Raw genomic sequence first — 72,089 nt, forward strand, 5'->3', positions numbered from 1 at the left:
TGATTTATTAGTCATTTTTTACTTATTTATATAATTCATCCATGTGTCCCATGCCCCACACATGGCTTGGATCAATTAAAATTAGCCAAGCCATGGGTGGGAACCCACCTATGCCACACGGCCACACATGGCCCTTCTCTTGAACCTTCTTGAATTGTTTGTGAAATTCCCGTTTTGCCCCTAGCCTTCCACAATATTACCATGAACCACCTTGTGAATTTTCCTTTTTACCCTTAGCCTTTCTCAATATTTCCATACTAATAAACAATTTGTGTATTAAAATAATTCCGAAAAATAGTCTTGCCCTTAACTTACCACGACTATCTTGAAACATCCGAATGTACAAAATACGGGATATAACAAACGCATTTGCTGATTTTTTAACTAACAGTGTGTTTAATGTTGCAAGTACTATAGAGATCCATAGTTATCAAGAATTGGTGCCAAAAGCAAGGAAAATATTAAACATGGACAAGTCAATGATGCTTGCTTCAGGTTCAGGACATACAAGGAAAGAGAACCAGATTGAAACATTTGCTTGAATAAAATCCATGTCAAGTTCTGATACTTGACACACAATGCAGTACATGTAATCAACAGGGTACTCAAGCAGCAGTAACATACATAGGAGTACTTCTGAACTGTTGACACAGTGTGTAAATGGTCAAGGAAATGCATCCAGGTTGTAGAAACACAGTGTGCAGCATGATCAAGTTAGAGAAAGTAACTGATATCAGGATTACTAGTTGATTATCTAAAGTTGTTCTAGTTATTGTGTGGTATCAGCAACAATGCTCATCCTGCTAACAGGATTGCTTTAGGTAATTAAACTAGGTAATCCATGTTATTCATAACACACAAGATTGACTTGATGACTCAAGGTGTAGGATCAGGAACTAGGCCAGCAACAATAACACAGCAATGCACAGATTCTCTTGTTTCATACACATAGGGAATGGATACCATAACACCCGATGAGAGCTTGAGGTGACTGATAATGGCATCATCCCAATGCAAGAGACTTAAGAAGCATTACTAATTGTTGCAGTTGGAGAGTTCTAGCTCAAGGATCATCCCTTTCCTTCTTAGTTTTCCTTTCCTTTTGTTTGTTTTGCTATTGTTTTACTTCTTTCTTGTTCTGCATTTCTTTCTTTTAGCTTAAACTCCTTTTGTAAATATTTCTTTATTATGAAATAAAACACCACTAGCAGCCTGCTAGATGGTCCTTTAATTAAAATAAAAATAAAAGGGGTATCAAATGGATAGGTTGGGTTGAAATTGGGCATGTCAAAATGAGTTGAGTTAATAAATAAGCAGGTTATTGACTTGCCCAAAAGCTACTCAGGTTGAAACGATTTGGCCTGAAATGAACTAAAAGCCGAGTCATAACCCAATCCTCTCAATTCTAACTGTGTTAAATTCTTTGTTTGTTTTCTTATAATTTATTTGAGTACCTAATAATACATTCTTCCTTATATTATGACTACTAGTTACGGAAGACCCGTGCTCCCGTGCTAAGTCCGGGCCCAAACTCAAAATATAAAAATAAAATTTTTTATTATATAAGTATAATGTGTCAAGTTTTTCTATCACATAACTAATTTAATGTATTTGTAGGTTAATGATATCTTATTGATAAGTTTTATAATTATTAAAGTTTCTTCGTCACACAATTAGATTATTTTTAACGAAGAATTTATTTATGAGGAAGAAAGTTAAGTAGAAATATCAGCAAATCTCAAAGGGACACAAGTGATTCGATATAAGATTTTCTATACTAAGTTTGAGATTAATTTTATATTATGTTTGGTTTAGGGTATAAATTTACAAATAGAGCATAAATTTTTTCAAACTTAATCCCGGATATTCCACTTTATCCCGTTAAACTTGAGATTAATTCATCCACCTACCAAATGGGATAAATTAGTCTCACGACTATAATATAATAATTTAGTCCCGTACCAAACGACCGTAATTTATTAACTAAAAATAATGATCCTTTTGACTTAAGATGAAATTGACCCGAATGTGGCTGGCTAGGTGGGTCCATAATGACATTATTATGCTAATGTAAGTTAACCTGTCTTGAGCTGACAAAGCTTTCCCTCATGAAAATGGGAAATTTCTTTGAAAGAGAACACAAAAAATGGAAAGCACAGGTGTCACCCTCTCTTTTTCTCTCTCAGCCGAACTCCTCGCAACCCCCTTTTTCTCTCCTCATTTCAATTCTTTACATAAAAATAGAAAAACACATTCAATCAATCAGAAATTCTCCCTTTTTCACTGCACAAATCCTTACTTTTTCCCTCAATGCTTGATGAGTTTTTGTTATGGCCATCCCATGGATTCACCTTTTCATTCCTTTTTACCTTAATTTTCACATCATTTCAGCATCACTTTCTGATAAATTTTCAATTCTTGATTACAATTCTGATCCATTCTTGAATGGTGACTATGCACCCCCATCACCCCCACCCCACCCACCCACCCTCACATGTGATCAAATGCTCGGTATTGGTTCACTGAACACAACATGTGAGCTTAATTACAACCTTAATTTCACACATGATGTTTACCTTGAAGGTACAGGTAATCTCTTCATTCTTCAAGGTGTTGTCCTCACTTGTCCATTTCCAGGTTGTTCCATTACCATTAACATAACAGGACACCTTAAACTTAATGCAAATTCAAGAATATTAGGTGGATCAGTGTATATAGTTGCAGGGAATGTTAGTTTGATTAGCGGGTCGGTTATAAACGTTACCGGGTTAGCGGGGGACCCACCGGACGGATCATCGGGTACACCTAAGGATTATGAAGGGGGTGGTGGGGGGTATGGGGGTAGAGGGGCGAGTTGCGTTATGGATAATAAGAAGCTTCCTGAAGACGTGTGGGGAGGCGATACGTATTCGTGGAAGTCATTGGAACAACCTTTTAGTTATGGAAGTAAAGGACAGAGTACTAATAAGGAGGATGATTATGGAGGTAATGGAGGTGGCAAGATATGGTTGGAAGTTAAGGATGTTTTGAATGCGTCGGGAAGTCTTTTGGCTGATGGAGGAGATGGTGGAATCAAAGGTGGTGGTGGCTCTGCTGGCAGTATTTACATCAAGTCCAAGAAAATGTAATGTAATACTAACTTCTCTCGTTCTTTGTTGAGTATAATGTTTTTCATTTAAGGATTTAACTTATGTATATGTTTTCGGTTATCACAATATTTCGATGTTGTAGCTCTGTACTGCTTTCCTTATTAGTTGCCATGTTTTCTTCACTGTCGTAATACTAACTTCTCTTGGTCCTTCTTCAGTATACTGTCCTTCATTTACGGGTCATTTGGTAAAGTGTACAAAGAATAGTACTAAATAGAGTGTATTAGTAATGCTGGAATTAGTTATGCCGAGATTAGTTCTTATCCACTGTTTGGTTTGGTGTATTAAGGGCAGTTCCGTCTTTAACCATGCTTATCCATGTATTAATAACCCTTGTATTGCTAATACCATGGTTTGCTATGTATAAGAATACTACTGAGTACGATGTATGTATTAGTCATACATAGGTTGAAGAACACTACCAAACAAGGGATTAATAATACCAAAGCTAAGACATGTACTCTAATACATCGTACCAAATGACCCCTTAAGAATTTTGCTTACACAGGCAGACGTTACAAAATATTTCTACACTACTAGTGCAGTTTGACTGTAACATGTTACTTGTGATGTTTTGCAGGTTACCAGTCAGTACATGTTTCTTTTATATAGGAAACTGGTCGTGTTTAGCTTTTAAGTAACCATATTGCAAAAAGTTTCTTCACTTATAATGCGCCTTATAGACCAACTAAGTTTGTCGGAAATTGGTACGCATGTTCTCCCCAACATAAATGTTGTCCCTCTGTCCTTCCTTTGACAATTGATTCTTGTTCTAGTGATAGAGACTTTTATAGCCAACCGTCGAGTTGGAGGTTGAATTATGTAGAGAGGAAGTTGAGACATTGTTGATATAAATACAACAACAACAACAACAACAACAACCCAGTGAAATCCCATTTGTTGATATAAATATACTAATAAAAACGCTGATAAACATATCTCAACAGTTAAGCTTTAGATGAGATGTTTTAAAAAACTTATCATGGACTTTTGGACATACTTGACCTCGGGATATCATGACATACAAAGGGGTCTATGAAGATTTTCTTAATGTGTTGGAAAAATGCTCAAACTATTTCACATAATATTTTTTTTTCGATGACCAAGAAATTCGTCTGGAGCCAACACTTTGGGCCAACCGCAGCTTTCAGAACTCGGGGAGGCCCGCCTCTACCCTTTTCCACTTTAGTATTTCACATATATTAAAGTTGGTAGAGTTGTAAGTTTGATTTCGCCACCCAACAACAGAATATGTTCGCATGTTTTGCCAAAGAAAATATTTAGGCTGACAGATGAGAGGCATATTTAAGACTTGATTACATAACTAGTCCCTAACAATTTAAGCTTTATATGAGGTTCGCAAGAAGTCAACAAAAGGAAAATCATTATCAACTGATTGTATGAGTACCTTTTTATTATACTTTTAGAAAATCACAATATAGTGTCCACTGTAAACTTTTCTACTTTCAGTCTATTTATACACTGATTGCCTGACTATAATTCTAGTGTGGATTGTCATTCTTTTATGATGATTCTCCCTATGTGCTACATATTGGTATTGGTTAAGTCATGCTATCTCATGAGTGAGGACATGTCTTTTTGAGGTAGTATTATGTGTTCAAAGTTGACTTTTCTTTCTAAGCAGGACAGGAGGTGGCAAAATAAGTGCTTCTGGGGGAAATGGATTTGCTGGAGGAGGTGGTGGAAGAGTTTCCGTTGAAGTCTTTAGCAGGCATGACGACTCAGAGTTCTTTGTTCATGGTATGATGACTAATAACAAATGAAGCTTATACTTCTCTGTCATTGCTTCATAAGTCATGTTTTCTGAGAATTTTTCTTTGTGTTTGCATACCATCTTTAGTTGAGGATAGGGTTTTAGAGCATTATAATATTGTGGAATCTTCAACAGAGTATAGGGTTATAGAGCACTAATAATATTTTGCAAGCTTCAACTTGTTTGTCAAATCAACTATGCAGTGAGATGCAGAACTCATGCATATCTCCTAGAGGAGCAAATATGAATGTGAAGGAAAGACTGCATAAATCGAGGTTTTAAGTCTTTCCTAAATGGAATGTAGAAGCAAATTGCCCACTCATTTTGAATGGTAAGGATTTCCAACTCATTTTACATCTTTGCTAAATGGAACGTAGAAGCAAATTGCCTACCTGTGTTGGATGGTAAGGATTTCTGGTAGTAGAAGGAAAATCTCAGTGCCACACTCTATCTACTCATCTGCCTACCTGAGCTATAGAGATTTCCTGTCACTTTTTAGACCAGTCCAGTGTTTAACACTTGATGCAATTAGAAAGTTAGGTGCATCTTTTTTAAGAGTCCAGTGTTCCTGAGTCCTTTCCTTCTCCTCATGCTGAACCACAGAATAGTTCTTCCCACTGTGGTATCTAATTATCAATACTTGAGTTGCCTCTTTTTTAAAATAAGGTATATGAAATTGCTTTGAATTACTAGGATAAGTGTGCATCATAATTCATAAGCTAAAATTTATCATTAATCATTTGTTATTGTTTTTCAAATCTTGGCACAACCAAATCAGGAAACTCTCATTAATAAGCATTTTCACTGTGATAGGACCTCCTTAGGGAATATAAGGTTTTCATTAGGTTCTCCAAGCACAAATACCTTCGTTTAAGAAAACATTTTTGGTGTATAAAGTCTAATTTTCAGGGTCTTCCACATATGTTAACCTCCTTTCCCTGCCAATTTTGGGGATTATGTGAGGGCCGGTTTTCTGTTCTTCTCTTATCCTAGTCTCTCATTAATAAGCATTTTTGCTGTGATAGGACCTCCTTAGGGAATATAAGGTTTTCATTAGGTTCTCCAAGCACAAATACCTTCATTTAAGAAAACATTTTTGGTATATGAAGTCTAATTTTCAGGATCTTCCACAAAAGTCAACCTCCTTTCCCTGCCAATTTTGGGGACTATGTGAGGGCCGGTTTTCTGTTCTTCTCTTATCCTAGTTTCTCTTTTTCCCTCAGGTGTAGATTAGAGCTTTTGTTTTAGGGAAAAAGGCCAGATTTACCCCTTTACTTTAAGAAATTATCTACATTTAGCTTCCGTTATACTATCTGAACAAAAACAGCAGAGATCAACTCAGAAAAAGAAGAGAGACCGAACAAGAGGGGTCATATTTCGGTGGGTCAGAAGATTTATCTGAAAAGTGTAGAGTACACTACAGAGATAACTCTATCTGATAATGAGTTGTCAATGCCCATTTGGAGGTACCTCTTTTACCATGGTACGGCGAGTATTAATGGATGATGGAAGAATGTCTGTCATCTTCAACATTTGAAATCTCTAGACGAGTCCAGAGAAATATAATCAAAGTGAGCAAACAATTGGGGGTAAATACAGAAGGTTTTGAGAATGAGATTCTAGATATGCTAATAAATATAGAGGAATGGAGAATTCAGAGATTACAGATCCTTAGCGCAAAGCCAAAACCGGCAAGAAGAAGAAGAATCAACTCAAATCGGAAAAGTTATACTGTAGTCTGAATTCTGATAGTAATAAGGGGGAGGTAGTGCAAAGCACTAATTCCATGAAGATGAAAATTCTAAGTTGGAATATTAGGGGGTTGAACTAACCAAGCAAGAGGAGGGACATTAAAATGTTAGTACAATAATGGAAGGCTGATATTCTGTGCTTTCAAGAGACAAAGATTAGGAATTTTTCAAACTCTTTAGTGAGGCAAAGATGGGAAATAGATGGGCTTCTCGGTAGAAATCAAAGCAGAAGGAAGCAAGGGAGGAAAAGTGATGTTATGGGACAAAACGCAGAGGAGAAGAGTTGATAAACAGTAGGGAATCTTTTCTATGTCGTGTATATTCGCAAGTTTGATAGAAAATTTCGGGTGATATATCACAAGTTTGTATGGTCCACACACAAGAGGAGAGGAAGGAGATGTGGGATGAGCTAGCTACTGTTAGGGGTTTCTGGGATGGTCCATGGGTAATTGGGGAGATTTCAATGTAATCGGGCTTATGGATGAAAGGAGAAATTGCACAAGAAGCTCAAGAGCTATAAGAGGATTTAATAGCTTCATCCATGATATGACCATGATTGATTTGCCACTACATGGTGGCATATACATTTGGAAAAGGGGGGAAAACAATCAACGAGCTTCAAGAATTGATAAGTTTTTGATATCCGCTTAGTAAGCTGAAGTGTTCATAGCTATCAAGTAGTCAACAATGTGCAAATATACTATCCGATCACAAATCTGTGATGTTAGAGTGTGGGGGAATGATAGAAGATTTGCTCGTGCGGAGAAAATCGAAGAATGGGGGGAGAGCTGCAATATCACATGCAGACCAGATTATGTGTTAATGCAGAAATTAAAGAAGCTTAAAGGTGATATCAAAAGATGGAATAGGGAGGAATTTGGAAGACTGGAAAGAGGGAAAAATTCTTTTTGGTTGAACTAGCAGAGATGACTCTGGAAGCTGACCATAGACAACTCTGTCAAACAAAAAAAGATAGAAGGAAAGAGATTGCAGAGAACTGGAAAAGATGGCAAAGGCAGAGGAAACATCAACAACAACAACAACAACATACCCAGTGAAATCCCACTGTGTGGGGTCTGGGGAGGGTAAAGTGTACGCAGACCTTGCCCCCATCTCAGAAGATAGAGAGGTTGTTTCCGAAAGACTCTCGGCTCAAGAGAAAACATGACGAGAAAAGGTTAGATAAGCACAAACAGTACAAAGCAAAACGGAAATGAAACTAACGAAAGCGACAAAAGCCATGATAAAGCAGTCTGAGAAAAGAAGCAGTAGCTAGCACAGATAAATACGATAATTGTGGTAGAAGAAATCGAAATTGCGACTACTAGTGCGACGGGATACGTGGGACTACCTACTAGCCTTCTACCCTAATCTGAGTCCTCCATAGCCTCCTATCTAAGGTCATGTCCTCGGTAAGCTGGAACTGCGCCATGTCCTGTCTAAGCACCTCTCCCCAATACTTCCTTGGCCTACCTCTACCTCTTCTGAAATCGTCCATAGCCAACCTCTCACACCTCCGCACTGGGGCATCTGTGTCTCTCCTCTTCACATGCCCAAACCATCTCAGCCGCGCTTTCCGCATCTTGTCCTCCACCGATGCCACTCCCACCTTGTCTCGGATATCTTCATGGCATCATGGCATCAAAAACCAGGAAGTATATGGTTAAGGGAAGGTGATAGGAATATAAAACTTTCAGAAGATGGCTAATTCACAAAAAAGAAGCAAAATAATCGCAAGTTGGTGGTGAGAGGGGAAGTGATAAAAGAAATGGAAGGAATCACAATAATACTCCCTCAGTCCCAATTTATCTAATATAGTTTGACTGGGCCTGGAGTTTAAGGAATAAAAGAAGACTTTTGAATTTGTGGTTTAAGATAAATCAAAGATATTGTGTGGTTATAAATCATCTTGTTAAGCGTAAAAGGTAAAGTTTAAAGTTAAATTGTTGTCAAATAAGGAAATGTACCATGCTTTTTGAGACAGACTAAAAAGGAAAGTGTATCACATAAATTGGGACAGAGGGAGTAATTCTGAATTACTGTCCTAAGGCAATCATTTCCCCAGAAGAACAAGAGTGGATGGAAAGACAGTTTGAGGAGGCAGAAATTCTTGAAGCTATTAAGCTACGTGCGGTTGATAAAGCTCCTGGACCGGATGACTTTTCAATGGCTTTCTATCAAAGTTTCTGGGATATGCTGAAGGAGGACATAATTCTCAGCCTTCAAAATTTCCATGTTCAACAGTTCTTTGAAAAAGCTTCCATGCTACTTTTGTGGCTTTGATCCCCAAGAAAGCAGGAACCATTGAACTTAGGGACTTCAGACCCATTAGTTTGATCTCTGGTATGTATAAGATCATTTCAAAAGTGTTGGCTGAAAGGTCAAAACAGGTTGTGGGCAATCTGGTTAACAAAAACCAAATGGCATTCATTAAGGGGAGACAAATCATAGACGCTGCTTTGATAGCCAGTGAATGTATTGATACCAGGATGAGAGGGGAGGTACCAGGGGTCATGTGCAAACTGGATATTGAGAAAGCCTATGATCATCTCAATTGGAACTTCCTTATCAATGTGCTTCGACAGATGGGTTTTGGCAATAGATGGCTGAAATGGATTGGATTCTGCATAAAAACTACCAGGTTCTCTGTGCTGGTTAATGGAGAACCAGTTGGTTTTGTTCCAGCAGAAACGGGACTCAGACAAGGTGATCCTATGTCCCCTTTTCTTTTTATCATTGCTATGGAAGGCCTCAATAGCATGTTGAGGATTGCAACTAACAACAGATGGTTGACAGGATTCAGAGTAGGGAACAGAGCAGGTGAGGTGCTGAAGATCTACCATCTATTATATGCAGATGACACAGTTATTTTCTGCGATGCTACACCAGAGCAGATCAGCTTCCTTAGAATGATATTGGTGATATTTGAAGCTACATCAGGATTGAAGGTAAACTGGAGAAAAAGCAAAATCTTTCCAGTTAAGGAGGTACTGCAAATACAGGTTTTGGCAAATATTCTGGGCTGTAGAGTGGAAAACTACCTACTATTTATCTTGGTATGCCATTGGGATCAAAACACAAAGCTTTGGAGATATGGGATGGAATCATTGAAAAAACAGAGAAGAAGTTTGCTCTGTGGAAGTCTCAGTATCTTTCTCTGAGAGGGACACTTATTTTGATAAATTCCGTGTTGGATGCTCTAGCAACATATGTAATGTCTTTATTTCCTATGCCAATTAAGGTGATTGACATCCTAGATAAATTGAGGAGGAATTTCTTGTGGAACGGCAATAAGGAGGACAGGAATTTTCACTTAGTGAAGTGGGAGAATGTACAGAAGAATAGAGATCAAGGAGGTATGGAGGTCAAGGAGCTGAAGCTGCAAAATAATAGTCTTATGGTTATGGAGGTACAATGAGGAACAACAAGCTCTCTGGAAGGAAGTACAACAACAACAACAACAACATACCCAGTGAAATCCCACAATGTGGGGTCTGGGGAGGGTAAAGTGTACGCAGACCATACCCCTATCTCGGAAGACAGGGAGGCTGTTTCTGAAAGACCCTCGGCTCAAGAGAAATCACAACGAGAAAGGTTAGATAAGCACAAAGCAGAATGCAAATGAAACTAAAGAAAGCGAATAAGTCAAAATAAAGCAGTCTGAAAAAAGGGAGCAGTAGCTACCACAGATAAATAAGATAATCGAAGTACAAGAAACCACATATAGTAGCAAGAAACAAAGGACAATAGACTATAGATCGAAACAACGACTACCTACTAGCCTTCTACCCTAATCTGAGTCTTCCAAAACCTCCTATCTAAGGTCATGTCCTCGGTAAGCTGAACCTGCGCCATGTCCTGTCTCAGCACCTCTCCCCAATGCTTTTTCGGCCTACCCCGACCTCTTCTGAAACCATCCATAGCTAACCTCTCACACCTCCGCACTGGGGCATCTGTGCCTCTCCTCCTCACATGCCCAAACCATCTCAGCCTCGCTTCCCTCATCTTGTCCTCCACTGATGCTACTCCAACCTTATCCCGGATATCTTCATTCCTAATCCTATCTCGCCTGGTGTGCCCACACATCCATCGCAACATTCTCATTTTCGCAACTTTCATCTTTTGGACGTGAGAGCTTTTGATTGCCCAACACTCTGCCCCGTACAACAAGGTCGGTCTCACAACCACCTTGTAGAACCTGCCTTTTAAGTTTTGGTGGCACCTTCTTATCACACAGCACTCCTGAAGCAAGCCTCCATTTCATCCACCCTGCGCCAATACCATGTGAGACATCATCGTCAATATCCCCATTTTTTTGTATAATAGACCCGAGATATTTGAAACTTCTTTTCTTTGGGATGACCTGGGTACCAAGCCTCACTTCCACGCCAGACTCATGTGTCATGTCACTGAACTTGCACTCTATGTACTCTGTCTTGGTCTTACTCAACTTGAACCCTTTAGACTCCAGAGTTTGTCTCCAAACCTCCAGCTTAGCGTTCACTCCGCTGCGTGTCTCGTTGATCAAGACTATGTCATCCGCAAATAACATACACCATGACACCTCACCTTGAATTCACTGCGTCAGACAATCCATCACTAGAGCAAATAAAAATGGGCTAAGAGCTGATCCTTGGTGCAACCCCATCTCCACTAGGAAGTGCTCTGAGTCTCCTCCCACTGTCCTTACCCTGGTCTTGGCTCCCTCATACGTGTCCTTGATCACCCTAGTGTACGCTACAGGTACACCTCTGGCCTCCAAGCATCTCCATAAAACCTCTCTTGGCACTTTGTCGTAAGCCTTTTCTAGGTCGATGAAAACCATGTGCAGGTCCTTCTTCCTCTCCCTATACTGCTCCACCAGTCTCCTCACAAGATGGATGGCTTCTGTAGTCGAGGGCCCCGACATGAATCCGAACTGGTTTTCTGAAATGGACACGCCTCTTCTCACCCTCATCTCCACCACCCTTTCCCACACCTTCATAGTGTGGCTTAGCAGCTTGATCCCTCTATAGTTGTTGCAACTTTGAATATCACCTTTGTTCTTATACAAAGGGACCATCATACTCCACCTCCATTCCTCAGGCATCTTCGCCGTCTTAAAAATAACATTAAACAATCCAGTCAACCACTCCAAACCTGCGCTGCCTGCACTCTTCCAAAACTCCCCAGGGATCTCGTCGGGATCGGTAGCTCTTCCCCTGCACATCCTGCGAACAACACCCTTAACCTCCTCCACCTTTATACTCCTACAATACCCAAAGTCGTGACGCCTCTCAGAGTACTCCAAATCTCCCAACACAATGTCTCTCTCACCTTCCTCGTTCAAGAGTTTATGGAAGTATGACAGCCATCTCCGTCTAATGAGAGCTTCCTCTACCAATACTTTGCCATCCTCGTCCTTGACGCACTTTACTCGATCCAGGTCCCGTGCCTTTCTCTCCCTCACCTTGGCTAGCCTGAACAACTTCTTATCCCCGCCTTTGTCCTCTAGTTCTGCATATAGACGTTCGAAAGCTGCCGTTTTTGCAGCCGAAACTGCCAACTTTGCTTCCTTTCTCGTAATCTTATACCTTTCCCTATTCGTCCGCTTCTTCTCCTCATCTTTGCTGTCTACCAACCTCGTGTACGCCACTTTCTTTGCTTCCACTTTTCCCTGTACTTCTCCATTCCACCACCAGTCCCCTCGTCGCCTACCACGGCGACCTCTCGAGACTCCCAGGACATCTCTAGCTGTTTCCCTAATACAGCTCGCCTTCCTATCCCACATACTGCTCGCGTCCCCCCTACTCTCCCAAGCCCCCATAGCCATCAACTTCTCCCCCATCTCCTGGGCACTCGACAAAGTCAGACTCCCCCATCTGATCCTTGGCAGGTCATCCGCGACCCTCTTCCTCTTCTACCTCGTAATCCCCAAATCCATCACTAAAAGCTTATGTTGGGTCGTAAGGTTCTCACTCGGAATGACCTTGCAGTCTTTACAAAGGCCTTTATCCTCTTTTCTAAGGAGCAAAAAGTCTATCTGCGTCGCAGCCGTCGAACTACGAAAGGTTACCAAGTGCTGCTCCCTCTTCGGGAAACGCGAGTTGGCTACTACCAATCCAAAGGCTTTAGCGAAATCCAGAAGTGAGACTCCTTCTCCATTCCTGACTCCGAAGCCGAAACCTCCATGCTCATCATCATAACCCCCCGAGGTTGAGCCGATGTGTCCATTGAAATCTCCTCCTATGAATAACTTCTCGGTGGGCGGTATACCTCCCACCACTTCATCCAAATCCTCCCAGAAGCGCCTCTTCTCCTCCTCGTCCAAGCCCGCTTGTGGCGCGTAAGCACTAATAATGTTCAAGGTAAACCCTTCCACAACTAACTTAACCGCCATCATCCGGTCATTGACCCTCCTAACCTCTACGGCCTAGTCCCTTAGCTCACTATCTACTAAAATGCCTACCCCATTCCTATACATTGACTTACCCGAGAACCATAACTTATACCCGTCCACATCCTTAGCTTTAGATCCTACCCATTTGGTCTCTTGGATGCAAGCTATATTAATCTTCCTCTCCTTAAGAATCTTAACTAGCTCTATGGACTTCCCCGTCAAAGTCCCAATGTTCCAGGACCCTACTCTCAACCTAGACGCTCCCTGACCCTACTTACCCCCTCTAACCCTAGCCCCCGTCCCCGACCGAGAACATGACCCTAGTCTACCATCACTCACTATAGCCACTAAGGGAAATAAAAGCAAATCAAAGATTTATCTAAAACAAACAAGAATCAATACTAAAACACAGTTATCAAGAGACTATATGCAAGTCAGGTTACTATGACAAGAAAGATAGCACTATAAGCTAAAGGAATAAAGGCAAGAATTTAAAGTCAAGAGTCAAGAATGTGTAGCAGGCAAGATTTAACAAGGTTAAAAGACACATGAATTAATATGAGCCACCAGAGGTACCAACTCCAGGTGAAAACAATTTCAAAACCAAAAAAAAAAACCTGTTCGCCGCCGGAGTACTGTTCACCGCCGGAAACCCACTGGCGGAGGTTTCCAAGTGCAGAAACGAGAAGACAAGAGGCAAAAAACAAAGAAAAGAAAGGAAAAGAGAAGCGAAGAGAAGAGAGAAGGAGAGAAAAAGAAGGGGGCCTGGCCGGAAAAGTATACCTGCCGGGGGGTGGTTCGCTGCCAGGAAGGAGGGGGGGTGGGGTGGGATGGGGTGGGGAGTTGTTGTTACCGTTGAGAGAGGGCAGAGAGAGAGAGAGAGAGAGAGAGAGAGAGAGAGAGAGAGAGAGAAAGTAGTAAGACATCTCTCTGGAAGGAAGTAGTCCAGCAAAAATTTGGACAAGGACATTGGTGTACAAATCCTGCAACAGACACATATGGTGTAGGGTGTAGAGAACTATTAGATCTTTATGGCCTGATTTTAAGAGAAACTCATGTTACAAGGTGGGAAATGGCAGCAGGATTTTTTTCTGGAAAGACAATTGGATTGGAAATGGAACACTAAAGGAACTGTTCCCTGCGTTGTTCTCTATTTGTAGCAATCCTGATTGCACAATTGAAGAAGCTTGGACACCTCAGGGATGGGATCTAACATTCAGAAGATATCTAAATGATTGGGAAGTGGCCAGTGTAGCTGAACTACTGACTCAGGTGGGGAACTTTTTGGGCACAAATGTTGAAGCTGATGCAATCAGATGGAAGCATCAAAATGATGGGAGTATTCTCATTGAGCAGGGTGTACAAAAGGGGAATGTTTGAACTGGTTGGAGTTTCAACTGGTCCTTGGAAGCTTGTGTGGAAGAACATGGCACCAACTAAGGTGAAATGTTTCTCTTGGCTGGTGGCAAGGAGAGCTTGTCTCACACATGAAGTTCTACATAAAAGAAAAATAGAAATAGCATCTAGATGCTCTATGTGTCAAGAGGCAGCAGAAACAAATAATCATTTGTTCCTTCACTATAAAGTTACAACTCAGGTTTGGGCTCTCTCTATCAGTTTGGCCAAGGAAGCTGGATCATGCCAGAACACACAGCAGATCTCTTAAGTTGCTGGATCGGAAGGGAAAGGGGGGAGCGAAAGCCAGAAGATATGGTGGAGAACAATTCCAGCTTGTATATGGTGGAACATATGGAAGGAGAGACATGACAATCTTTGAAGGCAGATCCAATTCAATTCAGAAGATCAAATGGAATTGTATTAGTTATTATGTTTTTGGTGTAAAGAAAATAGTATAGTTGACAAATTACAGTTAGTAGATTTCATTGGACTTTGTAATTAATACCACTCTGTAGCTCTCTTTTTGGAGGTGGCCAGCGTATCCCTTAATGCTGAGGAATACAACGTTACCAGTTTCAAAAAAAAAAAAAAATCATTAATGAAGCGGAACAAAGATGGTTAGAAGGAAATTTTGAAGAGGAGGAAATTAAGAAAACAATAAGCCAGTGTGACCCAGTTAAAGCTCAAGCTTTGGGGCCTAATGTCTTCAGTATGACTTCTTACCAAAAAGCTTGGAGCATAATCAAAGAGGACTTAATCAGAGATATGAACTACTTTCAGCGATCATACAAGTTTTTCAAAGCTTGCAATGCCTCTTTATAGCCTTAATTCCAAAAACAAGGTGTTGAAGAACTAATAAACCTTAGACCAATAAGTCTTGTTGGAAGTGTGTATAAAATTATGGCCAAACTGCTAGTTGAAAAGTTGAAAAGAGATGGGAAAATAGTTTCTGTGCAGGAACATGCATTTTTAAAAGGGTGACAAATTACAGATGCATCACTCATAGCCAATGAGGTGCTGAATTGGAGGCTGAAAAAGGGGACCAGGTGTTAATGTAACATAGATGTGGAGCAGGCAGACAGCCATGCCAATTTGGCAATTCTTATTTAGCACATTGCAACAAATGGGTTTTAGATAACTTCATAAAAAACAGATGGGTTTTGAAGAGAGGTGGCTGAGCTGGATTAAATTCTATGTCACAAAAATTAGATATCCCATTTTAGTTAATGGAGAACCAGTGGGATTTTTTCCTGCACAATGGAGCTTGAGGGCTGAGGCAAGCTGATCCTTTATCACATTCTCTCCATCCTGGTAATGGAAGTCATCAGTTGAATGATAAAGAAAGCAATCCAATATCAGTGGATTAAGGGCTTTAAGTAGGGTCAGAACAGGAGAGCAATCACTGTTCCACACCTTTTTTCTGATGACACATTGATAATCTGTGGTGCTGAACAAAGTCAGATGAGATACCTGAAGTTGCTCCTCATTATATTTGAGACAATTTCTGGATAATCTTTACAAATCAGTCATCCATCCAGTAAATGCAGTGAAAAATGTGCAGGGGCTGGCAGAAATATCGGGATGCAACATTTTTACTTCTCGACAACATATCTTGGATTGCCATTGGAAGCCAGATATATAGAAACACCTTAGTGTGACAGGGAGTAGTTGAGAAGTTAAGAAGATAAGACACTGGCTACTTAATTTTTTGGCGGAGGAATAACTTTGACTAATAGTGTGTTGGACAACATTCCAACCTATTTTATAGCCCTCTTCCCTATTTCAGGAAAGGTACTTACTCAGCTGGACAAAATAAGAAGAAGGTTTTTTTGCGAGGGTAATAGTTCTCTAACATATCATTTGCCGAAATGGTAAAGGATTATTTTGCCCAAGGAAAGGGGAGGTATGGGGATCAAGGACTTAACACTGCACAATAAAAATTTATTGATGAAGTCGCTGTGGAGAGATAGTAACGAGCAGGATGCCTTGTGGAGGAGAGTAGTGCAGATAAAGCATGGAGCAGAGGGTTATTGTCACACTAAAATAACAGCAGTCCCACATGGTGGGGGTCTTTGGAAACATATAAGCAAGCTATGGGATGAGTTCAGTGGCAAAGTGAAAATACAGGTAGGTAATTAGGTAATGGGGAAAGTACCTTATTTTGGCTAGACAGATGGAATTGCAACAGGGTTTTGAAAGAAGAATTTCAGGTAGTGACTGGTTTTGTTAATGATTCTAGAGCCCCATAAAGCAGCTCCGGAGAATAACTCCTGGAACATTAGTTTCAGCAGAGAATGCCATGGACAATGCCATGACTGGGTAATTGAAGAGATGTTGAAATTTATGGCCAAAATTCAAGACATTCAGGTGCAACAGCAAGAAAAAGACAGACTGATATGGGGGTCAAAGGCCAAGGCAGATTCTCAGTCAAGGAGTTGAATGAGGAAATGGCTAGCAGAGGCAATATCATGGAAGATTACCAGATTGGCCTTGGAAGCTTATATGGAGAACCAAATCACCTACCAAGGTAGCATGGTGCGGCTGGTTGGCAGTTCAAGGACCCTACCTAACACAAGAAGCATAAAGAAGAGGAGAATGGTTTTGTGCAGCAGTTGTTACATGTGTAAAGAAGATAACCAGTGTACAGACCATTTATCTATACACTGTATAGTAGCCAGGAATATATGGGATCTGTTCAGAGTATTTTTTGTATAAGTTGGGCAATGTCTGGGATTCTGAAGGTTGTCATTTTGAATGGCCGCAGAGTTGGAAAATCCATCAGATGCATCATGAAGATGATACCTCAGTGTATTATTTGGAGCATATGGAATGAAAGAAGTCAGAGATGCTTTGAAGGAACTTCAACTCCCATACGCACACTAAAATCGAGATGCTTACTTAATCTTTTTGGTGTAACTCTTCTGATGTAATAGCTCATAAGATATTTTGGACTTTGTTAGCTCCTTGAGCAACTAGGAGAAGATATGCTATGTGGTAGTCTTGCTATAATTTTGTAATCAATTGCATCTACTGGATGTTGATTTCATGGAATTTTATTTAGCCTGATAAAAAAAATTGACAACTTTATCTTGGTTCTGCTCGACTTAAATTGATAATTTACTTTGTACATCACATCTGGAATTTTGTGGATCATGGAATCTTTGTTTCTCTATCCATGATGGCTGTAATTGAAGATGGGGTGTCAGCGCCTTTCCTTTTTGTTGTTTGACAGGGGGAAGAAGTTTTGGCTGTCCCACAAATGCAGGTGGTGCAGGGACATTCTATGATGCTGTTCCTCGAAGACTCATTGTTAACAATCACAACTTGTCAACAGATACTGATACACTTCTCTTCGAGTTTCCTAATCACCCTCTCTGGACAAACATTCATATTCAAGATCATGCACGAGCTACTGTTCCTCTACTTTGGAGTCGTATACAGGTCAATCATATCTTCTTCTTCTTCTTTTTTTTGACATGATAACAAGCTGTATTGATATCCAAAAGGGCCAGTGAAGGCCATAGTTACAAGGAAGCTTTATAAAAGCTACAGAAATTCAATTAGCAACTAAAGAGACTCTAGGAACTGTAATAGAGTCTGTATCATCTATATACTTTTCTGTACACCAAAAATGCAAAAGTCGAATACAAATAAGCTTTATCTTCTGGATAGGATTGCTTTGTTATCAAAACATCCTGAGTTCCTTTCCTTCCATATCTTTTCCTCTTGTGAATAAGTGCTTCTAATTACACCACAATTGGATGTTTTGCCTCTTATGTCAGAACGAATTTGGGATTTGACAGATCTCGAAGCAGTGGGTTGACAGCCCATTGACCATATCTATACTTTTTCTTCATTGAAAACTTTGCTAGAGTAACTTGAACATGTTTTAGCGTTGTTCTATTAGCCATTCCCTAAGGAAGCGATGTATATGTAAAAATCAATTGAATAAATTATTGGCTCTAAATGGAACTGTTAAATAGATAAAACCAAATAAAGACACCCAAAAGTGGGTTCATTTTTTCCCGCTGCAGTTTTTCAATCCCATTGGGTAGAATTGGTATGAATATCTAGAAGTAGAATAAACACTAGTGTCGCCATTTTCCTCTCCTTTTTGCATTTTCCTATAGCACTTGCTTTTGTTTTTCTTACTGCTTTTTCCTTTTATGCCTTTCATTGTCATGTTAGGCACATATCATGGTCCAGGAACAGAAGCCTAAGTTCATAATTTGAAAATTATGTCTGATATCTTAGTTTCTTGTTGGCTTCCTTCTACCTTATGTGAGTGTTAATCTTAAATGGTGGTGTTTGAAGTTGATATTCAGAAATTGATATGCTATTTGTCGTTTAGGTTCGAGGACAACTTAGCTTATCGCATGGTGCCATTTTGTCCTTTGGGCTTGTACATTATGCCTTATCAGAGTTTGAGTTGCTGGCTGAAGAGCTCTTGATGAGTGACTCAGTAATTAAGGCAAGTATGTTCTCTAGTGTTTTACTCTCTTCTTTCTATTCCAGTAAAAAAAGGAGGCACACCCTTCCTTTTTAATTGTTCTTTTTTATTTTTAATTTATCTCTGGAACATATTTGTTAGGTGTTATATTTAATAGTTTCTTACAAATTTCTAGATCTATGGGTCTTTGCGAATGTCTGTCAAAATCCAGTTGATGTTGAACTCAAAGATGCTTATAGATGGTGATGGTGATGCAATTGTTGCGACATCTTTACTTGAAGTGAGCAATTTAGTGGTGCTAAAGGTAACTCATTCTTTTACCTCTCTCTTATGGTTTTGGAGTTTTGGTTATATTTTCTCTGTTCATTACCCATCGAAACATATTGGGCTTTAGGGATCCTCTGTGATACAATCAAATGCAAATTTGGGAGTTCATGGACAAGGTTCACTAAACTTAACTGGGCCTGGAGATCTTATTGAAGCACAACATTTGGTTTTGTCCTTGTTCTACAGCATAAATGTAAGGCTCTTTGTCTACTTAATGCTTGCGCTTATTAAGTTCAACGTCTGCTTTTGTCTTCTTCTGCCAAACACAAGTTTATATTATCCTCATCTAAATCTTCTGAACCAGTATTCATTCAGATCTTGGTATTCAACTTGCTCTCAAACCAGCTGAATATCAGGATATTTTGCAACTTAATCGTTGAGTGTTCCATACCAATTGAATTGTTCTAGATAAAGAAATCATTGCAACTTTATTACCGTTCTAACAGTTAGTGAAACTATTTGTACCATACTAAGTAAGAAAAGCAATATTTATAATGTTCTTTGGCGGCTTGGAGCAGGGATTTAAGCTATTCTGCATCTTGAGTTGTCTTCTCACAAATTTCTGTTTCGATGATAAAAGAAACAAGTCCACTTATGCGAGATTCACAAGCTTAGGCAGTCTTCAAACCCTAATAAAGGAGGAGGGCTTCAAAAGATTACTATCCGTGTAAAAAGAGTACAACTTTGATGAATGATTGATAAAGAGTATTCATATAGCCGACTCTAACTAATTTGGGATTGAGAATTAGTTGACTGATTGATTCAGAGATGATAAGCAAAAGGGAAAATAGTCAAATGCCCCCTCAATGTATACTCGGATTAATTATGACGCACCCAACCTTTACGGGAGACCTATTACCCCCCTGACCTTAATTTTTTCTGTATTTTTGTACCCTTTTTGGGCTGACGTGGCAAAAAAAAAATAGATGACCAGTTGCACAAGGGAGAGTTTTGCACACTCTCCGCCACATCAGCGCCACGTCATTGCCACGTTGGAACTTTCTAAATTTTAATTTTATATTCTTTTCCTTTTTTTTTCATTTGATTTTTCTTTTATTAATTATATTTACACTAATTAACCTCTAATTAACCATTAAACCCTCCATTAATTTTATCTTCTTCATCACTAAACCCTTCTTCTTCTTCTTCTTCTTCATTTCAAGAAATCAATCAAAACCCATTTTCTTCCTCCGTTAACACACACATTCAATTTCATCATCAATCATAAAGATCTTATTTTCAAGAAATCAACCAACTCATTTTCTTCCTCCATTAACACACACACATTCAACCCATTTTCTTCCTCCATTAACACACATTCAATTTCATCATCAATCATAAAGAGCTTATTTTCAAGAAATCAACCAACCCATATTCTTCCTCCATTAACGCACACACATTGAACCCATTTTCTTCCTCCATTAACACACACATTCAATTTCATCATCAATCATAAAGAGCTTATTTTCAAGAAATCAACCAACCCATTTTCTTCCTCCATTAACACACACACATTCAATTTCACCATCAATCATGCATATCTTTTCAAGAAATCAACCTATTTGGGGGCTACTTCTTCTCTTTTCTTAAAAAACACCAACTTCCGGCGGCGATGGTGGGGCAGTGGCCGCTCGTCGGTGGTGGCGGTGGCGCGGGAGGGAGAGAAGGAGGCGAAGGAAAGGGGGAGGGGTCATTGGCGCAGTGGTGCAGTGGAGGGAAGGAGATGAAGGAAGGGGGGTCGTTGGGGCAGTGGCCGCTCGTCGGCGATGAAGTCCGGCGGCGGCGGCTTAGATAGAAAAAAAAGGAAAAAATAATTAAAAATACATATATTTATGAAAAGATATATTAAAAATAAAATTTTAAGACTTGTTTAATAAAATTTAGAAAGTTCCAACGTGGCAATGACGTGGCTCCGATGTGGCGGAGAGTGTGCAACACTCTCCCTTGTGCAACTGGTCGTCTAATTTTTTTTGTGCCACGTCAGCCGAAAAAGGGTACAAAAATACAGAAAAAATAAGGCCAGGAGGGTAATAGGTCGTCCGCAAAGGTTGGGTGCGTCATAATTAATCCGAGTATACGTTGAGGGGGCATTTGACTATTTTCCCATAAGAAAAACATATGTAAAAAAGGTCATTCTGTGATTAAAAATTGGTGGGAGGATTATAGAAGAATAAAATTGATAGTACTTGTACATATCTATAGTTAAGATTTTCTTAAATTATATAAGTTCCAGTAGCAGAGAGAAAAGTCTGTAGCAAACTAATCTTAGAATCTTACATCATTTCTCTTTTGTTACTCATCAAGATATTTCGAGTTGATCAAAAAATGCCTTTCATCCTGATATCTTGTCTACATAATTCATGTTATTCCATGGAATTAGTTGAGGTTCGCACAGGCGGGCCAGACGCCACGGTTATCAAAAATATGTATATAGTCATTACCAAGCTTTAAAGTTTTGTAGTCGTGTTACTATAATGGTGATAAGAAGATGACTTTCTATTTAATAATTCTATTGATGCTATTAAGTCCCACATGGTTGAGGAATGAGTTGTGGTCTCCTTATATGGTCCTGGACAATCCTACCCTCATGAGCTAGCTTTCGGGGTTGAGTTAGGCCAAAGGCCCATCTTTTCACATGGTATCAAAGCTAGACCATTGATCCCTATTGTTGTGTTTCTCAATGTTAGTTCCCCTTGTTATGTTATCCAAGCTCTAGATGTTCAGTCCTGGCAGAGAAGTGTTAAGTCCCACGTTGGTTGAAGACGGTGTTTTTGAAAGTGAAGTGGAAAAAAGCGACTAATGGAAAAAAGAGACTAAGGGTTCTCTTCTCGCTTCATTAAAGTGAAGCACAATTTTAAGAGTATAAAAAATGAACATAACACAAATAAATAAAATAATTAAATCAACAAGAACTCAAATAATTTTTTTCTATTTAGCAAATCTTTCAATTTGAAAAGTAAAGAGCTTTATGTTTGGGATGGTACTACCATATGTTATGTGAGGTTTGAGTTGAAGCAGCAGCATAGGCATCATCTTATTTTTTTCTCTCTCTGGAATATAAATATCTATTATTTATGAGAAGATAGAATTTTGATAATTATAAGTAGGAATATAAGTACCTGTTAAGGCTAAAAGTCTAAAACATAAAGCACTTTCAATGATGTAGTTGGGAAGGGACATAAATTCTACCTTTGTGGGGGGCTGTGTCTTATTGTTCTATCAGGCAGCCACTTTGTACTCTGTTTTGTCTTGATCTTCTAGTTTCAGACATTGTGTAAAGGGCTTATGTCTTCACATGAACTCAGGTTTTTAGATTTGTAAGGTAAGTCTGAGATTCTTTGCCTTAATTTTTTGTCTTTGGCTGATGCTAATTTTGAGTTTTCTTCTCTCATGAAACTTGAAATCCTAATACAGCATAAGTAATTATCTGTGAGTGTGCTAATGACAGTATTTCTCTGTTAATGTGTGAAGGTTGGTCCTGGGTCTGTTTTGCGTGGTCCCCTTGAAAATGCAGGTGTTAATCACACGTAAGGCACAACTATCTGCAGCTAGTTCTTTTTGCTGGACTTGTTATTGTTTTCAGCAATATATTATTCCCAATTGCAGGAAAACAAGACTTTATTGTGGACATGCGGATTGCCCAATTGAATTGATGTATCCCCCCGAGGACTGCAACGTGAATAGCTCACTCTCTTTTACTCTTCAGGTATTTGTGCTAATCAAATTCATCACTCAAGGGTGATATCTTTCATCTTTGTGCCTATTTCTGTTTTAAGTAGCATTTGGCTTTGACTACTGTTCTGTATTCCAGATGATTTGAACAAAATTGATCTGCTCCATTTATGTAGGTCTGTCGTGTTGAACATGTTTTGGTTGAGGGCTTCTTAGAAGGGTCTGTTGTTCATTTCCATTTGGTTAGAACAGTTATTGTAAAATCTACCGGATCAATAAGTGCCTCTGCTCTAGGTATGCTTTTCTCCTTCTCCTTTCGTTGGTTGTTATCTTTGCCCTTGTAAGCATGTTGCTTTTGAATAAGAAAATCTTTTGGTATGTAACTGGAGCTTATAAGAACACAATTTTCTATCAATTACCTTTATACTCTTATAGTTCAGATCCAGAGCTAAATGATGCTTATTTATATGAAGGTTGCACCGGAGGGTTGGGCAGTGGTGTGCTATTACCCAACGGCCTAAGCAGTGGTGCCGGACATGGTGGAAGGGGCGGCGATGCGTATTATAACGGGAGCTATATAAGGGGTGGTATTTCATATGGTAATGAAGGTTTGCCTTGTGAACTTGGTAGCGGAAGCGGAAACCATAGTTTTCCTAGTTCAACTGCTGGCGGTGGCATAATTGGTAAGCGTTTAGATTTCTTACATTAATCTCTTTGTTTTTTTTTTTTTGCTTAAGTTATCCTCTGTTTTTATGGACTGCTGAGAAAGCCTACTCCAATGAGCTAATGAATTCCTTGAGAACAGATGCTTGTTGCAGTTGACATTAAAGGGCAAGCCTACTTATAAACAAATCTTGTAGTTGAGGAACGGTCAAAATATCAATTATTTTTAATAACTAACTGATTTATTCTTGTTTATTTGCTGTGAAATGTGGTTCCATCTGTTCTTCAATTCAGTGCTCATATTACTCACCACTTTTTCTTGATAATCCTTGCATAATGAACATTGCCTCCTTAGAAACTTGCTTTAAATACAATGGGTAGAGAGTAATTGTTTACGATATCTCTCTTGAAACAGTTTTGGGTTCATTGGAGCATTCATTGACAAGGTTGTCTGTCTATGGTTCAATACAAGCCAATGGAGAAAGCTTTGGCAAGTATAGAACAGAGAAAGATAGTAGGATTCGTTCAGACATAGGTCCTGGTGGTGGATCTGGTGGAACAATTCTTCTATTTGTTCAGTCTTTGGTTCTTGGTGATTCTTCTACTATATCAACTATGGGAGGGCATGGTAGTCCTAATAGTGGTGGTGGCGGTGGCGGAAGGATTCACTTTCATTGGTCGGATATTTCTGTTGGAGATGAATACCTGCCTATAACAAGTGCAAAAGGCACGATCGATGTCGGGTTCGTATCTAATCTAGTGTACATACTCATTATGTAACTTGAATTTACTTGCTTAGTAGTTTTGTTTTGTGAAACATTAAGTAACAAAGATAAGTATTGTAGTAGCTAATATTGAGTATTTTCTTTGGACCTGTAACCTTGATTCTTTCAGGCTGTGACCTAGGCATTTGAAGGATGAAACCAAAGATATGTACAAAGTTGAATTGTTTCCACCAACCTGTGAACAAGGGATTAATTATAGGGCAGTAACATGTGAAAGGACAGCTATAGCTAGTCTTAACTTTACACTGTTTCTCTGCGTTGTATGGAGCACATTTCTCATAAGGTATAACAAAGGAAAACAGCACATTTAGTTTGCATGATCTTTATTAATCCAGACAATGAGCATCTTAACAGTGTAAGACTGCTTTTCTTGACTGTAAATGGGAGGAGTTTCAATCATGTTGGCTCTTATTCAAAGAACAGACCGGGATCCAGCTTCTATAACATGAACTTTTGTTGTCTATGTGATGTTCAGTAGATCAGGCGCCTAAACTTGTGGATCGGTGTTACTTGTTGAGTTGTCAAGGCTAGATAGTTATTTCTTCTATTGCTACGTTGGTTGTGCTTAAAATTTGCATTCTTGTACTACTAGTGACACTCGTCTATTTAATTCCAATCCTTATTGGATATCATTCTGATAATGGAAACGCAGGGGAGGAACTGGTAGAGGTCTGGGGCGAGATGGAGAAAATGGGACTCTTAGTGGCAAACCTTGCCCAAAGGGGCTCTATGGGATATTCTGTCAGGTAACATGCAATTTCTACTTACGATTGTAATTACTTGAAAAAGTTTTGGGGTCTGAAGAATTCGATGCTCGTCTTAAAAAAGCGATAGACAACCATATGCATAGGGATTGCACTTTGTGGACCAAAATGGCCTGTGCTCATGTTTTATCAATTTCTAGGTCTAAAAGCTTTTATTGTTCATACTTTGACTTCTTCGACATGTTTAAAAACCTCACGTCAGAGTTAATTTTACTGCAATCTTATCTGTCAGTTAGCCGATGAGAAATTTTATGCATGTTATCACTACTTGCATTTTGTCTAAGCTTGTCGCACATCAGAAGTTTTTATCACACTTACACTTTTTTTACTTCTCAATTCTCTCTCTCGCTGGGGTTTAGTGTTGACTCTTGTCAGCTCATTCAGTGTGTGCTGTCCATGATATTTGGATAATCCTTTAATTTGTATCTTAAGAACTTGGAATCTATGTTTAACCTTATAATTTTCCGTGTTTAAATATGTGGATGAAATAATGCAGGAATGCCCTATTGGTACTTATAAGAATGTAAGTGGATCTGATCGATCCCTGTGTGCTAAATGTCCATCTCATGAGCTTCCTCATCGGGCTGTATATATTGCTATACGAGGTACATTCAGTCTTTATTTTATGGTTCACTGGTGATCTCTTCCTGCAGTTGTGGCAACTTATTAGTTTTCAGTGTTCAGTACTGACATTCCTTACTGGTAGATTTTTCTCGGGAATCTAACTGATTCATGATTGAGGATTTGTTGATTGATAGATGTGCATGCATTGGTAGAAGAATTCGTGAAATAAGATTGTTCTAATTGAATAATAATGTTACTCTAGAATATGATTTGTAAAACTTTAAAAGTTTTCTCAATCAATGATTTTATTGTCTAAACTTTTTGGGGTGGCGCTTTAATGCTGCAGGTGGTGTCACTGATACTCAATGTCCGTACAAGTGTGTTTCTGATAGATATCACATGCCACGCTGTTATACAGCACTTGAGGAGTTGATTTACACCTTTGGTGGACCATGGTTATTTGGTTGTCTTCTTTTCAGTCTCCTCATCCTTCTAGCTCTAGTTCTTAGTGTGGCTCGGATAAAATTTGTGAGTGCCGATGAATTGCCTGGTCCAGTGGCAGCACGTCGTGGATCTCCAATTGATCGTTCATTCCCTTTTCTAGAGTCGTTAAATGAGGTCCTCAGATCCACCTTCTATATTTCTATCATTTCTTTTTTCAGCTACCGTTCAACCAAGATTTACGCGTGGAATATTAGAAATGTCCTCTTGATGGGTATTCTGATTCTAATATAAGTGTGTTATTTTAGGTGCTGGAGACAAGTAGAACTGAAGAATCGCAAACACATGTGCATAGAATGTACCTTTTGGGGAATAACACTTTTAGTGAACCTTGGCATCTTCCTCATTCTCCTCCTAGAGCAGTAACGGAAATTGTGTATGTTCTCTCTTATCTGCTATTAACTAAAGGTTTGCTTATGCATTTCATGCAGGAATACTCAAACTTGTTCGTCATTAATATTAGTGGGTTAAGAACCTATTTGCAGGCATTTATATGTTAATGTTTGTGTTGGTAATTTCTTTTTCAATAACTGCGGTGTCCAAGCCAACTCGCGGACACCTCAAGTAATTCCACGGGGTACCTGCTACCCCCCCCCCCCCCCCCCCCCCCCCCAAAAAAAAAAAAAAACCGGTACAGTGTAACTCTGTCCACCAGGGCTTGGCAGATGGCAAGAAACCACCTAGTATTTTTGTCTCCGCTTGGATTTGAACCTGAAACCTCATGATTCTCAATCCACTTTAATAACCACTAGGCCACACCCTTGGGTTCTGTGTTTGTAGTTTTTATCCAAATGCTCTTGAGAATTTTGTAACATTCAATGACATTATTGAATTGTTAAACATATCAGATATGAAGACGCATTCAACAGATTTGTGGATGAGATAAATGATTTGGCTTCGTATCAGTGGTGGGAAGGGTCAGTGTATGGCATACTTTGCACTTTTACATACCCACTTGCATGGTCATGGCTGCAATGGCGCCGGAAGAAGAAAATGCAGCAACTGCGTGAATTTGTGCGTTCCGAATATGATCACGCTTGTTTGCGCTCTTGTCGTTCACGTGCACTCTATGAAGGGCTCAAGGTCCATCTTATCAACCTTTCACCAAGCTATCATTCCCTCAAAAATTGTCCAACCTTGTCAAATAATCTGGAATTCGGTTAGAAAATGCTATTAAATGGATGTAGTAATACTGTAATAAAGTTCCTAAATGCCAAGCGAGATATTTTTGTATGACATCCATGCAGCTTAATTGTCTCCGTGATATATGTTGCATGGGCACAAATGTCTGACCAAAAAGAAAATATGTTTTTAAATATAGAAACTTTAGCAAAGTTCATATAGCCAACCCCAACTTGACGGGGATTGAGACGTACTAGTTTTGTTGTAAGAAAATGCTTCTTTGTATTAAATTATTACAACTCTACTACCGTGTACGTGAGACACTCTTATCTGCATCTAGCTTGGCAGTTGATGGTAGATTTGCTTCTGGATAGCTTCACTTGAATGCCTGAATAATAGAACTGAAAGTCAGTAAGTTGAGTTTCTGGATGTGATTTATTTTCACCTGAACTCCATCAACCTTTAGAGACATGCTTGTGGCATGTGTTTAGCTTGTCTATGAAGCATGAACACATAGTTGCAGTTTGTGAGTTGTAAAGATTATGTCCAACTTGGAAGAAATTACAGCATATAGGATTTAGTCTGGTGCTGTTGGTTAGACTTGATATTAGGTGTAACATTTTGATTCCATTTTTCGATTCATTCTCATGGATGTTTACCACCATCTGCGTTGATCATTATCAATTCTAGTGTAGGTAACTGCAACTTCAGATCTGATGCTTGCATATGTGGATTTTTTCCTTGGGGGAGATGAGAAAAGGGATGACCTGCCTCCTCCTCTACATCAGAGGTTACCAATGTCTATACTTTTTGGAGGAGATGGATCTTACATGGCTCCTTTCTCTCTTCAAAGTGACAATATCCTGACCAGCCTCATGAGTCAGGTTTGTATTTATTGCTATGTAAGATGACTGCCCATTCAAGATTTTGTGGGTAGATCATTTCTTTTAGCACTTCTGTTTCTCCTTCCATTTCATTAGATAAATTTGAAAGATGTTATTGTTCTTCTTTTTATATCCCTCCCATTGCAGTCAGTGCCACCTACAATTTGGTATAGATTAGTTGCTGGTCTAAATGCGCAACTTCGTTTAGTTCGGCGCGGGCATCTGAGGGCCAATTTTCGTCCAGTTATTAGCTGGCTTGAGACCCATGCAAATCCATCTTTACGTGCCCATGGCATACGTGTTTATCTTACTCACTCTCAACCTTCAGCCGGTGGTTATGACCAATTTGGACTACTTGTATGCTCCGTTGAAAATGAACCAGTGATGCCGTCTGAAAGCCAGAACAGATCTTTATTGCTCGAGAAGCAGCCACGGTAATGATTCGCATGATTCAGTTTTTTGCTTCCGTCTATCGTATTTGCTTCCGTCTATCGTATAGTTCCTTGATTCTCTTTCTTTGGATGCAGTACGCCTGCTAATCGTTGGAGAAAGGCATTTGATCTTGTTAGAGTCAATGAACATGCAGCAATGCAGAAAAGAATACCTGGAGAAATTTTAAATGACAAAAACCTACAGGCTCTTAAAGACCAATTGACTCTATGCTATCCCTTCTATTACATAATTCGTAACACAAGACCAGTTGGCCATCAGGTATGTTTGATCTCAGCTGCTTTTGCTCTTGTTCTTTCTCGATCACTAATGTTTGTTCTATATTCTTGCAGGATGTTATTGGTTTGGTCATCTCAATACTCCTATTAGGAGATTTTAGTCTAGTCTTGCTCACATTGCTACAGCTCTATTCAATCTCAATGCTAGATGTGTTTTTCTTTTTGTCTATTCTTCCTCTTGGTATACTTCTTCCATTTCCAGCTGGAATCAATGCTTTATTTAGTCACGGGCCTACACGATCAGCGGGGCCTGCCCGTGTCTATGCTCTGTGGAATATCATTTCAACAATTAATGTTGTAAGTACTAAGTAGCCAGCGACTCTATGCACGTTTTTTGCTTTTTACCCGTATCGCCGATAAGATGACAAATTGCTCCTTGTTCTTTAGATTCTATGCCTCGTGTTCCATACCCTTTTGCCTAGATTTCCTCGATAAATAATTGATGATCCATGCTACAGCTATGCCTTCATATGCTTGGTATTTGCTTATAATAGGAAAGCAACGTGTTTTAACCTTTCCTGGTTCCATCACCCTCTCCTTTTTTTTACTTCCAAATGAATAGCAAAGTAAATGAAGAATTTCTTTCATCAAACTTCCAGTATAAAAGTGTGAACCCTATGCCTTATGTTCAGCTCTATTGCTGAAGTTCTGAATGAAGTTTGATATTATCCATTTTAAGAGTTCAAGGAGCATCCATATCAAGTAGTAGTTAAAGATATAATCTTGAACCTGTTGGTCATGTGAACAACATTAGACCCTATAATCATAGCTCGGGATGAGTCTAATAGGCATCATTATACTAAGAAAGCTTCGAAATATACCTTCTCATTGTTGATTCAATTGTACGGCTTGATGAGCTTGCTTAATAATGATAGTTCTCACTGGCTATGATATTTCATATTCTGATCGGTTCTTTCTTCTCGAAACATCTGCAACAGGTAGTAGCTTTCATCTGTGGATTTGTTCATTTTCATAGCCAATCCTCCACGAAAAGACATCTGAACTTTCAGTCCTGGAATTTTAGCATGTAAGGATCTTGAGGCAATGGCCAGTAAGTTACATTGTATCTTGTGGTTGACGTTATTAATGTTGTGACATGGGAACGCTTTATGGGTGCAGGGACGATAGTGGTTGGTGGATGCTGCCTACTGGACTTCTCCTATTTAAAACAGCTCAAGCAAGTCTTATAAATTATCATGTAGCCAATCTTGAGATTCAAGATCGCACACTGTACAGTAATGATCCTGATGTTTTCTGGAGGTCATAAAAGAAAACATCTTCCCTTTGTCATTCTTTTATTGGTTATATTCATTGTCTATATTTTTGTAGATAGAGGTCAACTGTGTATAGGATAATACGAGGGTTTTCGTGCAATGTGAGAAACCATGTTACGACTCTTGTGAAGGAGTAACTTGAACAAAGTCCTTCAACGGTGCAGAAACTTTTCCAAATGCGTATACTTGGATTACTATTCTTCTTATTGGAACTTTGTGTACTGCATTTGTGACTTGAAGCCTGCTCTAGTATTGTAAAAATTTGACCCTGTGCCTTGTCTTTAGTAGCAACTACTTGCTCCCACAAGTCGAGTTAAATCTCATGCGTTTAGTTTCTTGCTGGAGTCGGGAGCCTCTAGATCTTTGTTTTTTTCTTTTTTCCCCAGAGCTAGGCGAGAAGCAGGAAATATCCGAGGATATGAAATTTCTTGCCCTCTTATAATTTGAATAGGCTTTTGCAGATCTCTTATATTTCTCAGATCTCTTATGTGTAAAAAATGATGGAAAGATCACAGATGCCCCCTCAAATAAAAAAATTACTTGCTCATACCCCTATTATTTTCATGCCTCCAGAAAAAATTAAAAATATTTACCCGTTATGTTCCTCAGTTATGATATCAATATGGTATATAAATTTATTGAGATGATATCATGAAAAATGTTTCAGTTCTTCTTTTAGTCCTCCATGATACCATCATGGTATATAATGAGATGGCATCATGGAAGATGTTTTCGTCCTTTTCTTAGTTCCTCGTGATACCATCATGGTATATAAATATACCGAGATGGTATTATGAATGATCATGTTCATTTATTAAAAATGATACACTTTTTTCGAAAAAAAACTTCTATGATACCATTATCTTATATATATATCGTGATGGTATCATGAAGGATTGCTTCAGTTCTTTAATGAGATATTCCTTTGGACCATGATGCCATCATGATATATAAATATACTGAGATGGTATCATGAAGGGTTGTTTCAGTCCTTCTCTTAGTTCTCCATGATATCATCGCGATATATAAATATATTGTGATGGTATCACGTAGAGGAAGTGGTTTGGTCGAGGGCTATGCCAGGTAATTATTTTCAGCCGTTGGGGGTAGAAGCGAAAATAGTTTGGGAGAGGGTATGGGCGGGTAAATATTTTGTATTTTGAGGGCAATTAGTGATGTTTTTTCTAAAAAATGAAGATCTCTTGTAAAAAGGTCATAAAACTAAATATTTTGTAATGACCTACAAACCCATTTCCCCCGAAATAACGAGTTTGACAACAAATAATCGGAATTTGAACTTTGACAGCAAGTAATATCACATTTCATCAGTTCAGGTTGGCAGATTCGACCACAAAAGCAAGCTAGGAATATTGTGTACAAATCTTATCTGGAGAGGTTTCCTAGAAACAACCGCCAGGACAGCCAACATAAATTGAAAACAGGGCATTTAAAATTAGCGAAAATCATATACAAAATTCACTAACCTCATATTACATTGGAAATATTGCATAGCAGTTTTCCTCATAAGAATTAACGTGACTTGAGTCGCAACAACAAGATTCCTTGATCAATAATATTTCAAGCACAAGCATGTCAACCAAACTTTTGCCATGTCTTCTTCACACGATTGTCCTTCATATAGGGACTACCCAGCAGCAGATGCATGAGGATTCAGCGTATTTGCCTTTACAATATACTATAATCAAGAATCCTCATAACACGCTGAAGGCGAAAAGTTGCCACATTCTTAGCTATAAAACACACACGTCATTTAAGCCGCGCATTTAATATGTCGTGAAGAACTGCCTAAGCCAACCCATCCCTGAGATCGCGAAACCTACTGGTGGCGGCGAACTACTTAGAATACAAAAGTGGTCATGTTCATCAACCATTTCATCTTGAGGATGGAACCTTTAGTTGCTGTTTTAGAATCCGCGAGGTCTGTCTATGTAATTAGTAATGTAGAGTTTGTTTATTTGGTACAACGAAACGAGTAATGTAGAGTTTGTCACATGATGCAATTATGGAAACATTAATCTTCACTCTTTCTTTTGCCTGGTTAGTTGTTCAAAGTCTACCGAATCCTACATTGAATTCAGCAGAAGGATTGAAAAAGAAGGTAAAACAGGTTCTTTTTACATAGAGCAGCATATAATTTATTCATATGGATAAACCGGCTAAATGGCTTAGGTTCGGGAGGAATATAAAAAAGGCAACTTACACAATTTTTTTTGGCATAGCTATACTTTTGCTAATTACATTTCGCAGCTACAGTAGATTGTATTCACGTGCTACAGTAGATTGTATTCAAAATTCAGCTGAGTCAAATTTCGCTGTATTCAAATATGATTTCGATGTATTCAAATCCGATTTCGATGTATTCAATTAAGTTGTATTCTACCCAACTGTATTCATTTGTAGCTACTTTTATACTGTATTCACTTCATTATTTTTAAAATCGATTGTATACAAAAATATATCCTTCAAAATACAAGCAAAAAATACTGAATTTTACCGTAAAAATTAACGAATACACTCAAATACTAAATACAAGAAATAAAATACACCCCCAAACACTGAATTTTGCACTAAAAATTTAACTAATACACTCAAATACTGAATACAAGAAATAAAATACACCCCAAAAGAAATAAAATACACTCGAATTTGAGATGCAAGAAATAAAATACACTTCAAATTCACAATATTCATTTGTATACAAAAAGATCTCCTTCGAAACACAGGCTAATAAATTATATTTTCCGGTTAGATCTGGATAATAGTGTATTTTCCGGTCAGATCTGGACAATAAACTGTATTTTTCGGTCAGATCTAGACAATAAATTGTATTCACCACCGACGGCGTGGAGGAGGAAGAGGTGGAGGTGTCGGGATCTAAGCCACCCGTCACTCCCATCACCGCCACCAACAACCCTCGTCCTCTTCCTCCCATCTCGATGTATCTCCGCCTCCATCCGCCACAACAACACCACTACCACTACTTCTCTCTTCTTCGTCACTCCCCACCAACAGCATCACCGTCGCCGACCCTCTCCATCTATAGCGGGTGGAGCTCACCTCCGACAAGTCAACAACAAAAAAAAAAAAAAGGCAAATCCAAAGCCATCAAGTTAGATATGGTGTTTAGAGGGAGAGAGAGACGTCGACGATATGGTGGCGTTGAATAGAGAGAGAGTTTCGACGGTGTTTAGGGTGTTCGATGGCGGCGGAACTCACCGGAGATTAGAGAGAGAGACAGCGACGGCGGAAGAACTCGCCGGAGATCTCCGTGGTGGCTGCCGGCGGCGGAGAGAGAAGAAGAATCTCAAAGCTAGCCCTAATATTCTCAGTCAAGATAAAAATAATAAAAATAGAATATTCTAGTTTAAATATATAGTGTAGCTATGATAGGTATGATAGGTAATTCAAATACAACTTTTAGCTATGAGAAGTAATTAATGCAAACTATAGCTACTAAATAGAAAAACCTACTACAATTTGCCACACCATGTAAATTTCCCTATAAAAAATTTAATGAAACTCTCAGTGGCTTCCCTTCATGTTTTTTTAGTTTTGGTCACAGGATCATCTAGTGCATGCACCGTCATCAACTACTACTTTCTAACTTGGTACGTGCCTTTATATTGAGAGTGGTCCTTTGCCAGGTGGAGAGCCAATTGGCAAGATACTTATCTTGCCAATTGATCATACTTCTTTATGACGGTCATCCTTTATAATAACATTCACTATAACAACCATACTTTCTGTGGAACCGATCTTATGTTCTTATAACAGCACTTCGCTATAGCAACAAAAAAATATCGAAACAAACGATGCTGTTATAAAGAGGTTTGACTATATTTTCCTCTCACCCACCCGTGGAAACAGATTGGTTATTGGAAACGCACCCACTTATACCTATTCTAGTTTAAACTTGGAAGTGCCTTCCAGTTAATGTTTTAAGCCAGCTTGTAAAATAAACACTTGAAAGGCCAAAAAAAAAAAAAAACACAACAACAACAACAGCCAGCAGCATACTATCAAGAACTCCATGTCCAACAAGTATAGAAACCAAAGCACTTTGTCCTTATATATTGTCAAAATAGATGCTTAGCATTGTAACGGAAATAAAGATTGTTTTACTCATACAAACAACAAGAAGGGACACTTCACGAAACGAAAGGGTCGTGAATCTCATGATGCTTCGAAACCTTTAGCGCGTAAGAGTGGATTACTTATGATGCTTTGTCCATCAGTTGAATTGGAGTCAGAATATTCGCCTTGCTTGTCTCGACAATACACCCATTCATCACCATCTCCTCCAGCATAAAGTGTGCTTTCTCAAGATGAAACATGATATCTAGCTCGCACTAATGATTTAGAAAATCCATAAATCAGAAAGTAAAAACATAAAAACTGACTTCCAAAAATTAATCAACTTCATCACAAGCTTACCACATTGCCAAAATGACGATCCATGGTTTCTACCAAGAGGTGAATGAATTCCAAAATAGCTAGTTCATTCTGCCAAATGGAAGAGGAGATAAATGACGAAAAAGGCAAACCAAACAATAATCTTAACTAGCTATGAGGAAACACATGAACAAACTTTTGTCCCAATAATCCTCCCCTCCCCAAAAGGCCTGCATAAACTAAAAAAGACCAACCCTATCAGGTGACACAGCTGCAGTAAAGCAGACTGATACATGAATATAAACATCAAAGTTTTACTAACAAGACACACCAGATAATTTTTTTTCTTGAGATGGTAGCAAATTTTATATATTCAAAAGCACAAAGGTTGTGCTGGCCATAATTACAGGGCATGACCCAAATATATAGATCAAAAAATTTCTATACAGAGATCCTAGAACATCTAGTATAGCTTACGAGGTCTTCTGTTTATTCCTGCTTACACCAGAAGTGGAATAGCAGCAAGCAATTCATTTTTATCTTCTGAAGTGAGTTGCCTTGTTTTCAAAACTTCTTTAGTCCCTTTCTTTCCATACAAACCACCATATGCATGTAGGGATCAAATCTCATTACTTTTCTGACCTGAAGGTCTTCTCCGTTTATTCTAGCATGACAGCATTTCCTTGGTATTGTTTGGCATGACCCAGTGTCTCCCTGCTAATGCTAGAGCCTAGAAATATGTTCTAAAGTTGTGTAGTCACTTTACAATGTAACTCCACATAGGTGATACACCCCCCTATCTACTAATTCCACCACCCCCACCCGGACCACCCACTCCTACCACCTCCACAATCACAACTATCATCACCATCATTACTAGCCACTAGCACCAACCATCACCACCACCACCACTACAAAGCATCTCCGCCATCACTAGTGAACATAAATGTTTTGTTTTTTTATCAAAAATATTTTAAGTTTATTAAATTTATATTTATTTTCTAATATTTAGTTACTTTTTTACTCAAATTGTATATTTATTATGTTTAAATAAATACATTATGCACATTCAGATGTTTTAAAACAAACAGTCTTAATCATTCAATGTTCAGATCTAGAGGCAACATCTTAACCATTCAGATGTGCATTCAGATTCAGACGTCTTAATCTTAATGAAAACAAATGAGGCTTTAGTGAAGATGAGAAATTTGTCTATTCTGGAAGATGAATCTTGACTGCCCCCTAGTTCCTTCTATACAAACCTCAATCTAAAGGAAGGTCAACTAACTCCATGTCATCTATAATATTAGAGAAATCAGTCATATCACTACTTAAGGTTTGCATTTCTTCTTTTCTGAAATGAACCTGGGAGTGTTGAAATCACCACATACCACGCAGAGATCGCCATAGAAGCCTCTAGCTGCGTAAGTTTCTTCCCACATATCTTGCCCTTCTTTTTTGCTGTTTGGTCCATATACCCCAGATAGGTGCCAGCGAAAATCTTGAGTCATTGCCATGAAATAACTGGTTAGAGTGCATTCCTGTACATGTAATTTCCCGTTCCATATTCTGCTATCCCACATCATTACTATCCCACCTCGAGTTCCACTTGCCTGCAACCATTCATATTTCACCCCTCTGTTAGCCCAGACTTGCTTCACATACTCATCTAAATCCCTTTAGTTTCTGATAGACAGTAGATATCAGCTCTCCAAATGTGTACTAAACTCTTCAGAAGTAAGAAAACAAACCTTAAATATTTGTGTGGCTGTAAATCATTTCATTAAGTTTAAGAGGGCAAATTTAAAGTTAAATTGTTTTTAAATATAGAAAGATAATATTATTTTTGGGACAGACTAAAAAGGAAAGTGTGACACATAAATCTAATGTTTACCCCCCTAGCATTTACAAGATTATGTTATCTTTATGGATCACCAATTAATGGAAACTTCCCCTACTTCTGCCGCCATTACTTTTGAATTTGACCTGAAAAGTAACTGATCATTTGAGTTCCTGTGAACCTTTCCATCTCGGAGTTGAAGGAACCTCCGGCACTGATTCTATTATGTTATTCTTTCTCCTGCTACCAATTTTCATAAAAAGAGGAAAAACCTCTTTTTTACACCCCTTTAAATCATCCAAATTTATTGCTCAGTCTAATTATATTGCTATGTACCCAGAGTTTTGTGTCCATCTCTTCAGCATAAGATTGGACATCAATTAGTATTGCTTTCTCAATCACTCATGGTTCTTCTTTGATGACTTCAATCATTTGCATATTGGATGACTATTGGGCTATCTGAGGTGATTGAGTTCCTTCAACATCGTGTGCCACCATCATAGATACCCTTTTGATCAGTTCTGCTCATGGCTCTAAAGAAATTAGAGAACCTTCATGCTGGATAGGAGTTTCGATATCTTTGATGATAAGAGTTCGAGACTTGTGTTGGTGGTCAGACACCATGAGCTTCTAACTCAAGGAGCATTAGGTCAGCTTCATAAAAAAGGACTGATGGGTCTTTAGTCTTTTTCAGAATCAGAGGATCTAGAGCAATATGTAATTTTGGGCCTATGACCTAATTCCACATTTAAAACCAGGGAATTCAAACAACTATTTTGCTCCCAAGATGTGTATCCTCACGTGAATTGGTTTTTAAATTTATCGAACCCACAAAATCTAGAGTCTTCAACAGAGGTATAATCCCATAGCCACCATTTAGGTCGCTGTACTTGCCTATTTCCATGGATAGTACTGAGATACTACCACCAGTTAGGTCGCTGGCTTTCACAAGCGCCGGAATTTCACACTAAATCGGAATGATGCAAGAATCTCTAGCGCTTTCCACTTTTACTTCCTTTGGGACGTTTCCTCCATCTCCTTTTACTTTAATTCTAGCCCAAAACATTTGATTTTTCATACTGGTTCTGTTAAGGTCCCTAATTCTGGATTGAGTCGCTGGACAACTAACTGGAAAGTAAGGCCCAACACGCAGGTCTAAGCCCTTGTTCTTGTTCCTTGACTTGCCTCTGATTGCTGAATTTTGCAATTCATTCTGGGAATTGCAGACCTGGGAACTTGTTTGAGAAAGTTCCAACTCTCTGTAACTTGATAACATCCAATCTATTTTATTAATAACGTCAACTCTCTTAAATAGAGGGTTACAGTAGCAAGAGTCCTAACAAATTAGAATAACAAAAGTCCTATAAAACTGAAATAACAAGAATCCTAATCCACGCAGGGAAGTTTTATTTGACTAACAAAATAATTCAGAAAACATTAATCATTATCTGTCCTATTAATTCTCTCGTCTGGAATATTGTTTCCCCACAAACGCATCAATAACATTACTCCCTTCCTGTAGAAAAAGCTTGTCCTCAAGCTTGAAGTCTGGAAAGGCAGATTTGAAATGATGCACCGTCTCCAAAGTGGAGTCCTCAACAGATAGGCCGCACCACTGAACTAGAATTTCCCAATTACCACGATTCAGACGCGATCGGAGCACCGAGCATGGGGTGGGAACAACGCGTCCCTCTTGAACTGGTGGAAGAGTATGTGGATTTGCAGGTGCCTCACCCTTGAATGGCTTAAGAAGTGACACATGAAACACATCATGAAGTTTGCAACCTACAGGTAGATCAAGTTGATAAGCAACGGATCCAATAAGCTTCAAGACCGCAAAAGGACCATAATATTTTGGTGCAAGCTTGTGATAGACACGACTAGCCAGAGTTGTTTTGGCGATACGGATGTAGACGTAACCAGACATAAGATCCTAGAGAAAATTCCACATCACGATGTCCCTTATCATAAACAGTTTTCATCTTGTGTTGCACCTGTTGGAGCTTAGCTCGAATATCTTGTAAGGCAACATCTCGGTCTACCGCATCAACTCGAGATGAACCAGCCATGTAGGATTGCAACCGGAGAGGCTCGCGTCCATAAACAACTTGAAATGGAGATGCGTGAAGTGCTGAATGGTAAGAAGTGTTGTAGCAAAATTCAGCCTAGGGAATCCAATCTACCCATTTCGTAGGACGATCACCCACCAAGCATCGCAAATACATCTCGATCGTGCGATTCACAACCTCAGTTTGACTGTCCGATTGTGGATGATAAGCAGATGAAAAGTTTAATTTAGTCCAACATAAACGAAACAATTCTTTCCAGAATGTACTAGTGAAGAGGGCATCTCGATCACTAACAATTGATTCTGGTATACCATGCAAACGGACAATATTTTCAAAGAAAAGCCTTGCTACAGAAGATGTGTTATATGGATGAGCAAGAGAAATAAAATGTGCGTATTTAGAGAACCTGTCCACAACCACCGATAGCACTGTTTTACCTCCTGATTTTGGCAGGCCATCAATAAAATCCATTGAGATATCCGACCAGATTTGATTAGGCAGTTGTAAAGGTGGTAACAGTCCTGCTGGACTCAAATTAACAGCCTTATTATGTTGGCAAGCTGAACAAGCAGCAACGTAATCCTTGATAGTTGTCTTCATAGCTGGCCAATAGAAATCCTTGCGAATACGTTGCATGGTCTTCTGCACAGCTTCATGTGTGGTATCATGAATCCTGGACAAGACAGAAGTTACCAATAGTGAGTTTGGCAAGAGATAGACCCTGTCTTTAAAGAAGAACAACCCATTTTGAAACATCCAATCAGCATCCATCTCTCCCTGTTCAATTTTAGCTTGAAGTTCGTGAAGAATGAGTGACTGCTTGACTTCTTCCCGAACTTCCTCAAAAATCAAAACTTCCGGCTGAGAAATAGCAAATAACATATCTTCAGCCTCTTCTCGCCGCGATAATGCACCTGCAGCAGTATTCGCCCAGCCTTGTATTCCACCCGAAAATCAAACCCCATCAACTTGCTAAGCCAATGTTGTTGAGGAGAAGTAGTAAGACGTAGATCTAGCAAGTATTTAAGGCTGTAGTGATCCGTCCAAATTAGAAAGGCTCGACCCCATAGATAAGGCCTCCAATGTTGAACTGCCTTTGTCAAGCCTATCAATTCCCGTTCATAAGCTGGAAGTTTCAAGTTTCGGTCAGCTAGCTTACGACTGAAAAAAGCAATTGGATGCCCTTGCTGTTGAAGGATTGCTCCTATTCCAACATCCGAAGCATCACACTCAACAACAAATTCTTCTTTAAAGTTTGGCAACTGTAACACGGGAGCAGAAACTAATGCCTTTTTGAGAGCTTCAAAAGAAGCAAGGGCATCATCGTTCCACTTAAAAGAATGCCGCCGAAGCATACTTGTTAAGGGGGCAGCAATCAAACCGTAATTCTCGATGAATTACGTTAATATCCTGTCAATCCTAAGAAACCACACAACGCTATTGTTGATTGTGGTTGAGGCCAATCCACCACGGCCTCGATTTTGCTAGCATTAGCTGGCACACCTATGTTTGAGACTGTGGCCAAAATAAGCTACTTGTTTTTCGCCAAAGGAACATTTGGATTTTTTAAAATAAAGGCGATGAGCTTGCAGCAACTCAAAGATGATTCGCATGTGTGACAAATGATCCTTCCAAGTCTTGCTATACACAATTATGTCATCAAAAAATACAAGCACAAATTGATGTAGGTACTTCGGGAATACCTCATTCATCAATGCATGAAAGGTAGAAGGAGCATTCGTCAATCCGAATGGCATGACAAGGAACTCGAAATGACCATGATGTGTTCTGAAAGCCGTCTTCTCAACATCCATAGAATCCATGCGGACTTAATGATAACCAGAACGAAGATCAAGCTTGGTGAAAAACTGTGTCCCGTGCAATTCTTCAAGCAACTCCTCCACTACTGGAGTAGGGAATTTGTCTTTTACTGTTTTAGCATTTAGCTCCCTATAATCCACGCAAAAGAGCCATGTTCCATCATGTTTCCGAACTAGCAATACAGGTGATAAGAATGGAGAACGACTTGGTCGAATAATGCCTTGCAAAAGCATTTGCTCACATTGTTTCTCAATCTCATCTTTCTGAAAGTGAGGGTGGCGATAGGACCGAACTATCACTGGATTAGTTCCTGATACTAAACATATGCGATTGTCACAGGAATGCATAGGAGGCAGACCTACAGGTTCTTGGAAAGGGTCACTGAAATCGGCTAATACCTTCTCGAGCTCACCTGGCTTAGAATCCAGCGAAAGATGTAGGTGTGGCTGAAGTAGTTGTTGTTGTCCATGTAAAATGATTTGCTTGTCCTTTACTTGAAATCTCATGGTCAATAAGGCAAAATCCCACAGAATAGGGCCTAGTGTTTGCAGCCATTTGATACCTAGGACAATATCAAAAGCATCCAAAGGAATCACATATGAATCAACACTGAAGGAATGGTTAGTTACACACAATTGCACTGTTGTGCAAATGCCCAGACTGGAAATCTTCTCGTCATTTGCCACTGATACATAGAGATTTCCTCGATGTTGAATAGGCAAGTCTAAACGCTGGGCCGCCATTAAGCTAATAAAGTTGTGTATTGCCCGAATCCACTGAGCTAAGCAACAACTTCTTATCAATTAAAACTTGCAACTGCATAGTATTTGCATGTTGTTTGCCTGTGAGATGGCAGGCTCTCCGCTATCCGTTGTTACGTCCTCAGATTCCCCATCCTCTATTTCCGGCCAAAATAACTTTTTGCACTAATGGCCTGTAACATAAAGATCATCACAGTTGTAGCACAACCCCTTTGCACGTCGGGCAGCCATCTCAACGCGAGTCAACCTTTTAACAAAAGGATTAGAAGCAGTTTACACTAACGTTTGAGGTTGAACCATAGCCCCTTTGTGTGCTAGAAGAAATTTGTATCTTCCTCTTAAATGCTCTCGCGAGACTCATTGCTTGTGCTAAGTTAGATGAGTTATGCAATTCAACATCGAGACGAATCAAATCAACTAAACCTGCTATAAACATTTCACTTACTGGTCTATACGTACAGATGATGCACGAGCCAACATTTTTTAGAAGTTACCTTTGATAATTTTTAACAAAACTGGTTTGTTTCAAGTTGATCAATTCCCCTAATGGATTACTTTTCATTGGTGGACCAAAACGGAGAGTACAATATTCTTTGAAGACACCCCAAGTTAAATTGGGTTCCTCCTGTTCCAGTTGAAAAATCCACAATTGCGCCTCCCCTACCATGTGAGAAGCGGCTAAACCTACTTTTTCTTGGTTGGTTGTACACTGGTTAGCGAAGAACTTCTCACAATGGTGAAGCAAAATAAGAGGATCTTCACTTCCATCATAAGTAGGAAAGTCTAATTTAGTGTATCTGGGAACTATACCTCTTCCTCCGATGTTGTCATCAGTACCAAAGTTATTGTTGTTGTTTCTTCCTCCGAGACGCACATCTAGATGTTCACCTACATTATTGCTTCGCTGGACAGAAGCAGCACTGTTGTCTCCAACTTCAACTCCCTTTGCACGCGCCGTGGTGCGGATTAAGGCTTCAATCTGTTGCGATAGTTGTTGGAACTTGGCGTCCATCCTTGCTTCTGAAGCTGCTACTTTTGCTTCAGTTTGAGTTTGGGCTTCCTATAAAAGGCTTCGCAGCTTTGCTTCTACAGTATTTTCGTCCATAGTTACAAGCCCTGATACCAAATTGTTAAGGTCCCTAATTTTGGATCGAGTCGCTAGACGACTAACCGGAAAGTCAAGCCCAACACGCAGGTCTAAGCCCTTGTTCTTGTTCGTTGACTTGCCTATGATAGCTGAATTTTGCAATTCATTCAGGGAATTGCAGACCTGTTTGAAAAAGTTCCAACTCTCTGTAACTTGATAAAATCCAATCTATTTTATTAATAACGTCAACTCTCTTAAATAGAGGGTTACAGTAGCAAGAGTCCTAACAAATTAAAATAACAAAAGTCCTATAAAACTGAAACAACAAGAATCCTAATCCACGCAGGGAAGTTTTATTTCACTAACAAAATAATTCAAAAAACATTAATATTATATGTCCAATTAATTCTCTCGCCTGGAATATTGTTTCCCCACAAACGCATCAATAACAGTTCCTTCTTCTGTTCCAATTCAAGTACCACAAAAATTACTAATTTCTTTGAAAACCTTTTACTTTTAGGACCATAAGTTTGAAGGAAGCCCTGAGAGCCGAAGCTATACCCAGTTTCTTTCCACTATTTTTGGCCAACATCCTTCTGTGACCAGGAGGTCATAGGTTGCCGTGTGACCAGAAGGTCACGGGTTCGAGCCGTGAAAACATCCTCTTTTAGAAATGTAGGGTAAGGCTGCGTACAAAAGACCATTGTGGTATGACCCTTTCCCGGACCCCACGCATAGTGAAAGCTTAATGCACCGGGCTGCCGTATCCTTCTGTGAGAAACTGTCTCTGCCAATCAAGTAATAGGTTCCCATACTTCCAGCGCCCTTCACTTGTAAGGACATGTTAGGCAGTTTTTCCTGTTGAAAGTTCAAACAAGAAATAGCAATCGTTCATCTCGCAAACACTAATTCTGTGTGCAGATTTCTATACAGAGGTGACCCATCTCCGGACGTCATTGATAGTTAAAATGTCCTGCAAAGACGCATGCAATCTACCAACAATACATCTCCATAGAAGATCCCTGCCTATTGTTTTGGAGCTACCAGAGATGATGACTCTGGAGTTTTGGGTGTTGATCGGCAATGTTTTTGTTCATGCAGTCGTCCATTTGTTGGCCCTAACTGCTCCTCTGAACTTAAAGCTTTCTCTTCCTTCATGTTTGAAGAATTAATGAACCTTTCCATCTGTAATGCAACCCTCCCCCACCCTGCATTAAATGTATCCTCTGGAATGATGGTGACTGATATGTTTTCCCCTTGTCTAGCAATAATGCTGATATAACATCCCTATTTATTGTATTTCAAAGTACAATAAAACTCTGAAAAGAGATCTTCTATTTTCCATCATCCCGACATTCTCTGGACATTTGAGGCAGTGTTAAGAACATAAACAAGCCACTTCATGACTTTAAGGCTCAAAGGTAACTTTTCTAAGCAGATTTCTTGTTGCTTTCAACCCAATTGAACCAGATTTCAGATCCTGAAACTGACCTTGTAATGTCATCAAATAAATCTTATCATCCCCCATGTTGAATGTAGACTAAGTTTCTGATCAATTACTGACAAATGATTGAGGAAAAACTACGTTTCCTGCCGTGGAGTCGCCTGGAAAAGTGGTCGCTTAGCTTGCAGAAGAGACTAGAGAGAGAAATCTAAACCTCAATTATCGTGTCTGGGAGCATTTTGTATGACCAATATCTGTTTCGTAGTGCCCCAACTTAACAAAGAACAGATAATTCCCAGATAAAGCTCAGTAGCCGGTGAACATTTTGGGGCAACACAGCTATAACAAAAAGCGTTCTGGACCTATAAGAAAAGAACAAACCGAATAGTTTTCTGGACGTCAAGACTTATACTCCATGGTCTTCCTAGTACCTTAGAGTTCTCCATAGTTAATAGATAGCATACCAAGTGCCAGCAGCGTGGGATGTAGATTCACGCTTAAATTTAAGATAGTTCTCTAAGTATACATAATTATGTATGGCAAATCTAGATGCTTCCAGCTCATAGAATGAGGTCATGTGAACAGAGGACGCTTCCTGCATTGACATGACAGGATATTGACATGAATAGAGGGGGAAGGGGGATCGACCTGTGCTCTGTACACTGCTTCAAACATGAAATTACGAACAGCAATAAGTTAAAATCCCTTTTTGTAACAGAAGAAATGTGAATTAATGCCGATGTAATTGACTGGTAATCAGACATGAAAAGAAACGGCTAGCTCACTTGTAAATAAAAAAGCATAAAGAAATCATATGTGAGAGACAGTATAACTTACTTCTTCATTATCAACTCCAACTAGGAAAAAGAGCGATGCATATCGCCTGTACACAATTTTGTAGTTACGATGCTCCACGAACGAACACTGTTTTCAAATGCAGGCAAAGACCATCAAGAAGAAAGATTGCAACAAAGAAATTCAGAAGCAGAACATCTTATGCACACTCAAAGAAAAAAGACTGCCAGTGAAGACACGCCCTCCTACCCTACCCTCTCCCTCTTTTACACAAATACTGACAAAAGTAATAAGCTTAAAAGAAGTAGAGAAAGCACAAAGCTGACTAGTATCAGCCCGGTGCACAAAGCCCCAAGGGGTGTGAGTGTAAGCATTAGCAGATCATGTACATATTACTGAATTGTAACAACAATTACATCCCTTGGAATAAAATCTCTAATTATAACCAGTACAAGCAACTCCCATCAGCCAATTATAGATAAACATCATCCATACCTGTTGTTCGTTGCGGGCAAGGCATTTGCGAACAATTTCACCCTCAAGGGCACGTCTTTCATCAATGGTTAGGTATTCATAATACTGTGCAAGACGTGTTTGTCCTTGCTTGTTCACCATTAGTATGAATCTGATCCCCATCACTTACCTGATCCCAATATGAAATTATGAATGAATCAAATATGCTTCTTCTTTCACTTAAAATCAACTTATCCTTGTTCTGAGGACGAGCCTTCGATGTGGTTAGGTTTTGTTTAGGATTTAATCTAACTACAGTTTTTTCTTTCCTCCTCCTATTTTACATTTTTTTTTTATTTTTTTTTTTACCGTAAGTAGTTGGTTGAGTGTACGGGCAACGTGTATCGTGTTAAGAAATAAAATACAAAATAAACCAACAACATCATTTCTTTTTTTATTTAAATTTAATTTAATTTAATTAATTAAATAATTTATTTATTTATTTATTTATTTTAATTTAATTATTTAATTAATTTAATTTATTTATTTATTTAATTTAAATTTAATTTATTTAAACTATTAATAAGTGAAGCTTCTTGGAACGACAAAGGGTACAAATGTAAATACGCACGTCCCTCACACTACGCTCTAAATATCCACGTGTGCCCTTTTCTGCTCCATGTTGCTCCACTTTCTTCTTCTTCTTTGTTATTCTATTCATTCTATTTTTGTCTCTTCTACATGTGCTGATAATTGCTCATTTCTTTTTGTCTTTGTTTTTGGTTCGTTTGATGCTACATTTTTGCTCAATCAGGTATTGCATGTGGTTAATTTATTTTAGTTTGATATTTTTACCAAGGATTTTGGGATTTTCTCTTAGGGTTTGGAAATTTGAGGTTTTCAGAATTTAATTAAGTTTTCATTTCAGAGATGGATCAAAGAATTGAAAGATGTGATACTGACGATTGACTTAGATGCTTCTCCACCGACAGAGATTTGATTTGGAGGTAATCGTGAATAGGTAAAATATCTTCTCGATTGTTCAAATTTTTGGGGATTTACTCCATATTTTTTTTCCTTTCAAATTTTGGGCCTATCTGTTTACATCTTCTCTGTAATTGTATTTTGTGGTTTTCTTGATTTCTCAATATGCGACAATGCATATAATTTATTATTCATTTAGTTGGAATATAATGGTTGCAAAATTATGATTTCACGGGTTTTGAAAGTAGTAGCCGATCAAGGGAAGAAAATGGCACTGCTTGTGTCGACTCTACGAGGTAATTTTTGCACTTTGTTTGTTCTAATGTTATATGCTTAGTTATATTTCTAAATTGTTGTGAAACCTATAGTAGATACGACTAAATAACAAGATGTGATAGAAATAAAAAAAATAGCCCATAACCTGAAAGACTGGTAATGGAAGAACAAAAAAATGATCCACTGGAAAAGGCTATGAACCAAAAAAGGTAAGCAAGAAAGTTATACTCAATCAAATTTTTCCCATTTTATTCAATCAGATTACTCCGTGAAAGTTTATTGGAGAAACAAATTGGAAGATTAAAGCTTTTCTCTTTATTTGTGAAAGAGTCGCGATGTTGATGAATGAGATGGAGTTTTCTTGTGCCTAGAGAACTACTAAAGAAGCAGCATAGCCAGTAACAACTTTTTGATACATTCAACCTTTATTTGGAGAAAGTAAAGAGTTCAAAAAAAGGTATAAGCAATAATTCTCAAAACTCAGAAACAAGTGTAATTGGATCAAGAAAGCAAATATTTTTTTATCTCTAATTTCTCTGTGTGTACTTTGTTCTATAGAAAGTAGGAAGATTCTTATGCATTTGAGAGAGGGCTTAAATCTGTAGTTTCAGTAATGAAAACTTTTAAATTTGTGTTTGAGGCTGTAGAGGGAAAACATAGATGTGGATTTCCAGATTTCTGATGTTGATGGTTAAACTTCTAGGTCTTATTGGTCTTGAGATGGATCTTCCAGTCATAAATATAAGTTTTATTTATCTTAATCGTAAATATATCCTTTATGTTTTCTTTGGTTGTGGTTAGCTAAAATATTGTAGCATCAAGTATTGGGTATCTTAAACTTTAACATATATATATATATAATGTTTTTCCTAAGCCGTAAAGATTTATTGCATCTATTGATTAATGAATTTCGTTTGCCCCGTGTTATTAGCAAAACAATGACAACAAGCTTGTAATGGACGGAGCAACTCATAGTGCTTGTTTCTATTTGGTGACCTGTCAGCTTGAGGAGCTAAATATGCACGGAAATATCTAATGAGAAAAAATGTGGACTGTGACAACGAGAACAAGTCTAACAATCAAGACAAGCCTCATCAAATAGGAGGAAGAGGTGAGAAGCACAACTTTCAGGCGAAGCAGATCAAACGGGAATCTTAACAAGAAAAGGAAGGATGAAGAAGATGCAAGCAATGAAAATCCTGCAATTGAAAAGAGAACTCATGTTTTTTGGTCTATAAAGTTTCACAGGGATTCCTAATGAAAGCTTCACATAGAGCTTCATAGGAAGCTTGTTGCAGCAGTTAATTATTTATGCATTGGAAGTGATTTCTTTAGCATCACTGTGGTTAGTCTTTGTGTATCTTTTATTATATGGATACTTCCATATTAATGGACTAATTTTTTCGTCCTGTTTCTAATGTCCGTAGGAAGATTTTGACCTGATGAATGTTGAAGGAGTTACAAGAGGGAATGTGGCAAGCCATCTCCAGGTATCTTTATATATAGTTTCATATGTTTTCTTTAATCTGCTTTATATTTTTACAAATGGGATATATGTATGCAATCCATGTACATTGTTTATGAATTTTGAATTTGGTTGGCTCTTGAACTAAGCATGGAAAGAATTATATATCCTTTCTTTTATTACTTTGCTCTCTATATTCAACTTTTAGACTTCACCATAAAATCTGCCTTTTGTCGATATCTTTTCTTTGAGGAACACTTCTAAGATGTTGTGAAGTAGTAGTCGTCTGTTCTGCTTAAACGACAGGTTTGTACTGCGTAACTCTCTTTTGAAGCTTTCATTCTCAGGAAAAAAAAAACTCTCTTTTGAAGCTTTTTGTGTAGTGCCACTAAATTTTTCTTCAACTTACACAAGTTTATTTGAGTCTGTGAATTCGAAAGTTAAAGAAGGTAAGCATGAATCTAAAAACCGAGAGCACAAAATCTTGTGAGATTTAGGCAAAAATTTCCTGAGTTTACTGCCTAGAAAATAGAACCTTCTGGTGGTAAGTGTGTGATAGGGTGGTAATTATGTTTTGGTTTTTCTACTTCATCCATTGTTATCCTCTTAACTGATTATTACATTTTCGTTTGATATGTTTGTTTTTAATTGTTCTACTACGATCGGCTTCTAGCCGCAAAGAAGTGTTAACATAGTAGCTTGCCCCTTGAAGCCTTTCCTTAACATATCCACGTAATGTGCATACGAATCTCATATTCATATAAATATTTGTCCTGCTTTGGTCTTCTAAAGTTGAAGAGGAACATAATAGAGTACAGTTAGAGCTATAAATGATTAACAAAAATTCATGAATGTTTAAAAAGAGAGAGGCCAAATTTAAGTTTAAGCTTTTGCTGGATTCAATTCAAGAAGTCTTTTCCTTTTTTATTTTTTTTTATTTTATAAAAAGGTAATTTCTTATACTTGCACAATTGCATAAAGAATCAGCAATATATCTTACTAGAAAAATTGAAGTGGCTTGAAAAAAATTACATTTTCAGAGTTGTTTCCTAGAATTGGTTGGTACACCAATTCTCTTAACCACATAAATCTGCTTGCCAATTACAATAACAAGAAGTTGAATCTTGCCCTTGTAAAGAATAGTGATTGAAAGGGTAACGCCCTTTGGATATTTTACTACACTCCGTCAGGCATATTCTTGAATCTGATTCTACTGGGCTATTATTCATTTCAGCCTAACATTTGTTGTTGGGGAAGAGATATTGACCTGCGCAATATTGGTCGGAAACAAATGAAGAATCACAGGTTTTCTTATGTTCGTTGTTGCAACTATCAATATGTTGTTGATAAAATACTTACTTTCTGCCATTAACCTCTTCCTGCTTGGGGCTACCAATAGTGAATAAGTACTATCAATACTTTTAATACATTTTAGAGTGGATATAAAGCACCTTTAAACTTCACATAATTTGACAGGTACTCTTCTTTCGATAAGGTCGGGAGAAAATGACGATGCTGCGGACGAGAACGCATGGAGGTTGCTTGAACAAGTTTAAGAACAGCCCCTATACGTAAAACCACTTGGTGTCATAAGTCATTGAATGCTTGTTTAGTTGGTAAAAAAGAAGTATGTGAATCTATGTTTTAGTTGTAAATATTAAATTATAATAGGTTCATTACTGTTAGACCAACTTTGAGATTAATGCAATAGTTTTTTTTATATGGACAAGAGTTAAGTAGCTCTTTAGTTTTCAAGTTAATCTTAAGAGTCTGGATTGGAGAATTTACATTTTACAGAGCAATGTGATCTCTTAAATCAGCTACTTAGGAAATTCTTTAGTGGTATAACAGTAAAGATAATTTATACTTCCTTTATAGTGCATATGTCCATCATAACTGCTGTAAAACATATGAGTTTTAGCTCCTATAGTCTTACATTCTACAACAAAAACTGAACTATACGAACAAACAATATTTTCGAGCATATGCCCGTGCTTACGGGCCATCTAGTCTACTATATTAGAAGAGTGGGTTGGATTGTCCTCCACCAACTCTTCTAGATTAGTTTTCTACTATATTAGAAGAGGGGGTTGGATTGTCGTCCACCCACTCTTCTATAATAGTAGAAATATTAAAAAAAAAATAAGGTGGGGTTCACGTGAAGAATTAGGAGACAATTGGGGAAAAAATAAATTAAGGTGGGGTCCACGTGAAGAAGTAGGAGACAATTGCAACAAAAAATAAAGGACATTTAAATAATGATAATAAGTTCAGAAAATGATAAAGGTACGCTTAGAAAAAATTTAAAGAAGAGAAATTCAGGAAAAAAGAAATAACAATTTAAATTGATCTATAATAGTAAATTAAAAAAAATTAAGGTGGGGCCCACTCTGCTATAATAGTAGAAATTTAAAAAATTAAGGTGGGATCCACGTGAAGAAGTAGGATACAATTGCAAAATAAAAAAAAAAAGATATTTAAATAATGCTAATAAGTTCATAAAATGGTAAAGGTACGCTTAGAGAAAATTTAAAGAAGAAAAATTCAGGAAAAAAGAAATAACGATTTAAATTGAACACAAAAACCGCTAAAGAAGTCATAAGACCAAAAGATTTAAAACTTATACCTTTGGGTATAAGTTTATACACATAAGTCTCACACAAATAATGAGGAATAACATCAAGAAGATGAAATATAAACGGTCAAGAAACGTAGACACATATTTTCTTAGAATGATGAAGTTGGTCTACACTTCAAAATTAAGACTACAACAGATACTGACACATGAAAACGTTTTCAGTGTTGTTGAGTAGAAAGAGATGATGACATGAAACTCGTTGGAGAAGGTGTATTTCAAATCTTTCAATTGGAGAACCAAACCAAGAAAGTCATATATGGGAGAAGCGGACTAAGTAAAATAATTTATTGATATTTTCAATTAATTGAATTATAATACTTTCTATAATAAAAATTCCATAATTATATTACTAAAAGGTACTCTCTCTGTCCTAATTTATGTGATATAGTTTGACTAGGCACGAATTTCAAAAAAGAAAGGAAAGATCTTTGACACTTGTGATCTAAAACAAGTCATAGATATTTGTGTGGATTTAAATCATTTCATTAAAGGTAAAAGGGGAAGTTTCAAGTTAAATGATTTCTAAACATAAAAATATATCATTCTTTTTTAGACAGACTATGGTACTATTTTTTGTGTTGGGCCCGTGCTAGCATGGGCTTTCATCATCTAGTTCACATGATATACATAAATTATTACTTACAAAATATTGATGTTAAAATAAATGCAATATTTATTTAAACGATGAAATAAGTGTTATTATATTGATGCGATAACTTAATTAAATATCCTGTGAACATGTAAATATGATGAATTTCGTTAGTATTCGTATCTTACCAGTCACCTGATAGCTTTCTAGTAATGATGTTGTTGGTTTATATTATGTTCTTTTCTGTCATTTTGACTGCTTTAACATTATAAAAAATTTGTTATCGTTGTTGACAATCCCCTTGAAAGTGAAACATGTATTTGTCCATTAAATATATAATATTGGAATTTCATACTTTTATAATAAAAATATAGATAGAAATCCTAATTTTTACCAAAAAGTAAAAATGCATAAGACTATAGATAAAGTTCCTAATATATACAAAAAAAAAAAATTAGAAGAAATATACTAGATTAGTATTAACCAATACTCAATGCGCTCTATTTTACTTGTCATATTTGTAAAAAAGAAAAGAAAAAACGCCCTCTAAAAATTTAATTAAAAGGATAATTTAACAAAATTATTGTTATTTATTCTTTAATTTCAATTAATACTACTCCTAAACCTCCTCAATTTTTTTTTTGTCTTTCAATTTATGTTGTTCGAAGCAATAATACTCGATGGATGATGATATAGCCATCATACTAAAAATCAAGAGCCTTGAGCCACTTTATTTTGCTCATAAAATTTAGAATGGAAAAATGATTAGGATTGAATTTCATTATGATTAACGAACTAATTTTTTTTGTGTGTACGTGCCTCACACATAAATCTTTAATCAATTATTTATATGAAAGAACAAAAAAATATTTTCATTAAGAATTATATACAATAAGGAGAAATCATTGTAAAGTAATTGATATGGAATACAAAAAACTTTTAAAATTTTTTGGAGAGACTTTCTCGGTTGCTACCGTAAACATAAATACATTTAGAAAATAATAAACAAAATAAAAGAAAAAGAAGAAAGTTAGGGCATGACAAACTTGGGTGTTCGCACGTCTGCTGGAATTGACGCTTTCTAAGAAGAAAAGACGAAGAAAAAGAAGAGGAAGATATAGGCAAAAATTAGAAAAGAAACTAACCCATGGCTAGAACACCCTTGAGAACAAGAACACAGACACTTAGAGAGAGCCCGAGAAAATGGATAAACACATCTGTAAAGTAGAAAAGAAAGAGAGAAGGAAGAAATGATCTGCAATGGAGTAACTCAAAGACAAGTAAGTGTCATTAGTAGTGACTCATTACCAAGTGATGTGTAAAGACCAAAATGCCTTCATCTTTTCTTAAATAACTTATAGCAGGCATGTCGAAACCATCTCTTCTATAATATAGAAAAATAACTCGGGAGTTTGAATACCGGGTTCATTACTTTTTTTTTTTGGTTTCAACTCCCTTTATGTTTATCTTTTTTATAAAGTATAATCACTGGAGAAAATATGTAAAAAAATATTTTTTAATAAATCATTACTAATTTATTAGTTCATAACACAACAATAAGACCTCAGCTAGACCTTGCGGACACACCTATATGTAAAACATACCTATAACTATCGTTGCCATTGATGCATCTGCGCATCATTCTTGATGTAGGATGGATCTATGTTTATCCTCTGTTCGGAACAATACCAATTATATAGTTAATGGAGATGTAGTTCTGCTCGGGATCTAACTCACCATACAAAATCACGATGTCGAACGGATTTTTATATATGAATAGTACCAATTCAACAACATAGATTTTTTATTTCGAAATCTGTTGCCAGCTTTTTTTAGCCATAACCCACTCTCCAAGATAATTATCAGCTACTGCAAAACTAGGGTCCTCCATAAATCTAATACGATTTGTAATAAAACAAATCACAATAGACTAAGTCAATAATAATCTATTATAAATCTAATTGTCAAAAATACTATAAATCTGCAGAACATATTCGCACAAAGCCCGTGCAAAAAAAGAATTAAAGCTTACTAGATAAAAAAAACCACAAAATACAACTCGAACGGTGATATCCAAGCCAATATACACAGAAAGCACTACCCAAATTCAAAACAAATTCCAGGAAGTTTAAGGATTCAATAATAGCAGCTGAGAGAGAAGGAACAAGAGGAGAAAAGGGAAAGGAAATTGTGAAGGAAGAGGGAGCCAAAGGAGACAAGGATTCAAACAAGAACTCAATTACTGAATTTAAGAGATTTTCAGCGAAAGAAAAAATTTGAGGATGAAAAAGACGAGAAAGGGAAAACGTTTTTATATGTTTACTTTTGTTATAAATATTATCTATTATTGTGAATGTCTATCTTTAGGAGAAAAATTAGAGTCAGTAACTTTGGGACCAAGTTACTTTTCTATTATAAACAGAGATGGTCGCTTCATTGTATTTTGATCCCTCAAGAGAAATAAAGAATTTTCCCCTCTTCCATCTTTCTCTACAATATTCTTCTTTTAGATTTATTATTTTATAAGCGTTGTCAGTACGAGACTCCGCCATCTCAAGCAAATACTTGTTAAAGCATCGAAGGAGAATGAAGTAATTAAAGCCACGAACCTCTTACTGGGATAAGGTTTGAATTTGCAATTTTATTTGCTCAAGTTCAAGCAACTATTCACATGCTTTTTTGTTAATCGTGATAATTTTATAATTGCAAATCTATGTAAGAAACACGATCAATGATAATGATTATTGAATGTCTAACACTTCAATTTTATTTTTTCAATATATCTTGGAGCCAAAGTCATCAAATGCTTGATGCTAATAATATGCATGAAGGTTAGTAGTTCTTTATGTTGATTGTCTTTTGCTACTAATAAACCTAATTGGTTCTGGACCATTTATGCCTTAAATTTGTTCCTGAAGAACAATATTGTTAAGAGAGATTATGATGTTAATTTTATATCCTGTAATGGCTAAACGAGAGTTTACAAGAAATAGATGATCACCACAAGAGACAATATTTCATATGGTTTGTTGTGGCTAAATTTATTTACGCTTATAATTAACCATCACAAGTGCTAATATTTTTATAGTTTTGTTGTGATTACAACTAAAAATATGTTAGAGAAAGATTCTCTACATTATATGTATGCCTCGATTTGCTCCTGAAGTAACAATATTTTAAGAGAGGTTTTAAGCTATTATAATTTGATAGGATTAAAGCACGTTCACATGATTATATATGTTTCATTCTCGAAGAATGAAAACTTTTGATAAATCTTACAAATACGGATCTATTTCCTGAAGTAAATGTGAGAGCATGTAGTAAAACTTATAACTACGGACATGTGTTTGTTGTGAAGTTATAATGACTCATCTCCGGAAGAGATTAAATAATTGAGAAAAAATATTATAAATATTCTATGGGTATTCCCGAAGTAATAAACTCAGAAATCTGCTCCCGAAATAGCAAACTCTGAAATCTGCTATCGAAGTAGCAAATTTTGGACTTTACTCCTGAAGTAGTAAAATTTTAAACCTACTCTTCAAGTAGTAAATCTGAAATTTACTCCCGAAGTAGTAAGACTCTTAAAATTTACTCCTGAATTGGTAAAACTTTGAACTTTACTCTTGACTGTAGTAAGGTTTTGAACTTTACTCTCGAAAAAGTTCAACTTTGAAATTTACTTCTAGGGCCTGTTTGGAAAGCCACCCAGGTAATTGGAATTGAGTGTAATTATACAGTTTGACCTGTTTGTTTGACTAAGTAATTACTTGGTTAGGTGGGAATTGGATCTAATTGAGAAGATGTAATTACACTCTCCAATTTCAAGGGTGGTTGAGAATTGAGTTAATTACATGATTATTTTTAGATTCTTTTTTATTTATTTATTTTAATTTCCTTTTTTTAGTTTATTTTTATTTCTATTATTTGAACTTCTTTTTTATTTTAGTTTTTAATTATTTTTATTTTTTAAATATTTTATAGATATACTATTTATCTTTCATTCCATTTTTTCTCATTCACAACCTTCACTTCTTGTTATTCCATGTAATTGCTCGTATTTTTTATTTTATTCCTTTAATATAATTGTGTTATTATTCTAATTTTTAAAACTACATCTCTCAGTAGTAGAAAAAATGAATCATTAACAAACTTCACATATAATGATTGATGTTATTAAAGTAGAATTTTGTTGTGAATGTGGTTATATACAGGGGCGGACCCACCCTATTAGGAGGGGGGTCACGTGTCCCCCCTAACCTCGGAAAGACCATGTACATATATGGTGTATATACCTTAAAGAATGCATATGTATTTAAAAGGACCCCTGAGAAATATTCATTGCTTTGGTGTATTTGGTTGTTGTACCCCTTAGGTCCTTATATGACACCTAGGTTCGAGTCTCGGTTGCAGCACCTTTATTTCTATGTTTTGTTGAGTAAACCTATTTTCATTTCTTCCAATTTTGAAGTTTATACTTTATACTACTACTTTACCAATAACTTAGTTTAATTATTATATTTTCAAAGAGTTGCACGGCAAAATTTCACATAATAAGTGACATATTTATATTAAAGTAGTGGTCATTGGTGCCCCCTCTGCGTCAAAATCCTGGGTTCCTGTCTGGTTATATATAAGCTTATATTTCCCTTTTTTTAAAATTATATTTACTTAAGTTACATTGGAACTTACTTATGTAATGTTGGAATTTGACATATATGTTAAACTTTTTCTTTTTGGATTTTAAATTTAGATTATATTTTCGATTTTAATTTATTTGATTTAGTATTATTGACTTGCTATTTCACATTGCATGCTGTTTATTTTTCACTTACAGTTGATAGATTTTTTTTTGGTCAAACATTTGAATAATGTTATGGAATTATATTTATACATATTAATTTATTTAGTCAAACATCCAATCCATGATGTTGTCACAAAAAGGTCTGCTTTTAATTTTTATAATTAATTAAAATAAAAATATTATTAATTTGAAATATATATATATATATATATATATATATATATATATATATATATATATATATATATATATATATATATATATATCAATTGTTTTTACAATATTAGTTATAAATATATGATTAATAACTAATATATTGTCAAGAAATGATATGTTGTTAAATACATAATTTAATAATCATCTATAAAGGCACATATTTTTTAAATATTAATTTAAAAAATTTGATAAGAAAATTTATTTTTAAATTAAACTAACTGTGTAGTTACACTTGTGCAACCAAACAGCACGCTTGTAATTACACTATAATTACGTAATGACAAACAAATAGGTCGCTCTAATTACATACTGTGTAATTACTAGGCTATGTAATTACTACCCTAGTAATTACACCAATTCCAATTACCAGGTGGCTTTCCAAATAGACCCCTAAAGTAGCAAAATAATAAGATTTTCTCCCCAAAATCTGTTGTGACTTTATAATGCATGTAAAGGTTTTCTTATTTTTCTGCAAGCTTCGATTTTAGTTATTTAAGGTGGAAAAATAATGAAGGAAATGATTATATTTATTTTGCTGCAATTTTCTTAAAGTGTGGGGATGTACTACTAAGGAATGGTTTTATATGTATTTTGGTGGTTTAGAAGTATTGGTATGACTTTTGAAAAGCAGAAATTTTTTTTAGAAATATGTTGAAGCGATGTTTTCTTGTGATTGAGAGAAATAATGAGCTATTGAAAATTATGTACAAAACCCGTTTAAATGACCAAGTTTTATTCCCCGAAGTGAATGAAGAAATACCACAACACATCTCCTGAAGAGTTAAAATAACAAAGGATGTAAATATTATTTTGTGGTATGAAGTTCATTGCTGCATGTACCTGTCATACGTCCTTGGATACTTTTATTATATATCATTTTAAGGCAAAAGGATATAGATTTTGTAGAATACTTTCTACTATAACCACATTAATATGTTATGTTTACTTACTGATTTTTTCAGAAGAAAATAACAATTCATACAAAAATTTCCTGAAGAAAGAAATAATTATGTGGTTGCCGCTTTGATAAAAAAATATTCGGATGGTAATGGGTATTCTTCTTGAAGGAGATATTTAACATAGAAGTTGATGATAGAAGTTTCAAAGACTATATAACTTAATGTTTACTTTTTGTCATATATGAATTTAAGGATGTCTTTAAATATTCATTTGATTGCAATTTTTTTTTGTCATGACACCAGCAATGTCAGGGTAATATTTGATAGTACAAGATCAATTAAGTGCTCCAGAAGAGCTAACTATTTATTTAGAAGATCATGGCTCTAGTAGTGTCCAAACAATATGTGATTATGGAGAATAAATTGAAGGCTCTTGAAGAGCTTGTATAGTATTATGTAATTCGTTGTAGATTGTAATATGCGAAGTTGTTATAATCGAAACGCGAGTTGAGTAAATCAGAAGATTGCTGAAGTAAATGGTTATAATATTGAAGCTATAAATGACGGGAGGATTAAATATCTTCAAAATCATAGTGGGAATGACATATGTATGTGAAAGGTTACCCTCTCTATTCTCCAAATTGTACCACACAAATATAAGCATGATGAAATCATATGTCACGATAAATCAGAAGTTTATTGATACAAAAATAATCATGTCATAGTAAATCAGAAGTTTACTAAAACAAATAGCACATGGCATGGTAAACTTGAAGTTTATTGGTATAAATAATTTTATCAATTGGCATGAGCAACTTGACCATCCCCATCCAAATATGATGTGTGGATTGAGTATTTGACATATATTGAAGAACTAGAAGATTCTTCAATAATTTATTTGTGTTGCTTGTTCTCATAATAAGTTGATTATACTATCTAATGTTGAGATTGAATTCCCTAAATTCTAGAAAAAATATAAAAAGTGAATATGGGGTCTTTCACCTTTCATGTGATGACTTAAATAGATGCATCTATGAGATGGTCACATGTGTGTTTATTGTCAACCTGCAATTTGACATTTACAAAATTATTTGCTTAAAATAATAGATTTAAGAGCATAATTTCCAGATTATATAATCAAGACAATTCATGTTGATAATACTGATTTATATCCAAGCTGGTTTGGTGTTAAATGCCTTCGATATATGGCAACTATTGCTTATGAGAACAAAACTTCATGTGTTGATCTGAAATATGATATATTGCATGCAACAACAGTTGTATGCATCAGATCAATAAATTCTGATAAATTCTCCCATCATATTGTTCAAAGTTAAGAACAAAATATTTTCCATCTAGTAGCTTTTGATGTGCTGTATATAATTCAATAATCTAGAACGACCACAAAGATGGGTTTCCCAAAGAAATTCGGGAATATATGTTTGTTTTTCTAACATAAGGGGGAGGAATAAGCAGCTATGAAATATGTTGTAAATTATCATTAGTATGATCCTCATTCAAAGATAATTCAAGTCAAATGCTAGAAGCATTTGCTGACCTGGAACTAATGTCATGTTTCAGCTGTAAAATGCTCCTATTAAAATTAATTTTCCTGAAGGACAAAGTCTACAACATGTATGAAGCGTGGTAGACCAATCAGTTCCACATGGAATAATACCTGAAAAGGGAAAAGAGTAAATGATCAAAATGATTATAATAAGGAGGCAATGCACTCTTGAAGAGCCTACGACGTAACATTTCCTGAAACCACATAAGAGGTTAAGGTACCTAAAAAAATATATTAGAAGTGATGAGATCTCAATAAGTTATGTAGCATTACAAACCAATACAAATGATGTATCATTGACGATATGTTTTTATACAATATAGCGAAATATTATAAAAGATTGTGATGATCTGAATTCTATTTCTATAAAGTATGCTAACGTAGACATTATTGCCAAGTGAAATGACGCATTTTTGTAAGCTTCAAGCTTATTGGATCTGCAGTCCAGACAACAGAAATGATGAAGGTCGTGCATCCACCAAACAGTATATGAGGGACCTGGTTGTGTACCAGTTCCTTTATGCAATGCAGTACGTAAAGAAGATACGATTTTACCATGAAAAACTCCTTGCTCAAGGGATTAAAAACTACGAACTACCCTAGTAGGATTTTTTCTCCACTAACCGAGCAACTTCTAGTTACAACTCTATCATAAGCTAGGAATTAACTCCCATAATCCCTCACCCTGACATAACGCTTATGCAACCTAGGAACTAACCCCGTAGGCCCTCCTCCCTTGCAATGCTCCGATTGCAAGCACTTTCAGTTGACTAACTCTAGCCAAGGACCACTAATACACCCAGACTAACTCTAGCCTAATGTACCACTCAAAAGCTTGTGGAAACACACTTCCAGCAAGTACACTTTGAGACTTTTAGAAACACCTACAAACAGCTTCTGAACACAAAAGAGTATATTTACAATTTAAGCATAAACGAACAAAGATATACAACAACCTAAAGTACGTAGACAATATCTTGTGTCTGGATCAGGTTCTTCAACCTGTAGATGGCTTTGTTCTTGAGAGATCTTGATAAACTTGCGTCGGCAGATTTTCCACAATTTGGATAATGTTTTTCAAGTCTACTCAATATGTTGCCATCATGTTGCATATATAGTAAGGAGCATGTGGGATGGATAGAGACCACCTGTTCACTTTGACCTAAAGCATGGGCCAGCTCACTGCTGTACTTGTGTGCAACAAGTGGCTCGGCTTTACAACTGTCTCTACCGATAATGCAAGATGCACCGAGAGCAGATTATAGACCAGGTCTCTTATCTGGTTCTGAAATAGTTTGTGTAACGACCCGTTTGGTCGTTATAGTTTTTTCTGCATTTTTGCCTTTTCCGAGCATTGACTAGCTCATTTTGACCCGAAGTTGACTTTTGGGTAAACAGATCTTTTTCAAAATTCCAGTCGATTCAAGAGGTCCGGATGTTCATTTATAACTTGTGTGTGTATTTGGTTCGGTTCCCAATGCACTTGGATGCATTTTGGAACTTGGGTTAAAAATTAGAACTAAGGCATCGGGGGTTGACTTGGTCAACGGGACCTTCGTTGGAAATTTCGAGGCCACGAGCGCGTTTATAACGTATTTTTGTGTGGGTCTGTGTATGTGGTTTGTGAGCAGATGGCCTCGGGAATAGCTCGGGATTTCGATTGAGACTTAGAAAATTGGGAGGAATTCTGGTACCTGGTGCCCGAAATGGCGGCAACAGTGCTGTCCCAGCGACAGTGTTGTTGCGGTGTGTTGGCCGCTGGGGCGGCCATGTGTATGTTGGCCAGACCGCTATGGCGGCCTGATGGGCGCTGTAGCCGCGCCGCTGTAGCGGCCCCGTTATCGCCGTGACGGTAACAGGCCTGTTATTTCATTAAGTGTGATTTAAATAAGCCTTTAGACCCTCATTATTTCCCATTTTGAAATTAGAGCTTTGGGGAACAATTCTTGGAAATATTTTGGAGATATTCTTGGAGGTAAATCTTGCTTATTCCTTTACTCTTTGTTTAATCATAATCATCCTAGATTTCCCCCTTCCCTTTAATAATCCCTTAGTGATGGAAGTTGAAAGAGGGTTTTGATGAACTTTTCCTTAGGCTCATAATGAGGAAATTGATGATGTTTATGTTAGATTTTAATGAATCTAAGCTTATTAATCATATATCTTCCATTTCTAGTGTTGAATTTCAGAATCAAAGAATTAGGGTTTATACTCAATTTCAGGGTTTTGCTTGAAATCAGAAATTAGGCTAATCCTTGACTTAAATCAACAATTAGTGGTTGGGTTATGATCACCTAGTACTTAATTTGACATTTTGCTTCCGAATTGCCCGTTTTTCCCTTATGGGCCCGTTTTCCCAATTTCTAGGACTAGAATTGACCTAATTGAAATAGTAGCAATATTAGTATCATTCTTCATGATTTCTAATCGAGAATTCGATTATGCTTAGACTACTTTGGTTCTGAGGTTCAGCGGAAAGGCAAAGCAAAGGAGCGAGTTGTTGGTGCTGCGGTTCGGTCATCCAGGTAGGTTATGGCTTACCCTTGGTGAGATTTCGTATAGCGAAGCACATATTTAGATTATATTGTCGGAGACATCATGTGAACCTTCAGGTATGAAGTTGCGTTGGATATTGCCTTAGGTTGGGCCCTGTTGTGTGTTTGGGGCTAGCCACCCCGTTGTGTGTGATTTTATTGTTCTGTTGTGCCAGCTTGATGCCATGAGTCGTTGGTAGATACTGGATTCTGTTTTATCCTCTTGATTATGATATAGTCGACATACCCACTGTTGGTAACTTTATTCGAATATATTGTTGGCGTACCCGTTGTTGGTACTTGCAATTCGGTTATATTGTTGGCATACCCACTGTTAGTATTTGTGATTCGTGTACACTGTTAGCATACCCATCGTTGATACTTGTGATATTGAGCATGATTGTTGATGTTGATACATGAATTGCACGCACTCTCACTTCATGATACACTGTTGAGATATTGATGATATTTGATGAAACACTTGATGACCTGGGCTCAGTTTTACTTGAGTGACGTGAGATGGCCTATGTCTGATGTTCATCCCGGAATCGTTGATTGAGTGAAATTGATACTTGATATAACTCTTTTACTTGAGTGATGTGAGATGGCCGATGTCCGATGATCAATTCCGGAATCGTTGTTGCATAGCCGATATCCGATGTTAGTTTCAGAATCTTGTTAGTGCATAGACTCCGCGGGTCCCCCAGGGTAGTACAGTGAGAACCCCCCGTGGGCAAAGATCCGGGGTCCCGTCCGTCTGTTGGGCAAAGATCCGGGATGGGTGGCACTTAGACTTCACGAGTCGTGCTACCGAGACATCGATATTTTCGTCCGGAGTACATGTGTATACCGCATTTGCATGGCATTGCATTGCATTCATACATCATTGCATTGCATCACATTATGACCTGATTAAGATGCTTGGTATTGTATGGTGATGTTGGATTGGATATATTCAGACTGGGCACATTTGGGATTAGATGCTTTACATAGGCGATGACGGATACTTGAATTTGATTACTTTGTCTTATACTTGTTGGTTTAATTGCTTATCTGCTTTATTATCTGAGTTGTGTTAGATATGTCTAGTCGGCCGATGATGCCTACCTGTACTGTTGTCATGTACTGACCTGCACTTGCTGCATTTTTTTTATGAATGCAGAGTATTAGTTCGGATCCACTTCCGTTACGCGTGGCTGATAATCGCTTCAGCTTTCTCTTGAGTGTCCAGGGTGAGCATGTCCGACCGCTGCCTTGAAGACTTTTCTACCTTTATGTCTTATTTTATTCAGAGACATAGATACTTATGTATTAGTATTCCAGATTTGTACTATATCCCTTATTAGATGCTCTTGTGTTATTCAGACCAGACCCTGGAGGTATTGTTATTATTCCGCACTATCCTATTACTTCTATATCTATATCGCGAGACTTACGTATTTGTTCTATTCCGTTGCTTATTTCATTCTTTTGTTTATTTATACATTATTCGGTTGAGGGTTCCCTTACCAAGGTGGGAAGGTAAGTGCCCGAACGATTTAGGCAAAATAGGTCGTGACAGTTTGACAATAATCAAAACACGAATGCACTTGGAATTATCAATTTTCCCCTTTTTGATGATGACAAACTCATAGACTGATGTTCCCCCCGAGAACCAGCTTTCCACTAGTTCCCCCTGCGAAGCAGACCATCATTATCAAGGCACCTGCAACATGTTAGCAACATAATACTAATTTCAATTGGAAGTTGACACAATATCATAACATATCAATCTTCCAGTTCTTCCCCCTTGCTCAGAAAAATTCGACATGTTCAACACAATTATCGTCCCCTGTTCTCCCCCCTTTACATGTTCAGCACAATTGTATTCCCCCACTTGTTCCCCCTTACATGTTAAGCAAAATTGTCTTCTGTCACGACCCAGCCCCGTGGGCCGCGACTGGCACCCTACTTGGGCACCCAGACTGATTCACATATCCAGTTATCAAACCCAAATTTAACTCAAATTTCATAATAGCCACTTTAAACATAATTCAAATCAAGACTTGTCTTAAGCGGTCACGCGTACCAAAAATATCATATCAGAACAGAAGGGAGCGGCGGAATGCACATCGCCGGTCACATGTACAAATATAAACATAAGGGCCATTTTGGCCACCATAACAGACGGACCGCATTAAGACACAAATCATAGCCAAAACAGACACATATAGGACTCTCGACCCACATATATGACTACAGGCCTCTACAAATACAAAACGAAGACATATGACGGGACAGGGCCCCGCCGTACCCAAATAGTCCGATATACAGAAGTATATACATAGCAAAAGATGTATGTACCAAAAGTGGGCTCCGGGTCAAGAGGGAGCACTCCGAAATAGCAGAAAGTGGAGCCTACAGTAGTGGATCACCGGTGTCTGTACCTGCGGGCATGAAACGCAGCCCCCGAAGAAAGGGGGTCAGTACGAAAGATGTACTGAGTATGTAAAGCATAGAGTACAGAAATATAAGCCACAACTGAAAACAAACAGGATACAAAAGGGAAATACTGAACGGTATATCAAAATCTGTACTGAAAACATATATACATAATGCAGATAGAATCATGCAAAAGCTCAGGAACGTGGTCACCACTCCGAAGCTGGTGCCACACACAGCATAACACCAGAAGGTTCAAATCTCCGTACATCCCCAAACACACATATCATCATAGCATATCACCAGCCATATCACAACATAACTCCAAACGGAACCCGGCCCAATGGCGAGGTCTCGGGAACCGTAACACAGCATACGGCCGAATTTATCATAGCGCGCACGAACCATAACCGGCCCGGGAACCGGTGAACGAAGTCATAATAAAGGCACGAGCAGAGTCGTGAGCAAATAATGCAATTTATATATTAAAACACCTTTTGAATCTCAACAAAATCATATGCTAATTCAACGGTCAATACGGGGCTCATTTCACAATAGTATTTCCAAAATGATATTTATAGCTCAAAATATAATTTCGAATATTACGGCAATCAAGACATTATTTTAGGATGGCCAGATTCATTAACGAATATTCTTTGCCGACGTTATACAAAAATGAGCATAATAGAGTAAACAAAGGAATCTCGGGATTAGCGGGCCCACCTCGGGTCAAGTCGAGGTAGCGGACATGAATCACGGACATTCGGGGTCTATGGGATCATACATGGAGGTTTCGAAGCGATCAGATTACATTTACAAAAGTTTCGGACATTTGATCACTTTTCAACAAAATATGACTTTTATAGTTCAATTCAATTGAATGAATAGTGCTCGATTTCCAATTCGGATTTCCATGAATAGAGTTGCCTCCGGGGCTAAAAACAAATGACCTAGTATACCTAGGACATGCCAAAAAAAGGAATGGGAAGCCTTACATGCCTTATAAGCGTCCCACGCTCGTCAAAACTCAAATCCCGTTTCGCTCAGAATCTACAAATGGTTAAAGTTACCAATTAGAAATTGCGAGACTTTAAGAATTCACTTAACTTCATATTTGTGTACCGAAATTTCGGCAGCACTTCCCCTATACATATAACATCCTCGAGGCTTAGCTCGGCTCAATATATCATCAACAACAACCCACAATACCAAAGACATCACAAATCACAACAGAATAGGTTCTAGCATCAATATTCTTCCTTTCTACATAAAGCGACAACTTCCATTCAAACTCCACAATATCAACTAATATCAACATTATCATATTCATTCACTCATTCAAGGTTTTTCAAACGTATTCCAATAATATTCCATGCAATATACATGAATTCAAGTAATCCGCCAATTTCCACATTCTATCCAAAACTTCCACAAATGCGACAAACCTACCAACTCGCATCGTTTTCATCCAAATTCATTAACAACAACATTAATTCACATTTAAAGTCTTACTTTCACAATTATATAAGAATATACAAAAATCATATAATTTCCCATAAAAACCCGCAACCATCTTCAATGCCAATTCAACTCGCTAAACATTCATTTACGTCATAAATGCCACAACGACGCAACTAACAAACTAAACAAAATCAAATTCACCTCCCCTTCCACACCAACATGGCTCACGGCCAAACACACCCTTCACACACACACACACGGCCATGCTCAACACAACACAATTCCGTAATCTTCATGTAACTTTAATCACTAACACACATATACCCATTCCATAACATAACAACATAGAAATCTTACCTCTTTCTTAAAATTCCGATTTGCCGCAAACGTCGCTCTTTTGCCAAACTAATTGTATCACGTCGGAGAGCGTCTTGAACTTACTACAAATACGAGAGGAACAAGATTTTATGATCACAATCAAAGGCTAGAATATTTTTTTTTCTTTTCTAAGGGGTTCGGTCGAGAGGCCTTTGAGGTGCTCTCTAGATTTTTTTTTTTTGTTTTGATGTTCTAGCACTCTCTATAGATAAACATGGATTTATACAAGCTTGATTAAATGGTCACATGTAATTCACATGACCATTTAAATGAGCTTGGGCCATGGCCTTTGGCTGGCTACCCCTCTACTTGGGCTTCAATTTTTCTTCAAATTTTTCTTGGCCCAATTCGTTGAAATCTCGTTTTGAAATTCCCGAAACTAATTTCCGAAACTCCAACTCTCACCCTCGGCCTTCCCCGATGCCTTTGTACCAATACTTTCATAAACGACATAGGCATATTAACTAAAATAAAATTATTGCCTTATAACACACAAGTCTTAATTATTTTCAAGATTTCCAATTATGCGAAAACACGGGACATAACATTCTCCCCCCCTTTAGAACATTCATCCCCGAATGTTAAATTAGTCTCATAAGCATAACGGGAGTCTCTCTTAATAGATAGCACACGTAATTTATTCGTCAATTAATACAACAAACTTAAAAGTTTAAATTACCTGTGGGCGTAGAAAATAAGTGGGGGTATTTCTTCTTCATCTCATCCTCTGCCTCCCAGGTCATTTCTTCCCGGTTGTTGTTGCGCCACAGGACTTTAACAGAAGGCACCTCCTTAGTGCGTAGTTTCCTGACCTGTCGATCCAGAATAGTTATAGGCTGCTCTTCATAAGACAAATACTCCGTTACCTGGATATCATCCACTGGAAATATTCTGGAAGGATCACCGATACATTTTCGCAGCATGGACACGTGAAATACCGGGTGTACTGCCTCCAAATCGGATGGCAAGTCTAGCTCATAGGCGACCTCGCCTATCTTCCGAATGATCTGATATGGACCGATATACCGCGGACTCAGCTTACCCTTCTTACCAAATCTCATAACACCCTTCATAGGCGACACCTTCAAAAATACCCAGTCGCCAATCTGGAACTCTAATGGTCGACGTCGTCTGTCTGCATATGCTTTCTGTCGACTCTGTGCAGCCAATAATCGCTCCCGAATAAGTTTTACTTTATCCATTGCTTCCTGGATCACATCTGGTCCTATTAATTTAGTCTCGCCCACGTCGAACCAACCAATAGGAGATCTGCATTTTCTGCCATAAAGTGCTTCGTACGGTGCCATCTGAATGCTGGAGTGATAACTATTATTATAAGCAAATTCAATAAGCGGAAAATGATCATCCCAGCTGCCTCTGAAATCAATAATGCAGGCCCGCAACATATCTTCCAGCGTCTGAATAGTGCGCTCGGCCTGCCCGTCGGACTGAGGATGAAAAGCTGTACTGAGGCTCACCTGAGTCCCTAATCCCTCCTGAAATGACCTCCAGAAATTTGCCGTAAATTGGGCACCTCGGTCAGTAATAATAGATACAGGGACTCCGTGAAGCCTGACTACTTCTCTGATATATAATCTAGCATAGTCCTCAGCCGAAAAAGTAGTCCGGACTGGAAGAAAATTGGCTGATTTCGTCAATCTGTCAACAATAACCCAAATAGAATCATACCTGCGTGGAGTGCGCGGTAACCCAACAACGAAATCCATATTAATCATCTCCCATTTCCAGGCTGGAATTTCCATCTCCTGTAATAATCCACCGGGCTTCTGATGTTCAATTTTAACTTGTTGACAATTCGGGCACTGACCAACGAACTCAGCAATATCTTTCTTCATACCGTCCCACCAATACAAACACCTGAGATCATGATACATTTTAGTGGAACCAGGATGAACAGAATACCGTGCATTATGCGCCTCGCCCATGATCTGTCGCCGTAGGCCTGCAACATCCGGTACACAGAGTCTGCCTTCATATAATAATACCCCTTCAGGCGAAATTCTAAACGGAGTCTTTTCTTTATTAAGAGCCACATCTCTGTACTGAACCAGAATAAGATCTTCAAACTGTCGCTGCTTTACTTCTTCTACAATAGATGATTCAGCAACTGCACGAACAGAAATCACAGAATATCTAGAATCTGCCAAACGAACTCCAAGGCTGGCCAACTGATGAATTTCACGAACCAAATCCTTCTTACCAGGTGGTACGTCAGCCAAACTGCCCATATACTTGCGGCTAAGTGCATCCGCTACCACATTAGCTTTCCCAGGATGGTACAGAATGTCAACGTCATAATCTTTCAACAATTCAAGCCATCTTCTCTGCCGCAAATTCAGTTCTTTCCATTTAAAAATATACTGGAGACTCTTGTCGTCCGTATAGATGTCCACATGGACCCCATATAAATAATGCCGCCAAATTTTCAAAGCATGAATCACCGCGGCTAACTCAAGATCATGAGTGGGATAATTCTTCTCGTGCGGCCTGAGCTGCCGGGAAGCATAGGCTATAACTCGACCGTGCTGCATCAACACGCAACCTATCCCAATACCAGAGGCATCACAATAGACAACATACCCATCTGATCCTTCTGGAAGAGCTAATACTGGTGCTGTAATTAATTTTTCTTTCAACGTCTGGAAGCTGCGCTCGCAGGCATCAGTCCACTGAAATTTCGCTGCTTTCTGAGTAAGCTTCGTTTGTGGTGCTGCTATAGAAGAAAATTTCTCCACGAACCTTCGGTAATATCCGGCTAACCCCAGAAAACTGCGTACCTCTGTCGGTGTAGTACGCCTGGGCCAATTCTGTACAGCTTCAATCTTCTGCGTATCGACCCGAATACCATCTGCTCCGACACTATGCCCCAACAATGCCACAGAAGTTAACCAGAATTCACATTTGGAAAATTTAGCATATAATTTTTGTTGCCGAAGAATGCCAAGTACGGTTCTCAAATGATCTGAATGCTCCTCTGCTGATCGTGAATAAATCAAAATATCATCAATAAGCACAATCACGAACATATCCAGGAAAGGCCGAAATACCCGATTCATCAAATCCATGAATACCGCCGGAGCATTAGTCAGCCCGAAAGGCATCATTCTGAATTCATAATGCCCGTACCGGGTCCTGAAAGCAGTCTTTGGGATATCTGATTCTCGCACTCGCACCTGATGATAACCTGAGCGCAAATCTATCTTTGAAAAATATTTGGAACCCTGCAACTGATCAAACAAATCATCAATCCAGGGGAGGGGATATTTATTCTTTATAGTCACCTTATTTAATTGCCGATAATCAATACACATTCGCAGTGACCCATCTTTCTTTCTTACAAATAATACCGGCGCTCCCCAGGGTGATGTACTGGGTCTAATAAAGCCTTTATCTAACAGATCTTTCAGCTGCTCTTTCAATTCCTTCAACTCAGCCGGTGCCATTCTGTATGGAGGAATAGATATAGGCTGCGTATCCGGCAACAAGTCTATAGTGAAATCTATCTCCCTTTCAGGCGGAAGACCCGGAAGCTCATCTGGGAACACATCTGGGAATTCATTAACAACTGGAACAGACTGAAGAGTAGGTGTCTCGGCTGTAGTATCGTGCACACGAACCAGATGGTAGATATAACCTTTCTGAATCATCTTCTTAGCCTTGAGGTACGAAATAAACTTACCCCTCGGCGATGCTGTAGACCCGAACCACTCTATAACTGGTTCCCCTGGGAACTGAAAACGGACTACCTTTTTCTGGCAGTCAACATTAGCATAACAGGAAGCTAACCATTCCATACCCATAATGACATCGAATTCCAGCATATCTAACTCTACCAAATCAGCTTTTGTGCAGCGATCATATATAGTCACAGAACAATCCCTATATACATGCCTCGCTATAATACAGCCCCCAACCGGTGTAGCCACTTCAAATGGCTCTATAGGCTCAGACACTATCCCAATTTTACTAGCAACGAGCGGGGAAATATATGATAAAGTAGAACCAGGATCAATCAGTGCATATACAGATCTGGAGAAAACCAGTAATGTACCTGTGACGACATTAGGCGAAGCCTCCTGGTCCTGGCGACTGGCTAAGGCATATATGCGGTTCGAGGGACCGCTAGAACCTGAAGCGCTGCCACGGCCTCGACCGCGTCCCGCCGGTGCCGGCATACCTCGCCCCGCAGGGCGTACAACTGATGGAGCAGATGATGAACCAGCGGCTGATCCCGTCGGCTGAGCTACACTACCCGAACCGCTTGCCAACGGACAATCTCGCATAATATGGCCCTGATCGCCGCATGAAAAACAAGCTCCAGTAACTCGATAACACTCCCCTGGATGTGATTTCCCGCAGTGAGAACAACGGGGCCTGGGTGGTCTGGGCTGGCTGGGACCTCTGGGTATCTGTGAACCTGACGCTCTGGAGCTCTGACCGGCCCCAGACGGTCTTACACTATCAAATCTCCTGCCAGCCGACTGTGTACCCCGGCCTGACGGAGGAAAGTGTCTGCCTGACTGCTGCTGCTGAGGCTGTCCGCCTCGAGAATCTCCGGAATAGCCTGCGGATCTGGCCCTCTTGGGCGGCCTCCTGTCCCGATCTCTGCTGGAATGATCAGCTCTATGTCGGTCCTCCATACCCAGGGCATAAGCCTGTAGTCGGGCAATGTCCATGTTTGTCTGCAATGCCACCGCCATACAACCATCAATCAAGTAGCGGTCTAACCCCATCACATATCTGTGCATCCGATCGGCCATATCTGCTACTATGGCAGGCGCATACCGGGCCAAAGAATCAAACTCCATATTGTACTCACGAACGCTCCGACCCCTCTGCTGCAGATGCAAAAATGGGTCAACCCGCGCCCGCCGTAACTCTGGGGGCAAAAAGTGGCGAGTGAAAGCAGTCACGAACTCGTCCCAAGTAGCTGGGGGAGCACCCTCACCCCTGGATAGCCCCCAGGACTCGTAGCAGTTAGCAGCAACATCCCGCAATCTGTGCGCGGCCAACTCGACAGACTCGGTCTCTGAAGCCCTGACCAAGTCTAATGAGCGCCGCATCCCCCGAATAAAGTCGTGGGGGTCCTCGTCGGGTTTAGACCCGAAAAACTCTGGGGGGCCACATAATAGAAACTCTCGAACCCTCAGGCTGTCACGCCTGTCGTCATCATCATCATCTCTCCGCCCGCGTCTGCGAGCCTGCCCCGCTACCAACGTAGTCAACAACTGCACGACCTCTCTCAGTGTCCTGTCCTCCGCCCCTGGCTGAGGAGCTGGAGGCTCGGGTGCGGGTACTCGGGCCTCTGGAGCTACTGATGGACCTGCTCCGGGCTCTACCGGTGGTGGTGTAGCGGATCCCTCTGAATGGGGCACAACCTCGGGCAAATCATAAACACGAGCCCGGGTAACTCGCTGTGCCTGACTGGTCCCTGCTATCCCTGCCTTGCCCTTCTGGGCCGCCGTTGCCTTCTTCGGAGGCATCACTGCAAAAATAATAACGAATCAGATCAGAATCATCCTAATAGCACAGCTCTATCGCACGATCTAAGATTCCAAAGAAAGGTAACACCCTAAATGCCCTGTAGCCTCCTGTTTATAGATGTGGTGCACAACACACCGATAAACAAGACTCTACGAGACACGACCTGTAGACATTCCGAGGACAAACCGCTCTGATACCACTTTTGTCACGACCCAGCCCCGTGGGCCGCGACTGGCACCCTACTTGGGCACCCAGACTGATTCACATATCCAGTTATCAAACCCAAATTTAACTCAAATTTCATAATAGCCACTTTAAACATAATTCAAATCAAGACTTGTCTTAAGTGGTCACGCGTACCAAAAATATCATATCAGAACAGAAGGGAGCGGCGGAATGCACATCGCCGGTCACATGTACAAATATAAACATAAGGGCCATTTTGGCCACCATAACAGACGGACCACATTAAGACACAGATCATAGCCAAAACAGACACATATAGGACCCTCGACCCACATATATGACTACAGGCCTCTACAAATACAAAACGAAGACATATGACGGGACAGGGCCCCGCCGTACCCAAATAGTCCGATATACAGAAGTATATACATAGCAAAAGATGTATGTACCAAAAGTGGGCTCCGGGTCAAGAGGGAGCATTCCGAAATAGCAGAAAGTGGAGCGTACAGTAGTGGATCACCGGTGTCTGTACCTGCGGGCATGAAACGCAGCCCCCGAAGAAAGGGGTCAGTACGAAAGATGTACTGAGTATGTAAAGCATAGAGTACAGAAATATAAGCCACAACTGAAAACAAACAGGATACAAAAGGGAAATACTGAACGGTATATCAAAATCTGTACTGAAAACATATATACATAATGCAGATAGAATCATGCAAAAGCTCAGGAACGTGGTCACCACTCCGACGCTGGTGCCACACACAGCATAACACCAGAAGGTTCAAATCTCCGTACATCCCCAAACACATATATCATCATAGCATATCACCAGCCATATCACAGCATAACTCCAAACGGAACCCGGCCCTATGGCGAGGTCTCGGGAACCGTAACACAGCATACGACCGAATTTATCATAGCGCGCACGATCCATAACCGGCCCGGGAACCGGTGAACGAAGTCATAATAAAGGCACGAGCAGAGTCATGAGCAAACAATGCAATTTATATATTAAAACACCTTTTGAATCTCAACAAAATCATATGTTAATTCAACGGTCAATACGGGGCTCATTTCACAATAGTATTTCCAAAATGATATTTATAGCTCAAAATATAATTTCGAATATTACGGCAATCAAGATAATATTTTAGGATGGCTAGATTCATTAACGAATATTCTTTGCCGACGTTATACAAAAATGAGCATAATAGAGTAAACAAAGGAATCTCGGGATTAGCGGGCCCACCTCGGGTCAAGTCGAGGTGGCGGACATGAATCACGGACATTCGGGGTCT

At 38.3% G+C, this 72,089-nt stretch overlaps 2 protein-coding genes, 1 long non-coding RNA gene and 1 pseudogene across 12 annotated transcripts; 2 read left to right on the forward strand and 2 right to left on the reverse strand.

Annotated features, from left to right (window-relative positions):
- Nucleotides 1–2,109: 2,109 nt before the first annotated feature.
- LOC132641059 (uncharacterized) lies at nt 2,110–30,397 on the forward strand. 3 transcript variants are annotated; one of them, XM_060357933.1, is made up of 22 exons: nt 2,110–3,124; nt 4,795–4,910; nt 17,684–17,892; nt 18,803–18,922; nt 19,077–19,205; nt 19,296–19,421; nt 22,700–22,755; nt 22,835–22,934; nt 23,077–23,194; nt 23,374–23,583; nt 23,979–24,306; nt 25,001–25,094; nt 25,609–25,717; nt 26,023–26,294; nt 26,426–26,553; nt 27,026–27,260; nt 27,995–28,183; nt 28,331–28,617; nt 28,711–28,894; nt 28,966–29,208; nt 29,850–29,938; nt 30,031–30,397. In XM_060357933.1, exons 1-22 carry the CDS (start codon nt 2,331–2,333, stop codon nt 30,176–30,178), a joined length of 4,284 nt encoding a protein of 1,427 aa, XP_060213916.1. In that variant the 5' UTR covers nt 2,110–2,330; the 3' UTR covers nt 30,179–30,397. The 3 variants fall into 3 exon arrangements, with proteins under 3 accessions (XP_060213916.1, XP_060213917.1, XP_060213918.1); XM_060357935.1 differs by having other exon boundaries at nt 2,990–3,129; XM_060357934.1 differs by lacking the exon at nt 19,296–19,421.
- LOC132641061 (uncharacterized) lies at nt 10,335–13,318 on the reverse strand (annotated as a pseudogene).
- Nucleotides 30,398–34,196: 3,799 nt separating the features above from the next.
- Nucleotides 34,197–45,212, reverse strand: LOC132641062 (AP-4 complex subunit sigma). Of its 2 annotated transcripts, XM_060357936.1 has the most exons (5): nt 44,911–45,212; nt 44,458–44,544; nt 35,990–36,211; nt 34,641–34,709; nt 34,197–34,555 (listed from the first exon to the last, which is right to left on the reverse strand). In XM_060357936.1, exons 1-5 carry the CDS (start codon nt 45,049–45,051, stop codon nt 34,421–34,423), a joined length of 654 nt encoding a protein of 217 aa, XP_060213919.1. In that variant the 5' UTR covers nt 45,052–45,212; the 3' UTR covers nt 34,197–34,420. The 2 variants fall into 2 exon arrangements, with proteins under 2 accessions (XP_060213919.1, XP_060213920.1); XM_060357937.1 differs by lacking the exon at nt 35,990–36,211 and having other exon boundaries at nt 44,911–45,193.
- Nucleotides 45,213–45,520: 308 nt separating this feature from the next.
- LOC132641063 (uncharacterized) lies at nt 45,521–49,315 on the forward strand. 7 transcript variants are annotated; one of them, XR_009582656.1, is made up of 7 exons: nt 45,524–45,682; nt 45,797–46,148; nt 46,457–46,585; nt 47,060–47,473; nt 47,556–47,618; nt 48,828–48,898; nt 49,070–49,315. It is a non-coding gene; the product is annotated as an uncharacterized LOC132641063 (long non-coding RNA). The 7 variants fall into 7 exon arrangements; XR_009582658.1 differs by having other exon boundaries at nt 47,132–47,473; XR_009582655.1 differs by having other exon boundaries at nt 45,523–45,682; nt 46,457–47,473.
- The last annotated feature ends 22,774 nt before the right edge of the window (nt 49,316–72,089 follow it).

This window comes from Lycium barbarum, chromosome 5, assembly GCF_019175385.1.
Source record: "Lycium barbarum isolate Lr01 chromosome 5, ASM1917538v2, whole genome shotgun sequence".
In the NCBI taxonomy this organism is placed as follows: domain Eukaryota; kingdom Viridiplantae; phylum Streptophyta; class Magnoliopsida; order Solanales; family Solanaceae; genus Lycium; species Lycium barbarum.

Bases quoted from the DNA above. Each gene is read 5' to 3' on its own strand.
- LOC132641062 (XM_060357936.1), bottom strand. From the start codon at position 45,051: ATGGGGATCAGATTCATACTAATGGTGAACAAGCAAGGACAAACACGT. The intron at 34,710-35,989 runs GTATGTGGTGAT...TCCATTTGGCAG, and splicing joins TCTATGGCGATCTCTGCGTG to AATGAACTAGCTATTTTGGA. The intron at 34,556-34,640 runs GTAAGCTTGTGA...CTAAATCATTAG, and splicing joins ATCGTCATTTTGGCAATGTG to TGCGAGCTAGATATCATGTT.
- LOC132641059 (XM_060357933.1), top strand. From the start codon at position 2,331: ATGGCCATCCCATGGATTCACCTTTTCATTCCTTTTTACCTTAATTTT. The intron at 23,195-23,373 runs GTATGCTTTTCT...ATTTATATGAAG, and splicing joins AATAAGTGCCTCTGCTCTAG to GTTGCACCGGAGGGTTGGGC. The intron at 26,554-27,025 runs GTATGTTCTCTC...TAAACATATCAG, and splicing joins AGAGCAGTAACGGAAATTGT to ATATGAAGACGCATTCAACA.